The sequence below is a fragment of the Phycodurus eques genome, chromosome 1 (genome assembly GCF_024500275.1).
Source record: "Phycodurus eques isolate BA_2022a chromosome 1, UOR_Pequ_1.1, whole genome shotgun sequence".
Lineage (NCBI taxonomy): Eukaryota > Metazoa > Chordata > Actinopteri > Syngnathiformes > Syngnathidae > Phycodurus > Phycodurus eques.
The window spans coordinates 33423791-33495879 of NC_084525.1; the positions used below are offsets into that span (position 1 = coordinate 33423791).

Below are 72089 nucleotides of genomic sequence, written 5' to 3' on the forward strand. Positions count from 1 at the left end.
ATTCGATAAGCCATAGGGCAGAGTGGCATGTGCATCTGTACAAAACATTGCAAGTGTGAGAGTGCAGTGATGCTTTATTATTATTATTATTATTATTATTATTGTAGCGGCATGGTGGATGACTGGCTACCACATCTGCCTCACAGTTCTGAGGACCCAACTGAGATAGGTTCTAGCACAGACCCTAGTGAGGATAAGCGGTACGGAAAATGGATGTAAGTGTGGTAAGAGGTGATACGCGGAATGTCCATCCATCCATTTTCCATACTGCTTCTCCTCACTAGTGTCGCGGGTATGCTGGAGCCTATCCCAGCTATCTTCAGGCGAGAGGCGGGGTATATCCTGAACTGGTCGCCAGCCAATCGCAGGGCACATATAAACAAACAATCATTCGCACTCACAGTCACACCTATGGGCAATTTAGAGTCTCCAATTAATGCATGTTTTTGGTATGTGGGAGGAAACCGGAGTGCCCGGAGAAAACCCATGCAGGCACGGGGAGAACATGCAAACTCCACACAGGCGGGGCTGGGATTTGAACCCCGGTCCTCAGAACTGTGAGGCGGATGTGCTAACCAGTCGCTCACCGTGCCGCCAATACGCGTAATAATCACTGAATATTGTCGCACTCACAACCCAGCAGTTGTCTTGAGGAGATTGTTCATGAGTTCTGTAATTTGCAATTGTCTGGGAAGGCTATGAATGTAACCAAATGTGATTTGTGATTAGATGGGGGTGTCGAGGGGCGGGTAGAGAGGAAGCAGAGACAGAGAGAGAGAGAGTGAGATAGATAGATAGAGAGAGAGAGAGAGAGAGAGAGAGAGCGAGAGAGAGAGAGAGAGAGAGAGAGAGAGAGAGAGTGTACATTAGAAACACGTAGACCAGGGGTGTTGAACTCTTTTTTTGTCTCGGGCCGCATTGTAGTTATGATTTCCCTCAGAGGGCCGTTAGAACAGTGAAACCATGTAAATGTTTAAATCACCAAAACATATTACCATTACACAACAAATTGAAGGATAACTAGATTTGAAATCAGAAGACAAGGATAATAGTTTCTTCAAGTATTGTTTAAATTACTGTAGAAAAAGGGTTTGGTAACAGAAAAATGCAATATCTCAACATTATTGTTTATTATTATGGCAATGGAAATAAAGACTTTGTTTATAGCCCATTGCTCATACATTAACAACAGTGGACACTGTGGAAGCGCCTGTGAAACCCCTACTTGCAGACGCAACCTGCAAAAGCCAGTGAGAAAATATGACTCTAACAATATACTGTAAAATTTGGTTTTATTTGGAGCGAGAGAGAGCCCCATCCTCAGTGTGTGGTTTGCGGCCTAGTGCTGAGCAATGAATTCATGAAACCATAGCATAGCATGACAATGTGATGAACTGAAACAATAAACGAGCCAAAACTAGGGTCGCTTCATATCGTGACAGGCTCCTGATCGTCAGAGCTGGTAAGCCCCACACCATCGGGGAACAACTGTATTTACCTTTTTGCAAAAGCTTTCTCCTTCTTTTTCTGACCACCTATCTGTGTGATAAAGCTTTCTCTTCATTTGGGAGTTTCTTTTTTTTCCTTTCTTTTTTGAGATACAATGAGAATTTTTCACAAGTTTTGGATTGGACACAGTGAGAATTTTTATTTGTAGCTATCTATCCAGCCTGGTTAAATGTTTAAAATTTTTAAAAAAGTATGTTTAAATGTAAATGTATATAATAATATATAATATATTATAATACGTAACTAAAATTAAATTAAAAGATATATCATTAAATACAGTTGTTTTATATTCTTGGAAAAACTTTGAGTGTAATGCTACTGTTCAAACTGTACAATGTTACTGTGTCTTGCATACCTTACAATAATATTAAACATATATTTTTAGGATAAAATCTGATTTTTTTAAAAAAAAAATGTATGAACCCTTTGGGGTTCATACATTTTTACACTACTGTATTTTAATGTTGTCATGCTGGTACATGGAGTGCTAAGTATTTTTTTGGGTGGTACTTTGTGTAAAAAGTTTGAGGTCATAACAAATGTTGGGTCAAAATTCTATGTTCTTTAGCTTCTTCCACGAACACTTTCAATTCCATCAGTTCAAACTTAATTTTGTGCTTGAAGTGCTCTCCCAATTTTTTTCCATGATTTAAAACCATCAGTGTGATATTTGAAATTAATACTGTTGTCATGAGCTGTGCCCTGCAGTTCTGTTGTTGGAGCTTTGGTGATGCTTTGCACTCCTGTCGCCCTGTCTCTCTCCCTCCCTCTCTCTCTCTCTAATCAGCTCCAACTTGGCCGCGCACCTGTCATCAATCAGCCCTCATCATCACCTGCATAAAAGCCTGTCAGAGCTCGGAAACTCTCGCCAGAGTATTATCGTTCTCCTGTGGTACAATAGCTCTCAAACTTGCACGTAAGCTACGCCAGTCCTGCCATACCTCTGACCTCGATGTTCTTCCTTGTCCTCAGTGCTCGTTCCGTGTTCCTCGCCATGCTGATGCCCTCCACCACTTCGCCTAGCTATACACTTGCTCATGCCACCGCCTGCCGCACGTTCCCTGTTCTGACGACTTGCCAATACGCCCCAGGAATCCACCTTGATCATTCTCCTCCAATAAACATTTCACCATAACCCTCTCATCATCTGCTTGCTTCTGGGTCCAGAGTTAAATTATACCATCGTGACGTGACAGAAGACCCAGCAACCCCAGAGGCGCTAAGACAAGCACTCTCGCTCCAAGGCGCACAAATAGGTAAACAGGATAAAATTCTTCAAGAGATCACAGAATCATTACATTCTCTCACTTAACAAGTTTCTCTCCTGTCCTCGAGAATGCAGTCCGGCCGCCCTCCCGTAAATCCTCCTTTCAATCCCGCACCCTCCGAGCCATCCCCCATTCCGTACAACGAGCCTCACGTTCCTCCTCCTGAACCCTACTCAGGGGATTTAGGAGCTTGCAGCCAATTTCTCCTCAATTGTTCTCTGGTCTTCAACTTACAACCGTTAAGAGATCCCTCCGAACAATCCAAAGTCGCTTTCGTCACCAACCTGTTACGTGGCAAAGCAGCTAAATGGGCAACCGCACTATGGCACAACTCTTCCCTGGTACTCACGTAATTACACTCCTTTTCCGTCAAATTTAAAAAAGGTCTTTGATCACACCGTCCAGGGCACAGAAGCCACCCGCCGTCTCCTTACCCTCACTCAGTGCGCTAGTTCCGCTGATTCATATTCCATAGAGTTCAGAATACTCACGGGTGAATGCGGGTGGGCTGACGCCGCACTGAGGGGGATTTTTTAGAGTAGCTTAAGGACGAGCTTGCTGCCCCGGACGAGTCCTCCTCGCTCGAATAATTCTTTTCAGTAGCCATTCGCCTAGACAACCGGTTGCGGGAAAGAGAACGAGAGAGGGTGCTAGGGTTCGTAAAAACATTCCCGCTATGGGCACTGCACCTCACCCACTTTCTGCACCTCCATCTATGCCTTCGTTACCTCCCGCGGCACCAGATGAGCCCATGCAACTCGGTAAAACTAGACTAGATCCTCAGGAACGTCAGCACCGTTTCACCCAGCAACTATGTATTTATTGCGGTAAAGCTGGTCACTTCATTGCCACATGCCCCTTGCGACCAAAAGACCAGGATCACCACTACCCGAGAGCACTGTGGTGAGCCAAACCACTACTTCCCCAAGCTCTTCTTCCCATACGACCGTTCCCGCTTGCATTCTTGGTCCCGCTCACAATACACCCATAGCTGCCCTCATTGATTCCGGAGCTGACAATAACTTCATCCATGAAGGATTGGCACATCAGCTCCAACTCCCTCTCAACCACTCCCGTTTTCCCCAAAAAGTCACAGCCATGGATGGGCGAGTTATTTCCCCTGTCACCCACCAAGCAGTTCCATTCATCCTGCTTATTTCTGGTAATCACCGTGAAGACATAACCCTTTTTGTAATCCCTTCCACTGAGACCCAACTAGTCCTCTGAATTCCCTGGCTAAAGAAACATAACCCCGTCACAGACTGGACACACTTGTCAATCACTGGATGGAGCCCTCACTGCCATTCACACTGCCCCCCCCCCCTTCCCCCACTGCACAATGGAATTGTAGGTTCGCTGTTTAAGAAGTTGATTGCAAGAGGGAAGAAGCTGTTGGAATGTTGGAAGAACACAGGACTGATTCGATGACTGCTGTGTTGAACTGCCTCAGCCGCTCCCATGCTTCCTCAGAAGCCGCAGGAAGTACATCCTCTGCTGGGCCTTTTTGAGGATGGAGTTGATGTTGATCGCCCACTTCAGGTCCTGAGAGACTGTAATTCCCAGGAACTTAAAGTTCTTGATGGTTGACACAAGGGCAGGTGGACAGCGTGAGGGGCAGCTGTGGTGAAGGATGCCTCCTGAAGTCCACGATCATTTCTACAGTCTTGAGCGTGTTCAGCTCCAAGTTGTGTCGGCCGCACCACAACTCCAGTCGCTCCACTTCCTGTCGATATGCAGACTCATCACCGTCCTTGATGAGGCCAATAACAGTGGTGTCATCTGCAAACATTAGGAGTTTGACAGCCGGCGGTGCCTTGAAGTGCAGTCATTCGTGTAGAGAGAGAAGAGCAGCAGAGAGAGGACATAACCTCAGGGTGCCCCAGTGCTGATGCTGCGTGTGGATGAGGTGGTCTCCCCCAGCCTCACCTGCTGTGTCCTGCCCATCAGAAAGCTGTAAATCCACTGGCAGATGGCAGGCGAGACACTGAGTTGGAGAAGCTTGGAGGAAAGGAGTTCAGGGATGATGGAGTTGAACGCTGAGGTGTTCTAGGTTGAAGTGCAGTCCCATGTTGACTGCATCATCCGCAGACCTGTTCGCTCGGTAGGCAAATGGCAGGGGGTTCAGCAGGGGACCTGTGACGCTCTTGAGGTGGTCCAGCACGAGACGTTCAAAGGACTTCATGACCACAGATGTCAAGGCGACAGGCCTGTAGTCTTTTAGACCTGAGATTGTAGGTTTCTTGGGGACTGGAATGATGGTGGAGCATTTGAAACAGGATGGTACTTTGCACAGTTCCAGAGATCCATTGAAGATCTGTGAGAAGACTGGAGCGAGCTTCTTTTCCCGTTGTCTATCTCCCAGCGAACGAAACTATGACGTTGGCAACCGAGAGCTGTTGGCCATCATATGGGCATTGGAAGAGTGGAGGCACTGGCTGAATGGGACTGAATTACCGTTTATTATCTGGACTGATCACAAAAATCTTGCTTACCACCGTTCCGCCAAATGCCTTAACCCCCGATAAACTCGCTGGGCCCTCTTCTTGAGCAGATTTAATTTCAGTCTCACCTTCCGTTCTGGATCCCGCAACAGAAAACCTAATGCCTTGTCTTGAATGTACTCACCCCCCTCCAGTCCTGCAGAACCAAAACCCATCCTCCCTTCATCATGCTTTGTTGGAGAAGCCACTTGAAAGTCGAGCAAGTGGTCAAAGAGGCTCAAAAAACTCATCCGGATCCCAAGACTGGACCTCCAAACCGATTGTTCGTACCCGATTCCGCACGCTCTGTAGTCCTTCAGTCCTACAACTCCAAGCTCACCTGTCATCCTGTCATTACTTGTACCATCAAGTTCATACAGCAACACTTCTGGCCAAAGAAAACCGGGAGTTCGTCCAAGCCTGCTCCGTCTGTGCCCGAGGGAAGACTTCACACCCGCCCCGAGCTGGTCTGCTGCGCCCCTTGCCTATCCCGAGCCGCCCTTGTTCCCACATTGCTTTGGACTTCGGTACCGGACTACCCCTTCTGAAGGTAACACTATAATTGTTACTATTGTCGATCGTTTTTCTAAATATGTCCATTACATACCTCTCCCCAAACTACCCTCTGCCTTTGAAACTGCTAACCTTCTTATCCAACATGTTTTCAAACTCCATAGAATTCCCATCGATATTGTTTCGAACCGAGGTCCTCAGTTCTCCTCCCTTGTATGGAAGGAGTTCTGTAAAGCGGTGGGCGCAGCAGCCAGCTTGTCGTCGGCAGACCAAAGGCCAGACGGACCGGGCAAATCAGTCCCTAGAATCAGCCCTTCGCTGCGTTGCCGCACACAACCCCACCTCCTGGAGCTCATTCCACCCGTGGATTAAGTACACCCACAACTCCCTCACCAGCTCCGTTACAGGTATGTCCCCGATCATGGCCTGCTACGGTTTCAACCGCCATTATTTAGGGAACAGGAGCAGGCGGTGGCGGTTCCCGCAGTGAGGGATCACCTCAAGAGGGCCCAGGCCGTCTGGAAGGACGTCAGGATGGCCATAATCCGATCCGCGGAGAAAAATAAATGGCTTACGGACCTTCGTCACTCCCCTGCGCCTGAGTACAATGTGAGTCAAACTGTTTGACTTCCCTCCCATGACCTTCCACTACAGACGGAATACCGCAAACTCACTATGCACTTTATTGGCCCATTCCCGATCACAAAAGTCATTAATCCCACGTCTGTTCAACGGGAACATCCGCATTCTCTGAAAATTCATCTAACGTTGCATGTATCACCACTCAAGCCTGTTTCCACCTACGCCCTTAGCCCTCCGGCCGTGCCCCTTCCGCCCCCCCCGTGTTATCGACAACCACCCGGCCTTCATGAGTTCGGGCATCCTCGATGTGAAGCCTGGGGATGCGGGGGGCAGGGGGAGAGGGATTACAAATTGTTAGTGTGTGCCTAGGCCTCAGCGTTGGATAAAGGGGAGTAGTGATCATGCAACGTTTCCTGCTCTTGTGACAACATGGGGGCAAGCTGCGGACCCTCATTGCCATAGCATCCATCCATATCTTGGGGAATAGCATCCTGCCGCTGCATGTGATTTGGTGGGGAAAAGTCATATGTTGATCTGTCGTCTGGGGCGTGCACCATAAGCCTCATACTCTGAGTATTGATTCATCTTCGACACAAAGACGGCGTTATCCGGCTTGAAGGACCATGAATGTAGGGAAGTTATTATTATTATTAATAATAATATTATTAGTATACACCACTTGAGGTATACACCACTTGAGGTCGACTCAGAGAATAATAATAAATGGACTGTTTGTCTTTTCTTTTCTTCCTTTACTCCAGGTTTCCTTTCTTCAATACACCTTGTATATTCATACAACATTGGTACAGCATTGTGGGCTATGTGTGGTTAAGTGAGTGGTTGTGTGTGTGTGTGTGTCTGGTTTCCTAAAGAAAGACATAAAATAGACCGATAAGCAAGTGTACATAACATAGGATAAGACACGTTCATTGAACAAGGCATATTAAACAATGCACGGTTAAGCTAGCAACATTTATGCTGAATTCACACAACTTCCTACTACTTAGCCAAGTAACGCGAACTTCGTGATTGCCACGCAGCAGCAGGTACGTGGAAAAACTTTACATAAAACACTGTAACAAGCATTTTAGCAAAACAGACTATGACTAATCATGTGTTTACATGCACATGAGTGAACCGACACTGCTGCATGAACATTCTGCACACGCTAGCTTCAGACTTCCTAATGTGTCGCCAACTCTGCTTCCCTAGTCAACAAGTGGCACTGCGCATGCGCAAATCATGTGAACTCACTTCTCACACAATAACATTATGCAAATGTGTGCAAATTAGAAATAGTCTAAGGCACTTAAATAACAAGGATTAACATACTGCACTTAATAAATAAATTGCTTTGTAGCCTTTTCTACATCAAAATTATGCGAACCACATATTGTGCCCTAGGCTCTCAGAGAGGCAGTCGAAGCCCAGCTAAATAAATTGGAGGCTGATGGGGTGATTTCCCCTGTTAATTACAGTGAATGGGCTGTGCCCACTGTAAACATTCCAAGAGTTGACCAGACAGTAGGAATCTGTGGGGACTATAAAGTGTCTATCAACCCATAGCTTGAGGTAGACCAGTACCCCATACCCAGATTGCAAGATTTGTTCGCAAAGCTTGCAGGAGGTAAGAAATTAACTAACTAAGACTTGTCACAAGGACACCAGCAGGTGGCGCTTGATGATAATTCAAAACAGTACCTGACTATCAACACACATAAAGATTACAAACAGTTACTGAAACCTTTTGGTCCCTTACCTTACTGCTAGAATTCAAAGATGGGCCCTGATATTGGCAGCATACACATACAGTACAAAATTCACGACAAATCTTCAGGACAACACTTAAAGATGGAAAAGATGGAAGGATGCAGATGCAGATGACACAGTGGAACATGTGTGTGTACATTGGGGTTGCAATACCTGAAAAAACTGCAAAACACATTACTGTCAGAGTTATATGATAGCCATTGGGGGATGGTAAAAATGAAATGCCTCTCCCGAAGTTTGTTTCGGTGGTCCACGCTCGATGATGATATTGAGAGAGAAGCTAATCACTGTGATATCTGTATACCAGCGTAGCATGACAGGCACTGCACCAGTACATACGTGGAAATGGGCTTCTGGTCCATGGAAAAGAATATATCTTCACTTTGCAGAGGTCAAAAAGTAAATGTTTGTTGTTTGTTATCTTAAGGTCGGTGGCCTGAAGTACCGCAAACAAAACTATCAAGGTTTTGAGAAACTTGTTTGCAGCATATGGGTTACTAACAGAGTGTGTGACGTGCAATGGGTTATAATTTACATCAGAAGAGTTTGAAACTTTCCTTAGCATGAATGCAGTCAGAGTGGCTGGTGACCAGTTCAGGGTGTACCCCGCCCCACGCCCAAAAATAGCTGGGATAGGCTGCAGCACGCCCACGACCCTAATGAGGATAAGCGGTACTGAAAATGGATGGATGGATGGATGAATGGATGGATGAATGCAGTCAAGCACATTAAGAGTCTAATTTATCATCCCGTGTCCAACGGGTTGTCTGAGAGATTGGAAACTTTATGTACAGTTAGATCTCTATGTCACTCTTGGAGACGTCGCGGCAACTTGGGGTCTTGAGACAAAATATGTCTGTGAGACGTCTCCAGACAACATGACAACCAACTCTTTAGTTTTCTTGCAGATTGCATACACAAGGTAACTCAATGTGCTTTACATTATTAAAAGGATTTAAGAAACAAAGAAACAAAAAACAGTTTATAAACAATTTAAAGCAAAGAGAAAAATAAAAATAAAATAAAAAAGCATAAAGTGCAAGAAAGATGATTTAAAAGTGGAAATGTGCTAAAAAGCATGAGGAAAAAAAGAAGAGTTTTTAATCTGGATTTCAAAAACATTCACACTTGGGGCTGACGTCACTTCTGTTGACAATTTATATAATTTGTGTGCAGCAGAAAAGGCAACAGTATCCAAAAAACGTGAGGCAAAAAGGCAAGGTCAATAATCAGAACAGGGTCTAGGCTTACTATGAGTCGGTGACGTGGAAACAAGGAATGCTGGAACGTGACAACAAGGTACAACGAACTGGCGACCAGAAAGAATGAGACACGAGGTTAAATTCATGGGGTAATTAAGGTAAACAAGGAACAGGTGGGCAAGATGCTCTCAGGAGCAGGTGTGTATGAGACAGGGGGAAGATAACAACCATAACACACACCCATGACAATGGTATGTTAATTGAAGACTCTAAATTGCCCGTAAGTGTGAATGTGTGCGCGAATGGTTGTTTGTTTATGTGTGCCCTGGGATTGGCTGGCAACCAGTTCAGGGTGTATCCCGCCTCCTGCCCGATGATAGCTGGGATAGGCTCCGGCACTCCCGCGACCCTTGTGAGGATAAGTGGCTCAGAAAATGCATGGATGGATATTCTGATCTCTTTGTTTTGGTCAGAACCCGAGCTGCAGCATTCTGAATGAGCTACAGCTTTTTAACGCTCTTTTGAGGGAGTCCAGTCAGAAGACCATTACAGTATTCAAGTCTACTTGAGATAAAAGCATGGATGACCTTCTCCTGGTCTGCTTGGCACATGCAAGCCTTCACTCTGGATATGGTCTTCAGCTGGTAGAAGGCTGTTTTAGTAATTGATTTGATATGACTGTTGAAAGTCGGATCGAAATCTATCAGTGCACCAAGGTTTCGGACTAGTCTTTGGTTTTTAAAGAGAGTCACTCCAGGTATTTACTAACAGCAGTCCTCTTTTCTTTACTGCAAAAAACAATTATCCTAGTTTTGTCGTGGTTTAATTGAAGACGGTTTTGGCTCATTCAGTTATTTATCTGTTTTAGACAGTGACACAATACCTCAAAAGAACTGTAGTCATCTGGAGATATAACTGTGTGTCATCTGCATCACTATGATAGTCAACATTAAGGTTCTGAAGAATTTGACCCAAGGGTAGCATCTACAGGTGAAACAGGGGGGGTCCAAGAACTGACCCTTGAGGGACCCCATAGGTCATTGCCATTCGATGAGATTTAACACTTCCAATGGTTACGAAATAGAGGTAGACCCGGGTAGAACCTGACCTGAACTGTTCCAAGCAGTCCTACCCACATTTCTAACCTCTTCAGCAGTATGTTATGATCTACCGTATCAAAAGCTGCACTGAGATCCAACAAGACTGAGAATTGACACCTTTCCCAAGTCAGTATTCAACCTTATATCATTTAGCACTTTGATAAGAGCACTTTGATCGAAATCTATCAGTGCACCAAGGTTTCGGACTAGTCTTTGGTTTTTAAAGAGAGTCACTCCAGGTATTTACTAACAGCAGTCCTCTTTTCTTTACTGCAAAAAACAATTATCCTAGTTTTGTCGTGGTTTAATTGAAGACGGTTTTGGCTCATTCAGTTATTTATCTGTTTTAGACAGTGACACAATACCTCAAAAGAACTGTAGTCATCTGGAGATATAACTGTGTGTCATCTGCATCACTATGATAGTCAACATTAAGGTTCTGAAGAATTTGACCCAAGGGTAGCATCTACAGGTGAAACAGGGGGGGTCCAAGAACTGACCCTTGAGGGACCCCATAGGTCATTGCCATTCGATGAGATTTAACACTTCCAATGGTTACGAAATAGAGGTAGACCCGGGTAGAACCTGACCTGAACTGTTCCAAGCAGTCCTACCCACATTTCTAACCTCTTCAGCAGTATGTTATGATCTACCGTATCAAAAGCTGCACTGAGATCCAACAAGACCGAGAATTGACACCTTTCCCAAGTCAGTATTCAACCTTATATCATTTAGCACTTTGATAAGAGCTGATTCTGTACGCTATGCTAGCTATGGATTTCACGATTGGTCCATATAGAACTCAAGTATTGATGTGGATGAATATGCTTTAATAATACGACTCAACTCGTTCAGAAAAAAAATTTGGTGTGCCTTGAGTGAACTGTAAATATTCCAGTCATTTGGCGAAGAGATGCATAGAGATCAAGGGACCAGAAGAGGCCGGGTGGGATGAGTCCTTAAAACCAGAAGTGTGTGGCATAACCCCAATATTGTATTGTTATGAAGGTTGTTGTGACAGTAAGGTTTCTATAGGGGCGTCAAGTGTCTGAGTAAAACGGAGTGTTGAAGAAGAACAGTGTTTTACCGGCTGCTGTGTTCAATGCAGACAGAAATAAAACAACACTATTCAACCACTCAACCACTATTCTCTGTTGCTTGTCCACCAGTGCATTATCCAATATACTTAACCTGGACACGACAATCAGTGCTACCTAACGAGCATAAAATAGGGCAGTCTCAACCACTATTACATCTGTTGTCAATGGCGCCACTATTTTAGTTGATCAAGCGGAACACGGACACCTACAGCGTGTGCAATCTGTAAAATGAACGCAAAATTTAGCGTCCACTTGTTGGGATCTTAATACATCAGGCTCATAGTGTGTAGTGTACCCGATTACCAACACAGCACACCACACACAAAATGATAAACAGTAAACCCTCGTTTAATGCGGGGGTTATGTTGTGAGTCATTTTTTGTTCTGTTCTATTTTGACATCATTGGTGTTATGTTTCCTGTGTTGCCTCTGTCCTTTTGTTTCACGGCTGGGTGTGGCCAGGTGAGCTGAGCTCCTCACACAGCTGTCCCCCATTACACATCACCCTCTCCATTTAACCTCGTGCCTGACTTCCACTCCTCACCAGAATGTCCGCGCGACTTGCATGGTGTTGGTCAGCTTTGCCTTCCATTCCCAGTTGTTCGAATTGGTTGCTTTAAGTTTTATTGCCTCCCTTGGTTGAAGTTTTGGTCTGGCTCCGAGTGATCACTCGTGATTTTCAGTTCATTACCAAGTTGGAATTTTGAGAATTTTTTCCCTGGCCTTTTCCCAGTGACATTTGTTTATACTGATTGCTTTTTGTTCTTCTTCAGCCACTCCCACCCTCCTCCCCCCGTGAAGAGAGCTCACTGCCACGTCTGGTCCTCAGTTATTGTGATACTTTGTTTCTTTGTTTCATTAAAGATTTAGTTGCTGGACTTCCACCTACGTCATGGCCGAGTGAGGACGGTAAACGTTTCTGCGCCGACAGAATTATTAAATTAAGCCGTTTTGAGAAAGTTTCTTGATAAATGAACACCAGACTTCGCGACAGAGATCACACAAAGAGTATGCTGAATCCAAAAACATCTAAGAACGACAGGAAAGTGAGTAAAATAAGGGATGGAAAACAAAAACAAACAAACATTCACCAGATTGGAGAATAAACTGACGGATCTTGCAACACGCACAGACGATTTGGACCACAGAATGACTGTAGCGGAATGCAGAGTGAGTGCCACGGAAGACCGACAAAATAAAGAGCTAAGTTACCTGTTGCGAAGAGAAATCAACCTTACCAATGAATGTGATGATTTGGAAAATCGTCTACGTCGTAACAACATACGCCTGTACGGTATATCAGAGCAGTCTGTAAAGGATAACATGATAAACTTTGTGGAGCGTTTTTTGAAGAACACACTAAAGTTACAAGATGGGCTCGACATCAAGTGGAAAGAGCTCATCATGCGCTAGGACTGAGACCAGAAGGCCCAGCCCCACTAATGTCCATTATTATCCGCTTCTTGGATTTTCAGGTGAAACAAGCAGTGCTGCAACAAGCATGGAAACAATGCAACTTTAAGTTCGAGGGGCATACAATCTACTTTGACCAAGATTATTCTACTGAAGTGCAGAGGAAGAGGAAAACGGTGCGTGAAGTGATGAAAAGGCTTAAGGAGAGAAAGCTCAGTCACCCTACCCAGCCCAGCTGAGGATTTGTCTGGACTCTGGCACCAAAGTTTTCACTTCTTTACTGGAGGCACAACCCACACTAAAACAACTGGGAGTGAACGTGGTGCTGGATGAAAGAGAGGTCCTGGAGATGGAGATGGCCCGAGATGCTTGGACAACACAGCCCCTTGGAAGAGGAAACTGCACGCCAACTGGAGGTATCAGAAATCAGAGGATTCATTCATGGAAAGGAGGGGAACGATTAGAATACTACAAGTCGTGAGTAAAGTGATCGTTTGGGCTGGTTATTGTTTATCGGAACTTATGGTTTGTACATTTTGGTTTGAGGCTTACAAGTAAGACATTAATATTTATTACCTGAAGTCTGTCGGGGACTGTGGAATGTACCACTGTTTGTTTAACAAGAGCTCGGATTTGGACGATCTGAACACAACCACAGGTCTTCCTGAGAGATCGTCTCCACTGCACAAAGTACACCTCACCCGGAGAGCATTTGCTCTTTGCCCTAAAGACATCGGGGGTGGAACGCTCATACACTCCTTGAAGTCTCAGCGCCCTTTCCACAATGGTCATTGCACCGGACTATTGCAATATTAGTCATTCGAACTGCTCTAAGTGCTAGAGGACTCTGCATCTTTTTGCACAATTGTTTTTTGTCAATGTCTTTATGTCTCCAAAGTGTTCTGTAAATTGACTGTCTGTTGTACTAGAGCGGCTCCAACTACCGGAGACAAATTCCTTGTGTGTTTTGGACATACTTGGCAAATAAAGATGATTCTGATTCTGATTCTGATTCTGATCTTATTGCAAGGGCTAACCACTGGTTAAATGGAAGTTCATAAGGACATGTGAGGTTCTATAGTGTTGTTTCCATTGTTGTTGATTTTTAGTGTTATGTGGCTCCCGGCATATGTGTCTTGTCTGTTTTTAGTTTACTTAAGTTTACGGTATGGGTGTACTCAAGGTGGTTAGTTATAATGTAAATGGTCTTAATCATCCCATAAAAAGGAAAGAAAAATTGTCCCAATTGAAAAAACATAATTGCTAAATTGCCTTACTCCAAGAGACCCATCTTGATGACAAGGAACACCATAAACTCAGGAGGGAAAGGGTCTGTCAGGTTTTTAGCTCATCATGCAAAGAGGCGGGAAAACGAGGTGTTGCCATTCTAGTACATAAAGCACTAAGCCTCACAGTTGAGAAAGGACAACAAAGGAGGTCGCCACATTTTGATAGTTGGAACAATAGGAGGAATAAAAATATCAAATTTGTATGCCTCAAATGAAGATGACGCAGCTTTTTTTTTAAAGAAATCTATTCGGTGTCAACCTCATTTGTATAAGGAACTCTCTTAATAGGTGGGGATTTTAACTGTGTGGTGAATCAACATTTAGATAAACAACCTTCAGATCAAGGTGCAATTTCAAGAAAAACAAGGACGTTGCAGAGTCTGATAATAGAGATGGACTTGGTTGACGTAAGGCGTCAAAAGCACCCTAAAGAACGAGATTATACTTTTTTTCCCCAAAGTACATAGTAGTTATTCCAGAATAGATATGTTTTGAATGCCAAAAAGAGACACATACAGAGTGAAAAATTATCATATAGAGCCCATAACAATTTCAGATCATGCTCCGCTTTTCCTTTCTCTTGACGTGGGTAAAAGTAACAACTCAAAGTTATGGCAGTTAAATGTATCCATCCATTTTCTGAGCCACTTCTCCTCACGAGGGTCGCGGGCGTGTTGGAGCCTATCCCAGCTATCATCGGGCAGGAAGCGGGGTACACCCTGAACTGGTTGCCAGCCAATCGCAGGGCACATACAAATAAACAACCATTCACACTCACATTCACACCTACGGGCAATTTATACCTAAATTAACCTACCATGCATGTAGTAGGTTAACGCGCATGTAGTAGGTTAACGCGCTGACGCGCTAACCAGTCGTCCACCGTGCCGCCGGATAGGAACATGGAACAACAAAAAATGGAAAAAGAAATTTCAGATTTAGAGGGGAAACATAAAAGGATAAATGATGAAAACATTCTGAATTCTTTAAAATGTTCTAGGCAAAAACTTAACGACTTATTAACATACAAAGCATAGGGAGCCCTGCGTTTTGCTAATCAAAGATATTATGAATCAGGAAATCAAGCTAGTAGGCTATTAGCACTCCAGTTACGTAAAGCCCAGTCCGACCGCACAGTTTTAAAATTTTTACATCCAACTTCGAAAAGAATGGTATTTCACCCAAAAGACATTGTTGATGCATTTTCCTCATATTATGAAACTTTATACAACTCACCAGTCGACGTCGACAAATCAAATAAGATTTAAAGATTTTTGGAAAGAATAACATTACCCTCATTTACTGAAACCCAATCTAAAACGGTAATAAACCCAATTTCAAAAGAGGAAATTGAAGAGGCTATTAAAAATCTAAAAAATAACAAGTCCCCCAGAGTGGATGGCTACCCGGGTGAGTTTTATAAATACTTCAAAGACGAAATCACCCCTGTATTACTAAGAGTTTTTAATCATGCTCTCTCTGAAAATGATCCACCTAAATCTTCGTCCCAAGCGATCATATCTGTTATCCACAAAGAGGGCAAAGATTCTGTAAATTGTTCCTCATATAGACCGATAAGTTTATTGTGTTGCGACATGAAAATTTTAACATCAATATTCGCTAAACGGCTTCAGAAATGTATAAAGCATGTGATTGGTATTGACCAAACAGGTTTTATTCCTGGACGATTGGGAATCAATAATATTAGGAGAACATTGAACATAATGACAGCTGCTAAGAAAAAACAGACCCATCAATGCTTCTCAGCCTTGACGCTGAGAAGGCCTTTGATAGGGTTGATTGGTTGTTCCTACATCACACTTTGACGAAATTCTGTTTTGATTTTACATTTATTAGATGGATGAACGTTGTATGGATGAACGTTGTACCTTAAGCCTACTTCCAAAGTTCGAGTAAATGGCTATATCTCTGAAGAATTCCAGTTGAAAAGAGGGACCAGACAGGGTTGTCCCCTCAGCCCTTTATTGTTTGCAATTAGTATAGAGCCATTGGCAGAAATTATTTGAGAAAAACACGGATTACAAGGTATAATCATTAACGGTACAGAGTTCAAAATATCATTGTATGCCGACGATGTTATATTATACATTACTAACCCATTATCATCCATTCCTGTATTGTTAGATTGTCTTAGAGAGTTTGGCTTGGGTTCCGGGTACAAAGTTAATGAGGCCAAATCACAAGCGTTGTTAGTAGGGGAGGAACCAATAGAACTGGACAAAGTCATTTCCTTTAAGTGGCCAAAACAGGGATTCAAATATTTAGGTGTAACTATTACACCTCACTCCTTCCAATTGTTCAGGGAAAATTTTGGCGGACTGATTATTAAATTAAAAGCGGACATCGGGCGCTGGAACATTCTTCCCCTGTCTTTACTTGGCAGAATAGAAGCAATCAAGATGAATATTCTCCCCCGTCTCTTGTACCTTTTTCAACCATTGCCAATATGGATTCCTCCATCTATGTTTAAAAAAATTGGATAAAATGATTTCAACATTTGTATGGCAGGGGATGAAACCTAGAATCCGGAAGAAACTACTATGCGGTTATCGGAGGGAAGGTGGCCTATGTTTACCTAATTTTAAATTGTATTATTAGGCAGCTCAGTTACGAGGATTAGTAGAATGGGTGGGGCAAGACAGGGAAACTAATTGGATAGAACTTGAGAACAATTCAAGCCCACTGATTCCCTTGGAGACCGCAATATTCTTAGAACAAAAGAAATGGAATGATTTTAAAATAGAAAATGAATGGATTGCCTGGATACTGCGCATATGGTCAATTGTGAGGAAAAAAATGGGAATGCCTTTAACAACTTCCCGTGCTCTTCAAATTGCTAAATTAAATGACTTCTGGCCAAATAAAATGGATTCAAGCTTTTTGATTTGGGCAGAAAAAGGGTTAATAACTGTACACAAATTGTTCGATGGGGAAGTTCTAAAATCTTTCAAACAATTACAAGACCAATATGGGCTTTGCGCTAAAGATTTTTACCAATATTTACAGATAAGGGATTACATCAGATCAAAGGAGGAATTGGACACGTTGAAACGAATGCCCACTACTGTTGAAGCCAATCTTATTAAAATTATCAAAGAAAAAAATAAGGCGAAGGTTGTATCAAAGATGTATTCTAAACTTCAGGTAACTTCCTAATTGGCTATCGTTCCATGCCGCATCACAACCCTGGAGTCTATGGCTTGGCTGTTCTCGGTGTTGCCCATATATATAAGGATATTTATCGTAAATATGTTTATAATGTTTAACGTTTACAAGTGTTGGTCCCAACTGTTTTGGGAACACATCTGGGATTAAAAAAATAAATAAATAAAAAATGCTCACCACACAGGATAATCGGTCAGGATAATCTTTCGACATATCCGATGATCGGGCCTTTGCTGCCTTTGGTCGGAAGGGGGGACCCAGGCTTAAGGGGGGGAAAAAAAACTCCAGATATAAATGCAAAACATAGACCATAACAGAAGAGGAGTAATGGGAGAAACTCGACTCCTTTTGTGCCTATGCCATGTGGGGGATACAAACCTGAGGTTCCTTTTGTTTTAGGGAACATTGTTTATCACTACTCATGCATGATAGCGCAGCTCCTTCTTTGCAAAGACAATTTTGTACCACTCTTGTAGTAGCTCTCATTAAGTTATGAATGTTGTTGTGGCTAGTGTATATAAGAAAGCCCTGACCTAATAAAGGATAACAATGTGAACAGGCATTGCAAAAAATAACGTGAAAATTTTTTTCTTCTTTTTTTTCTTTTTTTTGGTGAGCTAATTTAATAATACTATGGAGTTACTATACATTACAGGTCTCCAATTATATTACAGTTCATGGTGAATTCCTAAATATTTTTATGTAAAATGCCTCTTGAGCCTATGACCGTTTCGTTATTACCAGTTGGTACAGGCCACAATGTCTACTACCATTCACCCTGTCTGTGCACAGTGTGCGAGACACTGTATATGTGCTTGCGTGTGTGTATGTGTGTGTGTGAGAGAGCTAGAGCTACTGAGAGAGAGAGAGAGAGAGAGAGAGAGAGAGAAGGGGGGGTAATAAGGATGCAAGTGTGAAGCAATGTGAAGGGAGCCTAGAAAGAACGACTGGGGCAATCACAAGGGCGAGAAGGAGTCAGGAAGAGCAGGAAAAAACGTGTAGTTGGAATAGCCTGGTGGTAAAGTGTAGAGATGCAATGACTAGATGATCTGCTACGACGTGTACCAGCATCCTGTCCTGCATCCTTGACAGGAGGTGACAAGTCAAACTGACATACACTGCTACGTCACTGCATCATGTCATCTACAGGGTCTTCCAAACACAACAAACATCTGGCATGTAAGTAACCAACTCGTATTATTTTATTTGAGTGAGAGATTATGCTGCACAATACGAGCGTAATGCTTAATATTCCATATGGGTCTTTCCATCTTCAACTAATGCAGCTTGTTTCCTTTAGCTATATGGAGCTCTTTATTCTAAATGAGCAGAGGGTATTCTAATTACTTATTATTACTTTATCATGCTTGTGCCTACCATGAACCATAAGAACCAGTTAACTCTGTGAAAAGATGTTTGCTCAACTTTGTGACAGCCGTTGTGTACAACTGGAGCTGGGTGCTTTTACATAATACTACCTCTGTTCTATATATGATTTTTAAAAAAACAATATTGATTAGAATTGATTAAATAACCCATCAATAATTAATTCTTTAATACCATGAAGGTATTGTTGCTACAGTTATGTCAATCTTTCCAACTAAATATGTCTTGATAACGGTGCAACAGAATTTCTGCAAGTCAAAACTACTTCCTTGAGTCTGACAGGAGCAAGACTTATATAGAGACAGAAGAGGTATGACCACAGTATTACTTTGTGATTAACCTCATAGTGTTAGAGTCATAGTGTTAAAATGTCAAGTGAGCTATATTTTTGCCTCTTTAATGGATATTTTCTGTATGCTGGTGAATTATAATTAATGTAGAAAGTAGAGCAATCACATAAGCCCAGTGAAGCCTACCAAAAGTCCACTCTTTCAGATGGAAAGCAATAAGGAATAGTAGCGGTCATTGTTGCATTTAGTTCGAGAGATGATCTTTCAAGGCTTGGGAATGTGGTTGGAAGTGGCCTGGTAATACACAGTATGATCACAAGGCTGAAGATGCAATCATCATGGGGATGGCGGGGATCTGGAACTGGAGACAAAGAATGATGGAGGTATTGGTACACTGAATATTGTTGTTTACTGTAACTATGATGGGGGTGATTTGATTGATTTATTGATTAATACACAGTGTGTTTAGAACTAAGAATGTGTGGTGTGGGGGGTTGAGGGATATCATGGTGGGAGTGGTGGCCGCTGTGGTGCAGTGATCTCACACATAAATGATTTAAGCTTGATGGTCTGCAATGGCTGCTTGGCCAACAGAGGGGAGTGATTGGCTCATAGCAGTAATACCGAAAGATGATGAGACCGTACACTGCTGAGAGCTGAGTTGCACCCTCACTAATCCCTTGGGGAGAAATAGAAGCTGCGGGTCAGCTAGGCGGAATGGGGTTGTAGATGCATGAGCTGTCAAATATGACTGCTCATGGAGTCAAAGTACAATCTCTCTCCCAAATAAAAATACAGTCACTTTCGCACAAAGACACAAAAGCGATCATGGGATTTCTTTCCACTCGTCACAAGGGCATTGAAAGCCTTATCATGTGACTGTTTGGTTCAATAGGAACATTTGTTCTATGCTCCCAGTGCAGTTCCTAGGTCTCTTGATCTATGACTGCGCCATTAAAATGACACAGAGCAGCCAATGACGCATGTAGAGGACTGTTTTCATCACAGAGAGCAGTCAGCGAGAGTACACGCTGAATACTGGGGTGAACAATTATAATGCTTACCCTGAAGGTGGCTGAGGCACATTGGAAAGACCCTCCAATAAAACATAATGCCTCGTGCAAGAAGTCTACATCTTAAACCACATTCCTTTGCATTGTAAATTGCTGACAGTCTCATCACAACAAAGACGTGTAGGGACATGGGCCAATTTGAAGGAAATAAATGAAAGGCTTTAATGTGGCACTGATGTGTCACATGCAATAAGTGTTGGCTTTAATAACAAAAACAAAATGCCCAATATCCCTGTTGTAGGAGGGGACACCAGGGCTTGTTGTCACATCGGTAAGTTGTCATAATGCAAATATCTTCTCCACCAGAGGTCTAAAAAGTAGAATACTAGTTTTCTTCCTTTTCATGGTCAGGGGTCGTGTCCTGTCTGAGACGAGAATCACACATTGTGAGCTGAGATGAGCGCCAATCAAACGTTTTGCACAACCCAAAGTAATAAAGGTTTATTTTTTACATTTTAAAATAGGCGTCTTCCAGATAAAAATCCTAGCAGTGATACATGTGGACTTGTGAATATAAAAGCATCTTGTCATACCTTAGTCATTGTTCTGTTTTGAGCTACCTTTAAACTACAGCTAGCATTGGCAAACATGGTAGCTCAGTCATTTTTATTTTTTTTTTTCATCAAAATGTCTCAGTCATTTTACGGTTATTCACATGTATTTTGTTTCTATTTGCTCTGCGCAGAGCACATAGAAACAAACAACCATTCACACTCACATTCACACCTAAGGACAATTTAGAGTCTTCAATCAACCTACCACGTATGTTTTTGGGATGTGGGAGGAAACCGGAGCCCCTGGAGAAAACCCACCCAGGCACAGGGAGAACATGCAAACACCACACAGGCGGGGCCGGGATTTGAACACCGGTCCCCAGAACTGTGAAGCAGATGTGCTAACCAGTCGCCCACTGTGCCGGCTGCACTGAAACAAAATATGAAAATGACATGAACACGAAATATGTACCTGACACTGGTCTTTCATCTGGTACACATTTTTTTATGTATTATGTATTGATTCCAAGAAACATATCAGAGTAAACAATGTGACATCTAGCCCCGTTCTCTTCTACTCTGAATGAGAGTTATTTGAGGCCAGCAGACCCAGTGAAGCATTTCCATGAAATCACTGAAATTTTATTGAGAACAGTTCAGGATACATAATGCTCCATATGATAGTCTTGTCAGTTTCTGTCTCTTAGCAAACGTGCTTGTAGAAGGCAGTAGGTCTTGCACCGTGATGCATTATGGAAGGGTGCAGCTGAAGAACTGTAACAAGCATTACATAAGAGCAAGCCTAAGGCTATTATAATTCACTGTGGGCTTAGACAGAGAAGGAATTTTGAAGCCATTAGTCCTGTCTTAGATCACAAGTGTCCTGAAATTACTGAGTCTCATAAGATAGATGGATAGTCTAATACAACGACTAACACCATTGTAGCTGGTCAATGTTGAATGACATGCTGCTGCATATATACAGTACATATATGTGTGTGGGTGGGGATACAATAATTTCAATGTTGATGACACGTGATGACAAAATAAAATCACAATACGGCTTGTTGCATACGCCCATACGTCCCACAGTGGACTGAAAGCCAAGCACTGGACACACTTTTCTAAGTCATGTCGTTCAATATGCTGAGTCACTTCGACAGCACATAACACTTTGACAGCAGCCATCCCAGCTGTTCTCTCTTCCTTGACCCACCACATTAAATCATTCCTATGTGACCTGTGTTTCAGTTCCAGATCAGGATAAAGTAGCAGCCTAACAAGGAATTAATCCATTGTGTCCATGCACAAGAAAGGCTCGAAGTGCCTCCCAACGCAATCAATTCATTTGCTCAAATAAATTTCTCAAATAGAAATGGTCTTAGAGAACATATCCTTGAAGGTCAACAGACATTTTATGGTTCATACAAGAATATGAATCTTAAACCGTTACATTTATATAACCATGCTATACTATAGCAGAGCTGGCATTCATCGTCCCCGGGGTCTCCTCCTGGTGGGACGTGCCCGGAACACCTCACCAGGGAGGCGTCCGAATCAGATGCCGCAGCCACCTCATCTGGCTCCTCTCGATGTGGAGGAGCAGCGGCTCTACTCTCAGATCCTCCCGGATAACTGTGCTTCTCACCCTATCTCTAAGGGAGAGCCTGGACACCTGCAGAGGTAACTCATTTCGGCCGCTTATATACAGGATCTTGTTCTTTCGGTCACGACTCACAGCTCGTGACCATAGGTGAGGGTAGGAACGTAGATTGACCGGTAAATCGAGAGCTTCTCCTTTCGGCTTAACTCCTTCTTTACCACAACGGAACGATACAAAGTCCGCATCACTGCAGACGCTCCACCGATCCGCCTGTTGATCTCCCGTTCCATTCTTCCCTCCCTCAAGACCCCAAGATACTTGAACTCCTCCATTGGGGCAGGATCTCATCCCCGACCCGGAGAGGGCACACCACCCTTTTCCGACTGAGGACTATTTGGAAGTGCTGATTCTCATCCCAGCCGCTTCACACTCACACACGCTGCGAACTGCTCCAGTGAGAGTTGGAGATCACAGCTTGATGAAGCGAACAGAACCACATCATCTGCAAAAAGCAGAGATGCAATTCTGAGGCCACCAAACAGGACCCCCTCTATGCCTCGGCTGCGCCTAGAAATTCTGTCCATAAAAGTTATGAACAGAATCGGTGACAAAGGGCAGCCTTGGCAGAGTCCAACCCTCACCGGAAACGAGTCCGACTTAATGCGGACCAAGCTCTGACACCGGTCGTACAGGGACCGAACAGCCCGTATCAGGGGGTTCGGTACCCCATACTCCCGAAGCCCCCCCCCTCCCCCCACAGGACTCCCCGATGGACACGGTTGAACGCCTTCTCCATGTCCACAAAACACATGTAGACTGGTTGGGCGAACTCCCACGCACCCTCAAGGACCCTGCCGAGGGTGTAGAGCTGGTCCACTGTTCCACAGCCAGGACGAAACCACCACAGAGACCTCAACCCCAGAGATAGGAGAGCCCGCCTCAGAGAACCCAGACTCGTGGGAAGGCGTGTCGGTGGAGTTGAGGAGGTCTTTGAAGTATTCTCCCCATCGACTCACAACGTCCTGAATCGAGGTCAGCAGCACCCGATCCCCACTATACACAGTGTTGGTGGTGCACTGCTTTCCCCTCCTGAGACGCCGGATGGTGGACCAGAATTTCCTCGAAGCCATCCTAAAGTCTTTTTCCATGGCCTTACCGAACTCCTCCGATGCCCAGGTTTTTGCTTCAGCGACCACCAAAGCTGCATTCCGCTTGGCCAGCTGGTAAACATCAGCTGCCCCACAGGCCAAAAAGGCACGATAATACTCCTTCTTCAGCTTGACGGCACCCCTCACCATTGGTGTCCACCAACGGGTTCGGGGATTGCCGCCACGACAGGCACCTACTACCTTACGGCCACAGCTCCGGTCGGCCGCCTCGGCAACAGAGGCCCGGAACATGGTCCACTCAGACTCAATGCCCCCCGCCTCTGCCGAGACATGGGTGAAGTTCTGCCGGAGGTGGCAGTTGAAACTGCCAGACGTTCCCAGCAGAACGGTGGAGTCCCAAGCGGGACCGCTCTCCAACACCCCTTCCAAGGACTCCAAAAAGGGTGGGTACACTGAACTGCTGTTTGGTGCATAGACATAAACAACAGTCAGGACCCATCCTCCACCCAAAGGAGGAGGGAGGCTACCCTCTCGTCCACCGGGGTGAACCCCAACGTACAGGTGCCGAGTCGGGGGGCAATGAGTATACCCACACCTGCTCAGTGCCTCTCACCGTGGGCAACTCCAGAGTGGAAGAGAGCCCAACCCGTCTTGGGAGGACTGGTACCAGAGCCCAAGCTGTGTGTGGAGGCGAGTCCGACTATATCTAGTTGGAACTTCTCGCTCCTTCCCTGCCAGAGAGGTGACATTCCACGTACCTAGAGCGTACCTTTTTTTTGTGTCTGATTTCATCAGACAGGGGAAAAAATTACTATCTCCTGATCCTGATGCACGAGCCTTTGCCACTCAGGGGCAGTGGGGTACGATGCATGCATTGAGCTACACGTTTGTATGTTTCACGCACACACACACAAACACAGAGTCTCCGTGTCTCTTTCAGTCACTTATATTATACCGGTACTAAAAATACCCCTAGAAGTTTCAGTTCAATATAAAACAAAGCTATTACTTTCCCATTTGGTGTCACGTGATCGGATCGGGACATCCCTAATATCAATGCTAAAAAGATCGTTGTTTTAGTTTTGTTTGGGTATCACAAAATGTCTAAACATAGTTTAATAAATAAATAATCTTCAATTAACATACCATGCATGTTATTGAAATGTGGGAGGAAACCGGAGCACCTGGAGAAAACCCAGTCAGGCACAGGGAGAACATGCAAACTCCACAAAGGCAGGGCTGGGATTTGAACCCCAGTCCTCAGAACTATGAGGCAGATGTGCTAACAAGTCGACACCGTGCCACCTGAATCCCATTCAAATGTAGAAAATTGTACCTCCCACATGTCTTCCTGGATTGCAAAAAAACATCCATCCATTTTCAACACCGCTTATTTAGGGTTAGGGTCGCGGGACGCTGGAGTCTATCCCAGCTGACTTCGGGCGAAAGGCAGACTACAACCTGAACTGGTCGCCAGTCAGTCGCAGGGCACATATAGACACGGACAACCATTCGCACTCATATTCACACCGTCACTGAGTGGGAACTGAACCCACGCTGCCTGCACCAAAGTCAGGCAAGTGTACCACTACACCATCAGTGACCTGCAAAAAAAAAAAAAAACTAATAATAATTATATAACTCAGCCTACTGCATGCATCTTTGCAGAAACACACATGAAGGCATCCATCCATCCATCCATTTTCTGAGCCGCGAATGGTTATTTGTACCCCGCCTCCTGCCCGATGATAGGTGGGATAGGCTCCAGCACTCCCGCGACCCTTGTGAGGACAAGCGGCTCAGAAAATAGATGGATAGTGATTTGCTATTTACTGATTTACTGTTGCTGTTGTTGTACACTAGCTTGCATGTGCTGAATAATTGCACAGCATTTTAGAGGTGTTTGTAATATTTTGTGTGGGGAGAGGTGTTTGTAATATTTAAGCTCCCACATTTAGCAAAATGAAAACAGGTCACGCCTCTTGCTGAGATACAGTGCAATTCTAAACCACTGTAAATCACAACTGTAATAATTAAAATAAATATGGTTAAATTAACACAGATAAAACATCATTAGATTACACAGGTGCATCTAATATTCTTGAAGGTGAGTGGAAATATTACTAAGATTGGGGGTAATTGATGAGACCTGTGTTCTTGTCATAAAAGAACATTCATTGAGAAATTGATATAAGTAACAGTGACTTCAGCATTGTACCTTACTTTAAGAGTTGCTATGATTATAGCATAATAATAATAATAATAACGACAATAATAATAAACGAGTTAATCAAGTAGTAACGCACACGTCCAGTGTTCAATCTGAATGAAATTCAATTTAAAAAGGTTGGCAGTGAAAAAAACAACAACCAAGAGCCAACCTCAGGGAGGTTTCCTGCCTCCACACATAATGTGTATGATGGAATAAAGAATTGACGTAATTCCAGCAGTGGACTCAAAAAGAACCCTGGGATGAGGGAAGAAAGTATGCCAGATTATCTACTTGGGTCTGCAGACATTTAGAAACTGGATGAGTAGAAGAATTAAGGCTAATTTTGTAACTGTTCAAGCAGTATCCATTTGCTTAAATTGTGTAAACATGCAAGTCATTCATGGGCACTCACTCACTAAGCAGTAAAACGAACATATATTAGTGCACACATTCAGACTTGATCAGACACAAACACACACACACACACGAACGCGCTCACGCACAAATGACTAAGAGCACTCGTGACATGAGTCAAAGTGTCAGGCCATGCAGCCCAGTGGGGGCAGGCACACAGTGTTGAAGAGAATTTGCCACAGTTACACAACCAATGCTGGTCAGTTTGGCATAGCATCATACTGAAGGTAGACCGCAGGACAGATGTTCCACTATGTACAGGGAAATTCCTGCAGCTCCTTCAATGTGGCTGTTGGTATCTTGGCAGCCTCCCTGACCAGTTTCCTTCACCTCTTTTTATCATTTTCGGAGGGACGTCCAGTTCTTGGTGATATCACTGTTGTGCCATTTTTTCTCCACTTGATCATGACTGTCTTCACGGTGTTCCATGGTATATTTAATGCCTTTGAAACTATTTTGCACGCTTCTCCTGTTACCTTTGAACAATGAGAGCTCTGATGCTGTGGAAGCTCTTTGCAGACCATGGCTTGTGCCGCAAAATGTGACAAAAACAATGTAGGGAAAAGCATACTATAACAAGGGAACTTTATTTGGGGTTAATCAGAGGCACTTTAAATGGTAGCAGGTGTCCGCTGACTCCTACTTAACATGACTTTGAATGTGATTGGTTAATCCTGACCACAGCCACGTCCCCAGTTACAACAGGGCATGCACACTTTTGCAACTACATTATCACAGTATTTATTTGTATTTTATTTATTTAGTATTTATTTTTACTTCACCTATTAAAAAGATATATTTTTCTCCCATTGGGTTTTACAGGCTATAGGTCACTATAAAGGTGGGAAAAGTTTTCATCTGATTTATCTTGGTCTCATTTGTTATATCACACAAACCTGGCATTTGAACACGGGTGGGAAGAGTTTTTACCGGTATATCCATTGTATGTTAGGGGTTAAATAACTAAAAGTTCTGAGGACCGGGGTTCAAATCCCGGCCCCGCCTGTGTGGTGTTTACATGTTCTCCCTGTGCCTGCGTGGGTTCCCTCCCACATCCCAAAAACATGTGTGGTAGGTTGATTGAAGAGTCTAAATTGCTCGTAGGTGTGAATTTTTTATGTGCCCTGCGATTGGCTGGCGACCAGTTCAAGGTGTACTCACCCGAAGATAGCTGAGATAGGCTCCAGCACGCCCGTGAACCTAGTGAGGATAAGCTGGAAAGAAAATGGAAGGATGGATAAGAATAATAATACCCATCCATCCATCCATTGTCTGAGCCGCTTCTCCTCACTAAGGTCGTGGGTGTGCTGGAGCCTATCCCAACTATCATCGGGCAGGAGGCGGGGTACACCCTGAACTGGTTGACAGCCAATCGCAGGGCACATACAAACAAACAACCATTTGCACACACATTCACACCTACGGGAAATTTAAAGTTGTCAATTAACCTACCACACATGTTTTTGAGATGTGGGAGAAAACCGGAATGCCCGGAGAAAACCCACACAGGCACGGGGAGAACATGCAAACTCCACACAGGGGGGGCCGGGGATTGAACCCCGGTCCTCAGAACTGTGAGGCAAACGCTCTAACCAGTCGTCACCGTGCCGCTACAGCCCTACTTTTATTTAGTAAATAGAAAACACACAGTTGTGCTCATTTGATTACCCAGGCAGGATTTGTAAAATGGGTACAATTCTTTTAAGAAAACATGAAGGACCTGGCGAAACTTAAATTTTTTTTAATGGGATTAAAATTAAACTGTGAAGCATTTCAAAAAAGCATTATCATGAAACAAAACATAACCATAAAGAAATTAAGGATGGTTGTTGTTCAGTCATCAGTCGTATTAAAAAACAAAAACAAAACAATATTTCACAAATTGGAATGAAAGTGTAGTCTACACTTTTTTCATAACCTCTAAGTGGCATACTAGAATGAAAGTGTACAACTTTTTCATAACCTCTAGGGGGCGATATACATTGGTAAAATGTGAAAGTCTTTTTCATTTTCTCCTATACCTATGTATAATGCGCACTCTATACTTTTGACAATTTTTTGGGGTAAAAAATGCACATTATACACGAGAAATTACGGTATGTATTGTATGCACTATTTATTCAGATTTACTAAATTTGGTGTGTTTTTACAAAGTATCGGTATTGGTTCAGTACCACTGATATCAGTCACTGATGGTGTAGTGGTACACTCGCCTGACTTTGGTGCAGGCAGCGTGGGTTCAGTTCCAACTCAGAGACAGTGTGAATGGTTGTCCGTGTCTGTATGTGCCCTGCAACTGACTGGGCGCCTTTCGCCTGAAGTCAGCTGGGATAGGCTCCAGCGCCCCGCGACCCTAACCAGGATAAGCGGTGTTGAAAATGGATGGATGCACCACTGATACCAGCGTGAATTTTACTAAGTACCAGAAAGAATATCGGTGGTATCAAACATCACTAATCCCCAAAAGCATTGGGAGAAAAAACAAAACTGCAATCCAGATGCTAACCTTAGAAAGGCCATTTGTTAGTGTTTACCACATGTGTTAAAGCTTGAGTTGTTCTCATTGTTCAGCGGAGACAGACAACTCCCAGAGAGTGTTGAACAATGATTCCACACAGCATCTGAAGCTGAGGGAGAGACAACGCTTTTTTGAGGAGGTCTGCCAGCAAGATGTGGATAACTACCTGCCCTCAGGTCACTTGCAGATTGACAGCAGGAAACGTGAGTGACAGTGAAAACTTTGGCTTTGATTTAAGAGGAAAATGTACACACTGTACCAAACTTGTAGTTTTATAACAAAATACATTTGTTGCTATTTAACCAATTGAACACACAGTAAATAGATGAAAGCCTTAGTGGAGCCATTCAGGACACATTGCCTATCACACTTCATATTACATTAACATTTCATAACACAATTTGTGTTTGCAGCCCCCATGGGAAGTATCTCGTCTATGGAGGTGAACGTGGATGTGCTGGAGCAAATGGACCTGATGGACATCGCTGACCAAGAGGCCCTTGATGTGTTCCTCAACTCTGGATCAGGAGGAGATGAGGGAGTGCTAACATCCCCACTACCAGGTGCACAGACTAACTAAATATAACAGCACACTTTCAAATAAAGAAATAAGCAATATCGCTATCTCGTAAAAAGCATGATTCTCAAAATTTGGTGAATTTTTATGTTTTTATCCAGCATTGATTTTCGACTAAAGAGAAAAAAACTTTGGCGAAACATGTTTTTCAGTATATGTTGAAAATTACTGTTATTAAAATGTACATTAAGTTATTTTTTGGACAGTTTCGTAAAGAGAAATAAACCGACAACTGACGTGATTCAATATAAAATGTGCCTCATGGTTTACATGAGTCACAAATAGAATATTAGGGTTAACCCTAACCCTAAATGAAAGTGAAAGTCTTTTTCATTTTCTCCTATACCCTAACCCTATATGTAATGACTAAACGATGACGCTCACACTAAGTTCGAACTTCAAGCACATTAATGTCCAAATACTGTAATGAATGCACTATTAAGGCCTTTTCACACTGAACTTGTTTATTTTGGTGTTCACCGTGGGGCAGGATGAGTAGACGAAACTGCTCCGGTGAAAGTTTGCCCATATTTGGGAATGGTTGCTTAGCAGCCTACCAGGAAGTAGCATGAAGCTTTTCCCGCTGGTTGGCAGAGGCGCCTGGTGGAATTTTCTCTGGGGGTCGGGAGGGTCACTATATCATATACTGTGTAAATGATATAGTGCCCCTCCCGACCAGCATTTATACTGTATATACAGTATACAGTGCTATAAAAAAGTATTTTTCCCCTTCTCAAATTCTTATTTGTTTGCATAGTTCCCACACTTTTAATGTTTAAGATCATCAAACAAATATCAGACAAAGATAACCGAGGTAAACATATAATGTTTGTAAATGATGATTTAGTTTTTTAAGGGGAAAAAAGTATTCAAAGCTATCTGGCCCTGTGTGAAAAACTGATTGCTCCACTTGTAAAATCAGGAATTGACTGTGGCTAATCAAATATTTTGAAAAGCTGAGTTCACCCAACCCCGATTACCTCCAGACCTCTTAAAAAAAGAAATCACTTAGATAGAAACTGTCTTACAAAATAAAGTTGGCTCAAAAAGCGGCGACAAAATGTCACGATCCAAAGAAATGAGATATAAAGTAATTGACATCAGTCTGGAAAGTGTTACAAAGCAATTTCTAAAGCTTTAGAACTTTAGCGTACCATGGTAAGAGCCATTATCCACAAATGGAGAAAACGTTGAACAATGTTGAACAGTGTTACAAATGGGCTCAATTAAATTCTTAACCTGAGGTACCCATGTACTATTTACTGTATCTTACTCATCTAAAATTAGATGTACATATATTTCAAAATATTTTTATTTTACTCTAGGCGTTTTTATTTATTTTAGACAAAAGTAATAAGGTGACGAGCATGTGTGGTAGGGCTGTGCCCTAGAGCTTTCTATTTGGTCGATTGCTATTTGCATTCTGAAATCATTCCGCCTAACCCTCTCCTACTGGACGTGCTGTCTGCCTCGGCATCACACCGCCGCAGCACATACACAATGAATGGATTTGTCGACAGTTTGTGGCGCCCTGCTAAGTGCAATAGGGTTAGGCCTTACACTTCACACATTAACTTGATGAACGGACGGGTACTGCCCAGCTTTTAATTTTTATCAGGAGGATTCATGCAAATTTTGAGAAAACAGAGGAGCCTTTGGTCATGTAATCCTTATAACTGAAAACGCAGTGAGAGGGCTTGTATGACAGCTTGTCGGGGCTCATCAAGAGTGCTATCTCGCTCGCCAACATTACCACAGATGGATTGCCAAATCTGACCAGAAAAATCGGTGGGTTGCTCAAAAGAATCCAGGAGAGGGTGAAAGAGGAAACCCCTGAGCAGGAGGTGATTTTCTGACACTACATAATCCACTAGGAAGCCTTGTAGTGTGTAAAATCAATATTGCATCTTGACAACAAAGTGAGGCCAGTTGTAAAACCCGTTAGGTTTATTCGAGTGACATGACTTAAGCATCGTCAGTTTTTGAAGTTTCTTGAAGAAAGTGTTCTTTGGCTCTACATGATCAACAACACTGTATTTACTCTGTAATGCCATTTTATGATTTTTTTTTTTAAATATGAATGCACCTGGTGCTGGCCTAACCAGTCTATCAAATTTTAAAGTTAAATGTGGTTCTGAGCCAAAAGGTTTATTTTTATTTTTGTAAAACATACAGAAACATTGAACAGTTGGACATTTGCATTCAAATGTTTAGACAAGGTCAAATTAAATTAACCTGTAAAGGTTACAATTAATTTGAGATGAATCCGGAAATTTCAACTGGTGCAATTGCATAAATGTACTGTAGTTACACATTTTATTGAAGACATATTTTGAATCACTATGCATTTTATGTTAATTGAGTTAAGACGTAAACACAACATATTTTCTGGCAACAGAAATTTCATTTCAATTCATGGCATTTCAAGGGGCACTAAATAATGAAGTCTACTCAACTGAAACAAGACAGAACTGTCACGTACGTGGTTAGAGCGAAGGCGAGGAACGCAAGGCAAGAACATGGTGGACCCAATTGCAAGGAAGCAGGGAGGCAAGGCAAGAGTGCGGGAATCTCGAAAATAATAATATTTATTCTTCAATATATATTATATTGGATAAATATAATATATATTGTATTGGATAAAGCAAAACTGAACGAAGTCCCACAACAGATAACAACCAAACCAAAGTAACAAAGAAACACTCGAATATCTAAAACTGGAAACAAACTATGACCTGTGAGTAAGACGTGGAATAGAAAGGGGAAATGACACCTGACAATGACATACCGCAATGATAAAGACAACTGACGACTATGACATGGCAAAGACATGTGACAGCGACAATGAACCGACAAGAACTGAAAGAAACCAGGGAACTAAATACAAACAGATTGACGAGACAACGAGGAACACCTGGACAAGACTCGAGTGGCTGGAGAGAGCTGATTGGTCGACACAAAGTAGACGAGAACAGGTGGACACGACAACCTAATGAGCACACGACAAACATGGAACACAGGAAAACATGGAACAAAACTAAACACAACCCAAACCAAATCACAGACCATGACAAGAACAGGCATTTTGAACAGCTTTTGTTTACAGATGAGGAGGACGAAGATGAAGATGAGGCGGATGAAGAGGCCGAGGTTGTCTATAGGGTGTGTCCACCATTGCAAAGGCAAAATGAAGTCCACCACGGGTCAAAGTCTCGCACGTCGTCGACATCATCGGGCTCCAGTGATACTAGCGGGGGTGGAGCAGACACACCTGTAATCCAGTCAGACGACGAGGAAATCCACGCCGATACCCAACTGCTGACCTCTGTTCCCCATACTAAGGATGAAGAAACGGAGGACGAGGAAGAGGAGCAGCGATGCCTTCTGACTAAATCGTAACAAAGCCTTAATTAGAATTAGAATTAGACTTAGAGACAAGCAGGCAGGGTGTAAAGAGTTGAAATTTTTCTCTTACTGCCTCTTCACATTTGCTGAGAAACCCGAGCATGATACACCTGCTGTGATTTGTCCTTTGAATATTTGTGCATATTTTTTTGTAAGACGCTTGTTCTTTACTACTTAAAATATACATTTTCTTCTCTTTGTTAATGGAAGAAAAATGTCAGCTGAAGCTACTGCTCTTTGTTTCCTGACATTTAACACAAATTATACAGTAGGATTTATTCAACGCCCACACACTTAAATGTTCTGGCTGCGTGCTGCCTGAGGTGAACCTCCCTCCTGCTAACTTTGATTCAAAGCAAGTACCAAGCAGCCATGTTAAACACGAACGCTGCAGTGCATCATCACTTTGCAGTTTAAAAAAATAAAATAAAATACATTAAAACCATAAAAGCCCATCCACAGGTTGTACTTTACTGATGTGGGCAAGTCTCAAGTAAATGACTTTAGTCAAAATAACTTTAGTTTTGATGACAAACTGCGCAAGGTGCGCTGGCTGAAACAATTTCAATGTAGTAAAAGTTAACTTCATTCTCACGCCTTAGTCATAGCAGGTATTATAATGTTGAAAATTAAACATAAGTGGCCATAAAGCATCCTTTTGAAAAAAAAAAAAAAAAAATACAATTATGATGGGTGTGTTTTACTCACGACACTGTGTGATGAATGGCATTCACTGAAATCATTAGTTTTGGTAGTGGTTTTAATTTTCTTCGTTTCTTCCATATTGTTGTAAAGAGTAGTTATTTTTCTAAATTCCCCATAAGTTTTGAATGAAGTTCCGAGGAAGAGACGTAACCATTGTTAATATAGATTTTTACACAGAAATATTTTTGGATAAAGTGAAACGTAACATTTGAATCACTCCCAAAACTATGTGGTGGCTTTAGTTATACGTTTAGTTATATGCCATTGTTGATGTAGTAAATCTAGGCTTTAAAATGGACACAATCTGACAGATCTCAACAAAAGACTGTTAATCAATGTGGTAAAAATGAGAGAAATGACAGAAATCATAATATAAAATTCTTAAGCTGCATTTGAGGCTTGATATAGATTTTCCCAGTTGATTTCACACCATGTTGCGGCATGCATCGAATTTAAAGTTAAACGAGTGAAATTTCCTTTTACACACACACAGTTTGCCTACAGTGACAAACCTCACTGATTCCAGCTTTTATCTGTTGTCTCTTAAGTGACTGTGTTGAAATTGAAATCCAGTGAAATGTGTTCACTGTTATTGTAACCTCAAAAGACAAATTCATTTAACTATTGGATCATGTCTCATTTTTTTGCAGCATGCAGGATTTTCCATCTCCACCACAAATACAAAACCTGGTCTCTGCTCTGTGGCTCTGGTCACCAAGACTGCAGAATGATATTCTATTTTTTTCTGTTAGGTGCAACATTTTTGATTGCGTATTGACAAAACCTGTTGTTGTGTGCTTGTGCAAGCTATTTGCACTTTTACAAATGCACCGAAGTTGTGAATGCATGCCTTTTGTTCCTATATTTCTTTCTGTTGTGCAACAGCATTGTGCATGACTCAACACAACCGACACCTGTTATTATTGGCTAAGTACTTGGTCGGGCATGTTGTCCCTCGCCCCTGAGTGAAATGACTTTTTGAAGGACAAAGACGCATGTGATATCAAAGTGTAAGTTTGAGTGGGTGTGGGACAAATGGAACTGGAGAGGTTAAAAAAACACAAGACCAACTGGGCTTCTTGTCGATACATTGCCACCCATCAGTATAATGGAGAAACGTGTAAGGAAAACAGAAAATGTGACCAAATTCTTGTCTGAACTAGTATTATATGGTAAATGGTGTGCCTTTATTGAAGGTAGACTTGATGTCATACACAGTAGGTATGGACTATATGCGTATGGTTGTGGATTTAAAGATTTGTACAATACAATGGTTATTCAACAAGCTAATTTGGATCATTTTGCAACAATCAAACTGCATGCTGTTTCCGATTTGAACATTTTGCTCTCATATGAATAAAAATGACAAGTTTAAAAAGCTATCACAAAATTGGTCATTTAATTATTATTATATATGATCTCCTTGATGTTTGTTCCCCGTTTTGTTAGAGCTTGTCCTGCTTCCCTTTTGGACACAGAAAACTCCAGATGGTTCAAAGCTTCCTGACGTACAATTTACAAAATACAGTAGTAGATGCCTTAAATGCTTGTCCTACAAGTCTGTCAAAGAAGGGTGTGCACTATACAGGGGGTGTTATGATTTGCCAGTCACTCATGTTAGTCATACCAGCTTCAAAAAGGTACTGATGTTGAGCGCTATACAGGTAAAAAGGCTCATACAGTACCACACAATCATGCAGCAATGGCTCAATCCTGGCTATTACAAACATTTTCTATACTTTGTTTTTCTCGTTATACAGGTTATGCATGTTTGTTAAGCTATAGTTTCATTATCGGTTGTCACCATCAGCATTATCGGGGCCACGGCTACCTTTTGAAAGGGTACTTTTCACTTCATAGAGGTAACCAGTGGTGACATACAACTGAGCTTTTTAGTTGGACATTTTTGCAACACCGCTTATCCTGGTTAGGGTCGTTGCAGCCTATCCCAGCTGACTTCGGGCGAAAGGCAGACTACACTATAACCTTCATACCATATAAAGAGCCAAGAGCCTGTTAATAATCTAGATGGTACTTTCCCTCCCTGGCCTGAAGGAATCAATGACACATTGTCATTGATATCCAAGAACTACTTGAATTCCGGACTTATCAAACTGCAGCAAAAGCTTCTATTTTAAATAAAATTATCTTGGGCTTGGACTAATTAAGTGAAATCTATGGTCTTTCCTTGTAGTGATTTTAACTTATTTTTATTCACTGACAAACATTTGAGAGAAAATATAACATGTAAGGGGAGCCATGCAGCAGGAGTGGTGCAGTTTGGTTCGACAGAAAGGGGCAGGTATTGAGCTTATTGCCTGCAGGTGACAGTCAATATTCAAAAAGAAAACTGAGCTGGGGATTCAATATACTGTATTTTTGGATCAACAAAAGCTGAGGAATGACCATGTACCCTGTTTAGTTGGATGCTTAATTCGGGGAAAAATTTAAAAATATTTGGAATCGAGCAAAGGTGTTGACAGATCTAAAGACAAACCTGTCAAACAGACAATAGTTTAAAAATGTTCAACAAGTAACTTACAATATAAAAGCTTGCATCTCTTTGGTTTGTGAGTGCAACCGTTTTACATGAGAACAAGCTTAACTAACTGGAGTTCGTTCAAGTGTGGTGTAAGTAAACACAGGGTCGTGGGTAGGGCTGGGAATGGCAAGTGTCATATCCTGTATAGTACTGTGCAAAAGGTGTGAGGCAGCCACTAGCTTTGTTGTTTTAATGGCCCTTTTCACAGCAATCATTTTGACATAGTAAACGAGTGAACAAAAGGACAAATACGGTTAGTTTGCAAAATAACAAAAACAATTTCCATTAAATGTGGTGGATGTATGGCACATGGAAAGAATAACCTACAACATGTTTTTAAGGATCTGGATAAAGGTGCTGATAAAGAAATGTATTTTCACCATTTGAGTCACTGTGGCATTGATGGAACAATACACCTCCACCCACCTCCCAATGATAATGGCACCATGCATCTGTTCATCATCTTCTATGAGTGAGTAATTTGCTAAAACTAACAAGCAGACGGACAAACAAACTCAAATGTGACACTCCACAAATGTGGAGACTGGGCAAGACTGAATCACCTTTATGAATTCTACTTGTAATTGCTCCTGGTTATGAAAGAAAATGACAACTCTTATGTTGCCTATGACTTTTCCATAGTACTGCACATTTGTGTTCAGATTTCCCATTGTAGGAGCTCCGCTGTATCCATTTCATACGGTTAAATAATAGCAAGGCACAAAAGCATTTACAGAAGTCTGTTTGAATACATCCATTCATTTACTTCCCCTTATCCGAGGTCGGGTTGTGGGGGCAGTACCCTTAGCAGGGAAGCCCAGACTTCTCTCTCCTCAGCCACTTTATCCAGCTCTTCCAGGGTGATCCCGAGGCATTCCCACGCTTGCCGGGAGACATAGTCTTTCCAGTCAGTTGACAGCTCCGCCCCTCTCTTCACCAGAGTGTCAGAGACATGCGGCCGCAAGTCCGATGACACGACCACAAAGTTGATCATCGATCTGCGACCTAGGGTGTCCTGGTGCCAAGTGTCCAAATGGACACCCTTATGCTTGAACGTGGTGTTCATTATGGACTATCCCTGATGAGCGCAGAAGTCTAATAACAGAACACTGCTCGGGTTCTGATCGGGGGCGCATTCATGCCATTCTAGGTTCTCACTGTCATGAGCATTGAATTCGTGAACATTGAACAGTGAAAGTGAAAGAGAGGCCAATCCCTCTCAAGGGGACTCATACCAGAGCCCAAGCTGTGTGTGGAGGCAAGCCTGACTATATCTAGTCAGAACTTCCTGACTTCACACACCAGCTCGGGCTCCTTCCCTACCAGAGAGGTGGCATTCCACGTCCCTAGAGCCAGCTTCTGTAGCCGGGGATTGGAAAGCCAACGCCTCTACCTTCGGCCACCACCCAGCTCACACTGCACCCGACCCCTATGGCCCCTCCCACAGGTGGTGAGCCCATGGGAACCTTTTCGGGCCGTGCCTGGCCAGGCCTCATGGTTGCAGGCCCAGCCACCAGGCGCTCGCCTTTGAGCCCCTACTCCACGCCTGAGGTAAGAGGGGGTCCCCGGTGTCTCAAAATGTAAAACGTCTTCCAGAATTTTTAAACATCATAAGGGTCTTTGGAGCCGTGCTTTGACTGAGGTAGTATGATTATCGTGATTATTTCTTCACAACTTTGTGAAGGGCTAGCACATGAGCCAAGGAAAAACTAATTATCCAATATGCATCATGCACATTTGGACAAAATACAGTTTGAGGATATTTTTTGTTGTCTTAGTCACCATGACGAGGGTAAAACAGCACACCTCAAAATTAAAAAGGCACCCGCCATCAATTTGTACCATATTTCATCATCCTCCATTAACCAAAATGTCTGCTTCCAAACTAACTAACTAACTAACAGCTACACAAGTTTGAATTATTGCTGACCATGTCAATCAAAACTGAGCATTATCATCTTCAGAATTGGGATCCAATTTTATTAAAGTATTAAAGTTATTTATATATTATAAAAGTATAAAGGTGTGGCTGGTTTGTGTATGTATCAAAGAGAGCATGGTTGGTAATCAGTTATTGGGGGCGGTGGTATGGGAGTGCTTGCTGAGAACGGGGCCAGACAAATTAATTGGAGTACTGCACTCTGACTGATTACATAGTACCCTTTACTATACATACAGATGAATGCAAGGACTACATGCAACTTTGGCTGTACCAATTCTCTTAAATATTCTTCAAGCCTCTTTGGCCACTTACAAAGGACAGACAAGCCAGTCTTGACAATCAAGTATAGTATATTTGTGTTTCCACTAAACTGAATGTGAGCAGTAGGCACAGTCCGGAAAATAAAAGGTTATTTATGTGCACTTAGTTCAGATTTTATTCTCCAGCATGAAATTACAATTCAATATTGGTGTGCTTGCAGGGCTGAACATGATATAGGCTGGACAAAAAAAAAAAAAAAGTCACCTGAGCTGACCTGAATGGGGTACAGCTGAGCCAAGAATGTTTCTCAGAATACAAGTAGAGCTCAGTTAACATCAACATTACCGCATTAAAACATTTTCTCAGATTTGAAAAGCATACACATATACGCCCAAAAAAAACAACTCTTAAATGTACATACAAAGTAAATACTGCGCATGTGTAAAAACACTCCTTTGTTAATGCAGTCAAGTGAAGCAACTTGCTGCCTGCAGGCATAGTGTGTTAATGTGTATCAACGCTGATAACAAAACAACCACAGAGGACATCAAGCAGGGTGGATCAGGATGAGGACCATCTTCATGCTTCTGCTGGTAGGCATCAATTTAAACTCTCCGGTTTTATAGTGTAACATTTACCTCTCAAAAGTCACATTTTGTTTCATTGTTGTGTATTTGTTCAGAATGCCGTTCTTGCAATGCCACATTATTGTGTGCAATCCTTGACCAAAATTGACAAATAGACAATTTACAATTTATATCACATAGAACTATTCTGAACTATTTTATTGAAGAGGTAATCTTGTGAAGTTTGTTTTGATGCTCAAAAATCTAATTGAATTTAAATTAAGGTAATCATATAAATCTGATTTCCTGCATGTGGGCTACGTACGGTACATGTGTGCTTTACAAGGTACATTTCAATTAAAACTAATTAATTAAAATATAAAATATGATTCCTAAACTTAATGTTTCACTTAAACAATTTAGAATAGAGTAACTTCAACCTTCATCATGGAGGAATTATATATACGACCCCTTTCAACTACAAAATAATAGTCAAAATAACTGTTCTGTTAATAAATAAAAACAATAAAATGTTTGCTCAACCTTTAATGACAAGTGACAGATGTATATGGGGAAGTGGAGAGGAAGGATTAGTAGGATTAGTTATTTTGCATACAAAACACATTTCACTTTTTAGCAATAACTTCCATAGAATTTATTGCTGTGATCAGAAAAATGTAAAAACAATAAAGAGTTCTCACCTTGATCGCTGATGACTGATACAAAACATGTAGAGGGAAATTACTGCTTGTGTTTTAGAGGCAAGTCTTAGGTACATTAAAAAAAAAAAAAAAAAAAAAAACTCAAAGCTCTCTTAGCAGCGTTCATTCCATTTTTAGCATGAATGATAACTTACTGTAGGACAGTCGTATCTCTTTCCTATATTGCAACATATTAAAAATTGTGTTCTATGGTCTTCATCAAATGTCTCCTTTGTCAACACCACTAGCATACTTGGCTAGGTTTACTTGCCCTAACCTTAACCAGATAGCTTATTAATTATACTTACCGCTTTGGACTTACCTGTCCTAATCTTAACCACTGGGGACCGTATTTATTCCTGTCGTACATTATTTGCCCTAACCATAACCAGATTGCTTCTTACTGATATTGACGGCCTCAGACTTAGCTGTCATAACCTTAACCACTTAGGACCGTATTTATGCTTGTCGTAGCATACGTTACGATTTACTTGCTCTAACCTTAACCAGATCGTTCATTGATTATACTGACAGTCTTATATTTACCTTTGGGTTAGGGTTAGTGGTGAGTGGGTAGGACAAGTGAGGAGTTTTAATCTGTTCACTGAGATGAAGTCGCACAAGTAAAGTTGCTCAAGATTTACAGCAGTCTTGTGTGACAGCGGTTCAACCTCTGAAGTGTTTTGTGACTTCAGAGGTGTATTTTTCCAGAAAGTTTTGTTCGAATTCCCTATTGCACAAACTCAGGGTCACTTATCTTTAGAGGTTCCCCCTGGTATAGAATTTCTCCCGATTTATTGTTTCATTTCATCTTCAACTCTACGAGACATTAAAAATGGAATTTTCTTTTTTCTGTGACAAAAACAATGGCTAAGTAGTTATTGATGATTCAATAAATTATAAACAGCTATTACTACTGAATGAATCCCTTAGCTATGAATTAATTCAACACAATTTGCATGTGTCAAGTACACTAAGTTTGGAGTGGCCAAAGTCCAGACTCAAGTCTAATTGAGATGCTGCGGTATGACCTTAAACAGGCAGTTCATGTAAAACCCTCAAATATAACAATTCTGTAAAGAAGAGTGGGCCGCATTTACTAAAAATAAAAAAACAAAACAAAACAGTTATTAGGTTCAGGCAGGCAATACATTTTTCACATAGGCCCAGATAGGTTTAGATTCCCCCCAAGATAAATAAAATCCCCATTTACAAACTGCCTTTAAGATTCACTTGGGTTGTATTTGTGAGATATTAACATGGGTTTGATGATTACAGTGTGATAAATAATTTGAAATTAGGAAGAGGGAAATACATTTTCATACCACTATTTTATTTTTAATTTTAACACTTTATTGTTACAACCGCTAAAGACACTTCTTTATCTATGTCTTTCGGATAAAGAGAACAAAGGGTATAAAAATTCAGGTGTAGGAAATATTTCGAAGGTAAAAAATGTTTGAGCTTTGGCTGAGGTCAGTGGGATGAGTTGTCTTGTTTCTATTGTTTCTGTAGGCTTTAGTCACATCGACAGCGGCCTCTCGGAGAGGACACAACATCCAGCTTGCCAAGCGGGTAACTTTTCATTTTAGAATCCTCCTGTAAAAAACAACGTTTTGCATGAAATATAAACTGAAAAATATTTGGTATTCATCTTCAATGTGTGTTCAACAGGAAATTTTGCTGCGTTCCAAAAGAAGGTGGGTTTTGACGACAATTGAATTAGTTGAGGAAGACCCAGGGCCTTACCCCAAACACATATCTCAGGTGAAAACAATATTTTGTGAACAAAACTACGTCAGTATAGTCAAATCCTGCAGCAACAGTTCAACTATATTTCTTTTCTTTTGCTTTTTTTGTTAAAAGATTTTTAATGATAAGACATATCAACACAATAATCACAATTACGTAATGAGAGGAATGGGCGTGGATGAGGAGCCACTGGGCGTCTTCTCTCTTGACAAACGAAGCGGAAAGGTCTATGCCCATAAAGCCATCGACAGAGAGAAGCACAGCTTCTTCCACGTGAGCTCAAATTGCATCAGAAATGTACTTAACTATCTTCTTACAAGCACCACAATTATTTATCCACAGATCAAGTTTGACATTTTGGACAGACAAACGGGCAGAGCAATAGACAAAGAATTAGCATTTGATGTAGACATAAAAGACATCAATGACAATGCGCCAAAATTTCTCCATCCACAAGTGAGCGTTGATGTCATGGAGAACACAGTGGAGGGTGAGTTTCTGCCTTCAGTCGTTGAACATAACAGATGAATTGTATAATATGGATTTTATTCATCTACTGTTTATATGTGTGTGACCCTTTAAATCCCACACCAAGGCTACTTACCAGTTAGGGTAGAGGTCACTGACCCTGATCAACAGAACACCCCAAACTCGACAGTTACCCTGAGTGTGATATCCCAGTCCCCACAAGTTCCTGAATTTGACATACACCAGATTGATTCCCGAATGGCTCAGCTTACTTTTAAAGGGTGTTTTGACTACAATGTAAGTGTCACCGACTTTCTCCACCTATGGTTGCATGTGAAGACGCTCACAAAGAGTGACTCGTCCAAGCGACATCAATAATAAGGTCTTATTATTCGTTATAATATGCATATTTCAGAAAGTTAAGAAGTATGAAATAATTCTTCAAGCGAAAGATCATGGAAAACCCTCCCTTTCATCCACGGCTGTTGTTACTCTCAATATTATTGACACCAACAGTCATCCACCAATGTTCGAAGCGAGGACGGTAAGGATGTTTGTCAACAAGATTGCTAATTAAGTCACTAGTCGTGCGAGTGCATGATGCTAAAGATGAAAATGTTCCTCCGCTTCAGTATCATGGTGAAATTCCAGAAATGGTCACAAGGGAAAATGTTTTAAGACTTGTAGTAGAGGACAAAGATACTCCAAAAACCCCTGGCTGGCGAGCCAAATACTTCATCATCAAAGGAAATGAAGAAAACAACTACAAAATCGAAACTGACCCTGACACTAATGAGGGTATTCTGAGTGTCATCAAGGTAAATCTTTTTTTCCCCCAACACCTCACATTTCTTCATTCAACAGCGCCTGCACCAGATCTGACTTTGTAATTGTGTGTCCTCTAGGGGAAAGACTTTGAGAAATCAGCTCTAACAAACCTGCAAATTGGGGTAGAGAATGAGGAGCCCCTATTTGTGTGCAAAGATGCAGCACCCTTGAACAAAGGTGCACCCCTAACTGATTCAATTAATGTCACAATGAAAGTGATAGATGTTAATGACCCACCTCAGTTTGAGAAGGATTCGGCTGACATCTACGAGAAGGAAGAGGACGAGCCAGGAAAGTTGCTATACACTCCAAAAGTTCATGATGTTGATTCGGACAGATCCAAAATTAGGTTTGTTTTTACATTCAGCATGCCTTATGAGATCATAAATTATTTTTGAAAAACATATCTTGGTGGGTAACAAAATCTCAATAAACAAGGGCAAATCTGTAAACTTAATAAGGACATCCAATTAATGCAAAAATGAAAAGGTATAAGCTTGAGGGGGTACAACACAAGCCAAGAAAGACACCATTGCACTTAAGAACAAATCTGTTTTACAGTGATAATTTGCATTATTTAAACCTAGATTTAGCGCAGACACATTTTTAGCGTTTCCCTCTACAAAGCAGGATCGGGGGTTTGGGCTTTTTAATGCTCATTGTCATTACTGATATATTGTTTCAATATATTGTATGCAATTCAGGTGAATACTGTTTTTTTCTAGGTTTGTCTTGTTAGATGATCCCGCCGATTGGGTGACCATTGATAAAAGAACAGGACAAATCAGAACCACTAAGAAGATGGACAGAGAGTCACCCTTTGTTCATGATGATGTTTACAAAATACTGATTGCTGCAATAGATGATGGTATGAAGGAAATACAAGCTACTATTATTTGGTCTGTAGTAAAAACAATGAAACAAGTGCCACTTTCTTTGCTGTGGTTACCAAGGTGTGCCTCCAGCCACGAGCACAGGCAGCATATTGGTTCACCTTCTGGATATCAATGACAACAAGCCAAAGCTGAGCAATAATAGTGTCACAATGTGTGGAAACAAGGTCATGCTTGCTGCAAAGGATCTGGACTTGCATCCTTACAGCGGACCCTTCACCATCACACTAAAGAGTGACGATGCAACCCGAGTGCAGCGATGGAAATTGGACCCTACCACAGGTAAACATATGTTTTTTGTGTCGTTTGTTTGTTTGTTTTTTAAAGAAGTGATATTGTTCCAATGGACAAACCACCACATACTTCTCTTTACATGCTGCAACAGGTGAGGAAGTTGGGCTAGTTAGTCTGAAGACACTTGCTTACGGCAATTACTCAGTGCCCCTCATGATTGAAGACCAACAGGGCATAATTGGAGAGGATATTGTAGTTGTAACTGTGTGTGACTGTGAAGGAGGAGACGTGTGTCGCTATAAACACCCGCTCTCAACAAGTCTGGGACCAGCTGCCATTGGACTTATCTTTGCATCACTGCTCTTATTTTTGTGTGAGTATTGTCATATTCTGCTACTCTGTGCTAAAAAGTAAAGTAGAAATAAATACATTAATAGAAAAAAAAAAAATCATTTATACTGGTAGTTGAGGACACTACAGTTGTCAAGAGCATTACACAGCTGCAGGTCATTCAGAATGCTACAGTTTGGGTTCTAACCAGAACAAAGAGGTCAGAGCATATGACTCCAATTCTAAAGTCTTAACACTGGCTGCCAGTCAGCTTTAGAATAGATTTGAAAGTTCTGGTACTTGTCTATAAATCACTAAATGGTTTAGGTCCTGAATACATGAAATATATGCTAATGGAATATAAACCCAGCAGGGGTCTGAGATCGAAAAAAAAGAAGATACAATTATTAGGTTCACTGACTGGAAATAATTAGTTACCCCCAATGAGATAAATTGAAATAGCGTTCCAGCCCATCCCCCAAAATATAAAGACTTTTGAATTTAACTTAAAGAAAAGACTGTTTTATGAAGGTAATTAAGACTAAAGTTACATTAACAGACACTGTAGTATTTGTGTAATATGTGCCTTTAAGGGGCATGGTCTAGTGAGTGAGCATTTACAATGCAGTTAGTTCAGGTTTAGCGCCTGCGCCATGCTACTTGTGAGTGTTTTCATTTTCAATAAATGTGCCGAAATTGCATTGATAAGTGTCTGGCTCGAAAGTCAAGGTACCACTGTATTGTTTGTGTACCCCCCCCCCCCACAGACATACTGTACACTTTATAAGACGAACCTCTCTCCCCTTCAACCAATCAGTCTGTGAGGGATGGGGATAAAACCAGCCATTCGTGTTAAATTAAAAAATCCATTCATCCATTTTCTAAGATGCTTATCCTGTTCAGGGTTGCAGAAATACTTAAAACTAGCAAGACAATTCCGTGCCTTTTTGTAGGAAAGGTTTGGAAAAGGTATATATATCTATATATATATAGATATATATATCTATATATATACAGTGATCCCTCATTTTTCACGGTTAATGGGGACCAGAACCCCCCGCGAAAGGTGAAAAACCGCAAAGTAGGATTTGCCCCCTAGGATTTTTCGAGTATGTGTATGTGGGTACCAGAATGTTTAAAATATGTAAACAGTATTTATACTTTACATATTTGAGACAGCATCATGGTGCACGACTGGTTAGAGCGTCTGCCTCACAGTTCTGAGGTCCGGGTTTCAATATCCGGCCCCGCCTGTGTGGAGTTTGCATGTTCTCCCCGTGCCTGTGTGGGTTTTCTCCGGGCACTCCGGTTTTCTCCCACATCCCAAAAACAAGCGTGGTAGGTTGATTGACGACTCTAAATTGCTCGTAGGTGTGAATGTAAGTCTGAATGGTTGTTTGTCTCTATGTGCCCTGCGATTGGCTGGCAACAAGTTCAGGGTATACCCCGCCTCCTGCCGATGATAGCTGGGATAGGCTCCAGCACGCCCGCGACCCTAGTGAGGAGAAGCGGCTCAGAAAATGGATGGATGGATGGAAGTTGTGGAAATGATGGAATTTTCAATATGCCACTCAGCAGTGTTAGTACTCCCTCATTAAGAAAATTTCTGATTATAGAACTGCATACGGTCTCATTTGTAAGCCATTAACCACACCCATCCAGGGTTGACTTGAGGGTCATTGCTGAATACCATGTTCTTGTAATCCATTAAATACAGACTGTTTGTCTTTTGGGTTTGCAGTAATCTTATTCATCTTGATATGTGAGTGTGGAAAACAGTTTCAGCACTTGTCCGTGGTACAACAAGATGAGGGTCACCAGACCTTAATCAAGTACAACCAGGAAGGAGGTGGAGCCGAATGCAAGGTGTGTTGGCTTTGCTGTGTATACACAAATTGCAGCATACGGTTACAAAGGAAATTATCTATTACAGTAGTGTTAGCTTCTCAGTCATCCAGGTCATTGTAATCTGCAAAATCTGAATCGGGCAAATGACTGGGCTCTCCTTACACCTTTAGTCCATAAGGCTTCTTCACTTCATGCATGGCCCAATATAAGATGGCAGCATCTTCACCTTCAGAGTCAATGTTTCATTTGCATCTAAAATAAAAAGGGACATTTCTTTGAGGACAACAATGTCCAAATTCTGAACAGAGACGACCGCAGGTTTGAGAGCAGTGACAGAAACCAAATATGTCGAATTAGAAAGGTCTTCTTGAAACAGAGGAGGAGTTTCATGTCATCGCCTGATGTCCGCTTACAACAATATCCAAAAGATTATCTCACACCATTGATAAGGAGGACACTAACAGGCTGTTTGGCACCTGGTAAACGACTAATAATGAGGAAAAGTGGTCATTCATCAGCCACATCTGGCAACAACAACAACACCAATGTGACCACCCCTAAGAGACACACCTACCAGAGACATAAATAGGGGAACACCCGAGATTTAGAACTAAAGAAGCCTTTTGGTTGAAAGGTAAAAATTCTTCAACAGCCAAGAAGAGTCCAGTTAGCTCGATTCAACTTTTGCCGACAGCTATTACATTTTATTTTCTGCGAACGCATACCTGTGTGTGGCAATTAGTAATTCATTTTATGATGCACTTCTGCTAGACTGAGCCGATGTTGCTGCTGACGTGTAAAAAGGATTTAGCTATGGCTGTGACAAACGGACGAAAGCAGGGAACTATGCAGGTATTCTCTCAACTCAGTCTATTGCAATACTCCTCTCTCTAGTGTAGTATCTCAGCCACCATTTCCATATCTTGAGGTAGGCTTGGTGGCTACACAATTCTGTTTCATACTGTGGTGAATTATGATCTCAGCTCCCTCAGTTATATTATGTTGGCAATCATAAAAATGTAATCTGAATTTTCCTCACATACAAAACATTTCTGCATGAAAATTTAAATTAATCTGTTTAACAAAAAAGGCATACAAAGCTGAATAAAATCATTACAACCATCCATCCATTTTCTGAGCCGCTTCTCCTCAGTAGGGTCGCGGGCGTGCTGGAGCCTATCCCAGCTGTCATCGGGCAGGAGGCGGGGTGCACCCTGAACTGGTTGCCAGCCAATCGCAGGGCACATAGAAACAAACAAACATTTGCACTCACAGTCATGCCTACGGGCAATTTAGAGTCTCCAATTAATGCATGTTTTTGGGATGTGGGAGGAAACCTGGAGTGCCCGGAGAAAACCCACGCAGGCACGGGGAGAACAAGCAAACTCCACACAGGCGGGGCTGGGGATTGAACCTGGGTCCTCAGAAATGTGAGGCTGACGGTCTAACCAGTCGGCCACCGTGCCACCCTCACTCCAACCACTCATTCTCAAATATTGGCCACATGCAATCACTCTCCTATATAAAATACATGTGTCATTGGTCAATACTTAGTTGCATTGATAAATTGCACTCTTCACCCAGATATCTAATATGGCTCCTGTAATGACTGAAGACTTAGACACTTATAAACTCAGACTATTTGCTGTCATTGTACAAGAAAGTACATAAAACAGATTTAGAGTAGCGGTAGAAGAAAATTACACTTAATGTACAAATAATATTGTCCTAATTTTAATCCATTTTCCAAACAAATTAACTCTGACATGACGTCATTGGGCCAGCAATATCATTGTGAGTCTTTTCGTGGCAACAAGTGGCACAATGTAGTAAGTATTAACAGCCAACAACTTCTCTGAGCATTTTTGCTCTATTGGGTAAGCATTTGGAAGAAAAGGTTTGATTACAATCTCATTTGGGGGTATTTTAATAGACTGTTGAAATGAAAAGTCTACACACCCCAGAAGCCACATTTGTAATATAAAATAATAATTGTTAGCCCAAACCTTTTCCACCATTAATGTGGTCTATAACCTGTTCAACTCAATAAAAAATTTTTTTTTAAAAAGTAAATCTTTTCGTGACGGGAAAGTAAACTTGGTTGCACAAGTGTTAACACACTCTCATAACTTCGATGTGGCTGAGTTTAAAATTAACTGGTCGCATTCAAACTCGAGTTAAATGGGAGTCAGCACTTAAAGTGCCTGTGATTAACACCAAACAAAGGTTAAGTGGCTCTAATGGGCTTTTCTTGTCATCTTTTTTTAAGATTGAACGTTTTGTGCTATCACTGACTGCCATTTCAAACTGTTCCAACTTGTCTAAGAGCCCAGGTCCAGCTGAAGAAAAACATGCTTCACCGTAAGTGTAGCTTTCTTTTAGTGATGGTTTTGCGTTTGTGCCAAGCATACTTTTTCAAACTGTGGCCATAAAAATGTTCAGCCTTGGTTTCATCAAACCAAAACACATTTTCTCACGTGTAAGAGCTTTTGTGATGGTCCTCTGAAACCAAGGTTGAACTTTAATGCCGTAATTCTAAAAGGAGGGTTTGGTGAAAACACTGTGCTCATCACCCAAACAAATACCATACCTTCAGAGAAGCATGGTGGTGGTAGCATCATGCTTTGGGGCTGTTTTTCTTCAGATGAACTTGGGGCCTTCTGAAGGCAGGGTTGGCACTGGATCATGAAAATTTTTAGCCAACGTGGCTAAACAGGATAAAAATCTCCTAGCCACGCTTGTGTGTACAACATCACAACATCACGTGTTTATGTGGCTAAACCTTTAGCCACACTTAGCCAGTCCTCGTCACTGGGAAGCTGATAAGATTTTTTAGAAGAAGAAAAAGAATCACCTTTTATTGTCATGAACATGCATGCATGCACGCATGCACATGAAATTTGTTCTCTGCATTTAAGCCATGACAGTGAACACATTCACATATTTGTGGAACACACTGAAGCAGGGGGCAGCTGAAACGCCCAGGGAGCATTTTGGGGTATTAGTGTTTTGCTCAAGGACACCACAGCCGTGAGTCCGGGGGAGGGTGGCGGATGGTCCAGTTGGGGTCTTGAATCTGGGTCTCCCACGGTGGCAGGCGACAGAGAATTGACTTCGTTGGCAGCATTGTTAAAAATAAAATTGGATGTAGGTGTGAATGTGAGTGTGAATGGTTGTTTGTTTCCATGTGCCCTGCGATTGGCTGGCGACCGGTTCAGGGTGTACACCGCCTCCCGCCCGGAGATAGGACCTGTTAGCCATGGGTGACCCTGCCAGGGGCATAAAGCCACAGACAACCTAGCTCCTAGGATCATTGGGACACACAAACCCCTCCACCACGATAAGGTGACAGCTCAAGGAGGGGTAATTGTGAGGGTTTTTTTTTCATTTTTTATTTAAACAAATATTTTTAGCATTTAGCATGCATTTTTTTGTGAGAGGTTTATCTTCAGTATTATTCACTAAACACAAGAAATTAATTATTCTACTGTATGACCAACATAAGACTCGATACAGCCAACAAATAAACAACTCTTTTCTGTATCCCATGCCATGCCATGTTATGATGAATATATATGAATAACAAATCTTTATTTTACTTTTGAATTGTAAAAAGAAAATCCATCAAATTCACTTACTGATTTAACTTCATCCCTTGTAAATGTGTAATACTTCATAATGTCGCTCTTGCCAGTAGCAGTAGCACTGATATCAGTGTCAGCCAAGTATAGAGATAAAGTGGAGAGTCACCCAAGAATGCTTTTCATCACCAAGAAGTGAGTATAAAAGTGGTTGAAATGGTAAACTATGGTCAATGTTGATTGTTCTTATTAATTGCAGTCAAGGTTTTGAGAAGATTCACTTGTTATTTAATAATCCTCAAGAATGATCCTGCGGACTTTATATTGGTCAGGAAATAGGCTAATTCTTTTCAAATTCAAACTTTTTAGTTGAAGATATACATAAATATTCTAAATCTTTGGTGATAAACATTAGTAAGGTAACTTAAGATGTCAGATCATTGTCACCGATTCCATACGCAGGACAAAGTTGTCTCAATTACAAAACAAATTTTTGTCAAAATGGAACTTAAAGTACAACACAGTACAGTACAGTTAATGATATTGGGAAGACATGACTATGTTTGCTGTGGGGTCCCAAATGACTAGCTACGACCCAGAGGGATTAGCGCCTGTTGCATTGTTGAATAAGGCAGCTACCTAGCTGCTAGAACTAATGTGAAGGGCACATTGACCATCGACGCTTCAAACGTGTATGTTGCACTAATATGCTTTAATAAGGTGCCAAGTGGCATCAGGTCTTATCTTCGCCGATGCGCCGCTCCCCACAGCTGGGAAAACACGTGAGCTTGTCTGCTTAGCCAGCAGCCGCTGGACCGTGGCTTTCCCGTCTGCACTCGGTGACGAATTTAAGCATTTTACGAAGCGCGGGGGAAACTAAACCACTAACACCGTTCACATACAGCAGAATGAGAGCGCTCACCTTACCTTCCATCACAAAGGGCTTTTGACAAAAGGCGATTTTTGTTTCACCAGCATGGCTAATGTGGGCAAAATTTGTGTCTCTGCATCCTGTTTCAGTTAGCCGTAGGCAAGATAGCGAATGAGCAACCCAAACACTTTGAAGGAAATAACGCTTCTAAAATAGCAGGCAGTGTTAGCACAAGGATACTAGAATATCTAAAAACCAATTTGGGGATAATCATAAGTACTTTAAATGGCATCAGGTATGTGCTGACCCCCATTTACCATGGGTTTTAATGTGATTGGTTAATTCTGAACACATCCACATCCTATGTATAACAGGGTGGGGGTATGAGGGTGTGTACACTTGTATAAACACATTATTTCAGTCGTTTATTTGGACTTCTCCATTCGAAAATATTTTTTTTCATTTAAAATTTTATAAAAATTGCAATACACAGGTTAGGGACCACATTAATGGTGGAAAAAAATTTAAAATGCTTTACACGTCAATTCTTTTCAATTTGGCATTTAAACAGGAGTGTGTAGACCATAGGAATACATGTATGCATGTGACGTGATACCTAGCTAACAATTGGGTGCCCTGGAATAGGAATCAATGTCAGATGACAGTCAGAGATAGAATATACCCCCACTTTGTGACAGAACTATAGAAAATCCAATTTAGAGAAGGGGACTTGTAACACATCAGACACACATTTCCAGACAAGGTAAAACCAGGTCAGTGAAGACTGAACAACTGAATTACCTTGAATTCCCTTTATTTCAGCACTCTCCATTGTCTGTAAACAAAAACCTGCACCAGGTAAGTGTGACTAACAATAATTTCAAGTGTCTTGGGTATATTAAAAAAAAAAAGGGGCAACAACAACAACAAAAAATAAAATCATGATTGGATTGTGACTTTAGGAGTGTTTAGAAATCGTAAGCAATATCTGATTTCCTCCTCTTTTTGTTTTTAAAACTATGAAAAGTCTGCTTCTTTTACACAGCTACTACATATGATATGCTGCATACTAAAATTCTAAATCTACTTCTATGACTAGGGAGGCTCATTGAAGTATCAGCGGGCAAGCAGCTTGGTGTCCAACCACAACATTTCAGATCACCTCAACAGAGTAAGAGAGATGTTTTGCATCGCATCGCTACAGATACACAAAATAAATGAGGACCACAGTAAATATGGCAAACCTTTATTTCAATCTGTGCACCCACAGAGACTCAACATGATTGACGGAAACCCTTTGGCTCACCCAGAATACCAACCATATGAGTACATCTACGAGGGAGAGGAAAGCAGATGTCAGTCATTGGATGAACTGTCTTTCAGCATCTGTGGAGAGGATTTTCAGTTTTTGAATGATTTGGGACCAAAGTTTAAGCCCTTTGGGAGCATCTGCAACCAGATAATGAAGGAAAAAGGCATACAAATTTAAAAAGGACAACACTGGCCAATTACTGCATTTGTTCAAAGCAATTACCGTCAGCTTGGTCTAATCTCAAAGCATATTTTGTAATTTCTTTCATAACAAGTAATTTACAAAAATGGTAAGTAATTATTTCAGGAAGTATAGTAGCTATATTTTGCTATGAAAACACTGCATTTGCCATAACTTCTCCATAAAGTTATTGGGTTTGTTTGTTAAGGTTATTTGCTCACACTTTGCTTTGAGGCAGAAAAAAATATTCATTTAAAAAAAGCATTTACAAAATTGTAAAACTACTTACCAAAGAATTATTTTTTTTTTCCCAGATTTATTTGTACAGATTTATATTGGATTCTCCTGAAAACAGGTTGAATTGTTTGCCTTTTTATTTTAATCGGGGTACCTGTCACTTTGCATTATTTCTAGCTTGGGAGTTTGATTTCTTAGCGCAGTATTATTTTAAAACGTGTAATTTTTTAATAAAGGCCCATTTTATAATTGTGGAAAGCACTTGCCACACCTATTGGTTATGTTGTGTGTTTACAGTTACTCAGCATGCTACAGTTTATCACAATATAAAAAGCGCATTTTTTATTTGTGCTAATTCCTTTTGACACTGGCATGCAACAAGCCCAGCCAAAGGATTATGATATGAATTGCAGAATAGGGTGAGGTCTTAGAAGATGCACAGCTTCCATCATGAGCACAGCCATGCGAGAAGGAGAAAAAGTAGAGTTGGGGTTATCTCATCTCACTCCAATAACAAAATTAATTCAGTGCAACTGACCCAAATCCTGAGTGGTTTCAAAAAATAACATCAGCAGTTGTCTGTCAATGGTGTAGGTGTAAAAGATACATGTCAGAATGATGTCTATGTAATGCCTTTTGGCTATGTGTTGTAACAAGACATTTGAAGAGATTTTTCTGACGAATCCTTGTTTAAACTATATGGATAATGTCGCCAACAACTTGTATTTTTGATAAAAAATAATCAAGAATGTTTATTACATTTACTTAACTTTATATTGACACATTTCCTGGACTTTTTCGTTGTGACAAAGCACGTGAGATTCTTTGGAAGGTAAATAAACAATGACTTATTAACTAATCATTGAACGGTTAATGAACTGCCCTGATGAATTTTTTTTTTTTTTTTTTACATATTATGTTGGGCAACATTCAAACCAACCTTAAAAAGTAATCCTTTTAATGGAAAACTCTGCCATAATAATTATTAGTTACAACAGTTAGTTTTAGGTGAATCCTGAAAGCTACATATCCCTATCTTTTTGTGAGTAGTGCATGTTGTTTTAGGTCGCAGATTTTTTTTTTTTTTTACGTAATTAGTGATATCATGAGCAGCTATGGCCACAAAATATCCTGGAAGTATTCAAAATTTAACAATATAATACATATGCAAGGATCTCATTTGATGTGCGTCCTGCGTCTCAGACGCACAAAAATTAACAGGGACGCATAATGTACAATCAATCTGGGTCTTTGGACGCATAGCTTAGTACTGTGGCGTGGTGCTGGAAATCCGGCGTATGATTTTTTTCGGGGGGACAAGACAGGACTAGAGTGCGACTAATTTCGTCAGATATGTGCCCAAATTTCTAAATGCCAAACAAAACAAAAAAAGTTAATAGTTTTGGGGAAAATATATTGTCCTAAAAAATTGCTATTATAACAGGCCTAAACATACAACCCCAATTCCAATGAAGTTGGGACTGTTGTGCTAAATGTAAATAAAAACAGAATACAATGATTTGCAAATCATGTTCAACCTATATTTAATTGAATACACAACAAAGACAAGATATTTCATGTTCAAACTGATAAACCTTATTGTTTTTAGCAAATAATCATTAACTTAGAATTTTATGGCTGCAACACGTTCCAAAAAAGCTGGGACAGGTGGCAAAAAAGACTGAGAAAGTTGAGGAATGCTCATCAAACACCTGTTTGGAACATCACACAGGTGAACAGGCTAATTGGAAACAGGTGGCTGGATTGGGTATAAAAGGAGCTTCCCTGAATTGCATTCACAAGCAAAGATGGGGCGAGGTTCACCTCTTTGTGAACAAGTGCGTGAGAAAATAGTCGAACAGTTTAAGTACAATGTTCTTCATCGTACAATTGCAAGGAATTTAGGGATTTCATCATCTACGGTCCATAATATTATCAAAAAGTTCAGAGAATCTGGAGAAATCAAATAAGCAAGGCGAAAACCAACATTGAATGCCCGTGACCTTCGATCCCTCAGGCGGCACTGCAACAAAAACCGACATCATTGTGTAAAGGATATCACCACATGGTCTCAGGAACACTTAAAAAAAAAAACAATGTCAGTAAATACAGTTTGTCAGTTACAACTGTAAGTGGAACTTGAAACTCTACTATGCAAAGCAAAAGCCATTTATCAACAACACCCAGAAACGCCTGCCAGCTTCTCTGGGCCCGAGCTCATCTAAGATGGACTGATGCAAAGTGGAAAAGTGTTCTGTGGTCCGACGAATCCACATTTCAAATTGTTTTTGGAAATTGTGGACGTCGTGTCCTCCGGGCCAAAGAGGAAAAGAACCATCCGGACTGTTACAGACGCAAAGTTGAAAAGCCAGCATCTGTGATGGTATGGGGCTGTGTTAGTGCTAATGACATGGGTAACTTACACATCCCTTAATGCTGAAAGGTACGTACAGGTTTTGGAGAAACATATGCCATCCAAGCGACGTCTTTTTCATGGACGCCCCTGCTTATTTCAGCAGCACAATGCCAAACCACATTCTGCACGTGTTACAACAGCGTGGCTTCGTAGTAAAAGAGTGCGGGTACTAGACTGGCCAGCCTGCAGTCCAGACCTGTCTCTCATTGAAAATGTGTGGCGCATTATGAAGGGTAAAATATGACAAAGGAGACCCCAGACTGTTGAACAGCTGAAGCTGTACATCAAGCAAGAATGAGAAAGAATTCCACCTACAAAACTTCAACAATGAGTGTCCTCAGTTCCCAAATGTTTATTGAATGTTGTTAAATGAAAAGGTGATGTAACACAGTGGTAAACATGACCCTGTCCCAGCTTTTTTGGAACATGTTCAAGAATAAAATTCTAAATTTATGATTATTTACTAAAAACAATAAAGTTAATCAGTTTGAACATTATATAGCTTGTCTTTGTAGTGTATTCAATTAAATATAGGTTGAACATGATTTGCAAATCATTGTATTCTGTTTTTATTTATGTTTAACACAACGTCCCAACTTCGTTGGAATGGGGGGTGTATATAATATACTGAGAGAGAACAACAGCAATGGATAACACAAAATATTGTACAAACAGTATAAAAAAATACAGTAACACCTGTAATAAAAATCTGCAACACAGTGGGACCGCGAACCAAGAACTGTGATATAGCGTAGGATTACTGTATCTGTATTCCGTGATGATAAATTGCAGGGACTCATTGTTCCCGGGTTGAGGCTCATTGTTTCTCATTGTTGAACATGTGCATCTCGAGACCCACATAGTCTCAAATGTAAAATGATCTATGCATATGTAAATGAACCAAATGTCTAATCTGCCGTCTCACCTTTGCAGTTTGCATAATCCCAAACCCATCCTCCCACACACAGGTGTTTTGTTCAGCCCAAACCTGCCTGACATGCCACTGCACTCTCATGTAGCTTTGTTGAAATAAGGGCCTATTCTCAGAGGGATTAATTTCTACAACAACACAGTGGCTCTATCATGGAGACTGTCAACCTCAGTATTTTAATAATGCTGGTAAGAATGATCTTTGAGAGGCAGCCTTTAAGGACTGGAGGACTTAATTTTTTTTTTTTTTAAACGAAGAAGAAGAAAATACAGTTGAACAATAATACTAAAAACATGACAGAAAAAGTAGTAGGATGGATCAACTTCTTGAAAAAAGATTATCACTGAATAATTTTGTGCAGATTTAAATATGGAATCTTTGCAGTGTTTAGAAGGCACAGGAATGCTGCAGATATTTTGAAACGACAAAAAAAGAAGCTGGATCATTGATTCCTTCACTATTGATGAAAGCTATGAAGGGCCTTTTCCAAACCAATAGAAAAGCCTTTATCGGCGATTACGGCAATCAAACATTTCCTATAATTGTTGACTAGTGTTTTGCATGTCTCCACTGCTATTTTCGTCCATTCATCTTTAGCAATGAGCTCCAACTCTTTCGGGTTAGAGGATCTCCTAGCCATCACTCTGATATACAGATTCTCAATTGAATTTAAATTTGAACTCTGGCTGTGCCACTACCAAACATACATGTTTTTGTCCACTAACCATTTCTTCACCACTTCTGCAGTGTGTTTTACATGCGACCTATAATCTCTACAACTCAATTGAGCGTGGAAAAAAAATCTTTCTTGAGAGGGGAAGTAAAACTAAACGACTGAGATAGTGTGGTTGAACAGGTGTACTAACTCTGTTCAACCACGTTGCTTTCTAGCAACTACTTTTTTGCTACCAGACTCACCCAGTGTTGTAAAATCACAACATACATATAACATGCTCAAAATCACGTATTTAACAACAACAACAAAAACAGAGATATTAAAACCATCATGAAAAAATATGGCGCCACAGTGAACGACTGGTTAGAGCGTCTGCCTCACAGTTCTGAGGACCGGGGTTCAATCTTCGGCCCCGTCTGTGTGGAGTTTGCATGTTCTCCCAGTGCCTCTGTGGGTTTTCTCCGGGTACTCCGGTTTCCTCCCACATCCCCAAAACATGCATGCTAGGTTAATTGAAGACTCTTAATTGCCCATAGGTGTGAATGTGAGTGCGAATGGTTGTTTGTTTATGTGTGCCCTGCGATTGACTGGCAACCAGTTCAGGGTGTAACCGCCTCCTGCCCAAAGATAGCTGGGATAGGCTCCAGCACTCCTGCGACCCTTGTGAGGATAAGCGGCTCAGAAAATGGATGGATGAAATAAATATTTAAAGAATTTTCTTGAATCTTGAGAAATCCACTCCAATAAAACAAAAGATGAGACTGAAGAAAGGTTGGGCAGTTTAAAGAAAAATGCATCCAAACTAATTGGGAGAAGCTTCATCATGCAACAAGACAATGACCCAAAACACACTGTGAACACAAAAAAGGACTTCATCAGGGGGAAAAAGTGGAAGGTCTTCCACTGGTCAAGTCAATCACCGGACCTTAACCCAAATGAGCATGCATTTTACCTCCAGAAGAGGAGACTTAAGGGAGAAACCCCTAGAAACAAACAAGAGGATGCAGTAAAGGTCCACTATGTGGCGTCTCAGGAGGGGGAAGGAGTGCACCATATGTATAGTGAGGATGGGACGCTGCTGACCTCGACTCGGGACGTTGTGAGGCGGTGGGGAGGTTACTTCGAATACCTCCTAAATGCCACCGACACACCTTCCCATGAGGAAGCAGAGTCTGGGGTCTATGAGGCGGGCTCTCCTATTTCTGGGGTTGAGGTCACCGAGGTGGTTAAAAGGCTCCTTGTGGAAAGGCCCCGGAGTTCCTAAAGGCTCTGCATGTTGTCTCTGGATTGGCAGACTGGGGTGGTGGTCCCCCCTTTTAAGAAGGGGGACAGGAGGGGGTGTGTTCCAACTACAGGGGGATCACACTCCTCTGCCACCCTGGTAAGGTCTAGTCAGGGGTGCTGGAGACGTGGTTGTGTCGGGAAGTCGAATCTCAGATTCAGGAGGAGCAGTGTGGTTTTCGTCCTGGCCGTGGAACAGTGGACCAGCTCTTCACCCTCGGCAGGGTCCTCGAGGGTGCACTGAAGTTCACCCAACCAGTCAACATGTGTTTTGTGGACTTGGAGGAGGCATTCGACTGTGTGCCTCGGGGAGTCCCGTGGGGGGTGCTCTGGGAGTATGGGGTACCAAACCCCCTGATATGGGCTGTTCGGTCCCTGTTCGACCGGTGTTAAGAGTTTTATCCGCGTTGCCAGGAGTAAGTCGGACTCGTTTCCGGTGAGGGTTGAACTCCGCCAAGGCTGCCCTTTGTCACCGATTCTATTCATAACTTTTATGGACAGAATTTCCCGGTGCAGTCGAGGCGTAGAGGGAGTCCGGTTTGGTGGCATCAGTATTGCATCTCTGCTTTTTGCAGATTATGTTGTTCTGTTGGCGTCATCAAGCCGTGATCTCCAACTCTCACTGGAGCGGTTCGGGGCAGAGGTTGAAGAGGCTGGGATGAGAATTAGCACCTCCAAATCTGAGACCATGATCCTCAGTCGGAAAACGGTGGAGTGCCCTCTCCAGGTCGGGATGAGATCCTGCCACAAGTGGAGTAGTTAAAATATCTTGGGGTCTTGTTCACAAGTGAGTGAAGAATGGAACGGGAGATCGACAGGCGGATCGGTGCAGCGTCTGCAGTGATGCAGACTTTGTATTGGTCTGTTGTGGTGAAGAAGGAGCTAAGCCGAAAGGTGAAGCTCTCCATTTACCGGTCGATCTACGTTCCTACCCTCACCTATGGTCACGAGCTGTGGGTCGTGACCGAAAGAACAACATCCCGGATACAAGTGGCTGAAATTAGTTTCCTCCTCACGGTGTCCGGGCTCTCCCTTAGAGATAGGGTGAGAAACTCAGTCTTCCGAGAGGGGCTCAGAGTAGAGCCGCTGCTCCTCCCCATTGAAGGGAGCCAGATGAGGTGGCTCGGGCATCTGATTAGGATGTCTTTTGGACGCCTCCCTGGTGAGGTGTTCGGGGCACCTCCCACCGGGAGGAGACCCCGGGGACAACCCAGGACACGCTGGAGGGACTACGTCTCTCGGCTTGCCTGGGAACGCCTCGGAAGTGGCTGGGGAGAGGGACGGTAACAGACCTTAAAAAGTGCAAAGTAGTGTCACTAAAACAAAACTTGTCACAAAAGTCTTGTGCTAAAACAATTTTACATTGTAAGAACTACTCTAGCAATGTTATATATTTACAAACACAATTTATCATCGACTGCCCTCAAGTGGTCAAATAAACAATGTTATTAATTCATTACAGGATTCTGACCGCAGTTTTGCTTCCAGTCTGAGGAGTCTTTACATGTCTGAAAAGTACAGACAAGGACTAAGAACCACACATAATGTGTGTGCACGGAATGTTCATTGATGCTAATTTCTGCTGCAGCATGAACTGTTGGTGGGAATGTGCAAACATCACTCTCATTTATCTGAGGACCCGGTGGCATCTCTCCTCTCACTACATTTGTAGATTATCTTTTTCACTAATTCGTTAATACAAATCTATTTTATTTGCAATTCATACTGAGTAGACTTCCTTGTTAGTTTGCTTTGGTTTATCCATCCATCCATTTTCTGAGCCGCTTATCCTCACTAGGGTCGCGGGCGTGCTGGAGCCTATCCCAGCTGTCATCGGGCAGGAGGCGGGGTACACCCTGACCTGGTTGCCAGCCAATCGCAGGGCACATACAAACAGACAATCATTCGCACTCACATGCAGACCTACGGGCAAATTAGAGTCTCCAATTTATGCATGTTTTTGGGATGTGGGAGGAAACCGGAGTGCCCGGAGAAAACCCACGCAGGCACGGGGCGAACATGCAAACTCCACACAGTCGGGGCCGGGGATTGAACCCGGGTCCTCAGAACTGTGAGGCTGACGCTCTTACCAGTCGGCCACCGTGCCCCCTGCTTTGGTTTATTTAGTGGGCAATTTAGCTGTATTGTAAACTTACCTTCTATCCAGGAATTCTAAAATGAGTCATCCAATGGATCCTAAATTGTATAAACTCACAAAACAAAAATCTTCAACTGTGTTTGTACACATTTATTCAAGAGCTGACAGCTGACAACAGATGAACATTTGGGTTATGTCATAAAACGTCCAGAACTAGTGTCACAAAAAGACACATTTCAAACTGCAAACTATGAGTTGTCCCCTTCAACGTAGGCCAGATGATCAAGCAGCATGATAGAGCACAGAGATCCTGCAACATTTGCTTTATTTAGTGCGGAAGAAGAGGTGAGAATTGTGGTAGGATAACTTATGGCTGCTTCACCATGACAATCTGCCAATTTACACTGCCACAAGCATCCGACAGCTCCTGGCCAAGAAGCACATTATTGGGTTGGAGGAATCTTCCTACTCATCTGTCTTGGCTCAGGGGTCATTAAAGGTCAGAGGACAAAGATGTTAAAAATTAACTTTATAACTCTAGAACCCCTGTACAAACCACAGCTTCCATTTCAAAGTGAGTATACAGGTATAGCAGATACACAGCAGTTAAATATGATTCAGAATGCACCTTTTGCTTTTTGCATCTAGCGCCTTCCGGTCTTCGGCTCTTGCCGCGCTGTGACGCAACACATTCGGGGTTATGTGCTATTGTTCCATGCAGTTGTTCCCGTCCTTGTATATTTGTTGTAATATGTATTAGCGATTTCACGATGGTTAATTGTGTGGCATTTGGATGTACAAATGGTTCAGGCAGTGGCAAGAGATAGTTTTTAGCTTTCCAAGTGAAAAAGGAATACATAACCAGGGGAGAGGGAAAGTCAATTGACAGGGGAAGAAATGTGGCTAGCTATGGGTGCCTAGCAAGCATTCCAAACTCTGTGCTGCTCACTTCGAACCGGCGTGTTTTGAGAAAGACTTGGTAGAAAGCATTGGATACACAGGTGTAGTTAGGCAGAGACTGAAACCAGCTGCGGTGCCGACAATTTTTCCTACGGCCATAGGGACCTCAACCACCAGCAAGAGAACTAAAGCTCACACCCGCCATGGTGCAGAAGAAATTAAAATTAAAACCCACAGAGAACAGTGTCTCTTTTTCTAGAGTGTTCTCGCCAAGAAACCAGAAGAATACTGACCAAATGCACATAATGTACGTCCAATAAAATACTTTATAGATATACCGTCATTTCTCGTGTATAATGCACATTCCCCCCCACCCCCTCCCCCCCCAAAAAGGTGTCCAAAATCAATAGTGCGCATTACATATAGGTATAGGGGCAAATGGAAAAAAATCACATTTTTTAATGTATGCCTCTATCTAGTAGTTACGAAAAGCAGTACACTTTCCTTCCAAAATGCCACTGCCACCTAGTGGTTTTAAAAAAAGATGTAGCCTACACTTTCATTCCAATATGACAGGGGTACGTATGACTGCATATATGTACAGTTGTGCGCATAAGTTTACATACCCTGGCAGAATTTGTGAAATGTTTTTTTTTTTATATAAATATGACTGATGACTGAACAACAACCATCATTAATTTCTTTATGGTTATGTTTTGTTTAAAAAAGCTTTCCTGAAATGCTTGACTGTTTAATTTGAATCCTATTAAAATAAAATTAAATATGTTTCGCTTTGTCCTTCATGTTTTCTTTAAAGAATTGTACCCATCTTACAAATTCTGCCTGGGTAATCAAACATATGAGCACAACTGTGTGTTTTCAAATTTACGAAATACAAGTAGGGCTGTGAATTCCAGCTGACTCTGGAGTCTTCCAAGGAAGCCTCCAAGATAGCCCGAGCCTCTAGGTACACTGTAGGAGGAGCGTGATGATGATGATGAAGATGCCACCCCCCCAATAAATGTACATTGCTATCACGTGTGACATTATTTGATTATAATGACAAATTGGTCATGGTCGTAGGTCTGCAGCTACGGTCACGACCTGCAAAATGGCGGATCAGGTGACGGCGGACGCCAAGGCTCGTGTGGTCCAGGGTGGAGGAGACCCCGGGTGATGGCAGCTGGTGCTCAGCGAGTGTGAGCTTCAGTTTGGTCAATACCGGGGCCGGACCTTCAAGTAGCTGCTGAGCAATGACGTGGGCTACGCCTGCTCCATCCTGGCCTCTCACCAGAAGGAGCGGGACGGCGGAGACACGTCACAGTCGCCCCTGGCACGGAACAAAGACGCCCTGGCATCCTACGCGCAGCTGTTCCCGGACATGTCCCTGGCCGTCCGCAACCGCATGATGCTCATGGGCGCGCCGGTGGTTAGGGAGATGGATGACAAGCTGCTGGAGTTTGGGGAGTACTACCATGAGACCTATCGCTTCCTGTACGACTCCCCCGGTGAGGAGCATCGATCGCAAGTTGTCTTATTGCCTGTGAAAAATGTCATTAACCAAAATGAGGGAGGTTAGGTTAAATGAAATGATCCTATCCTAGATACGTGGCATGGATGAGGAAGACCAAGGTGTTCCAGGGCTCGCGGTTGCACTCCTTCCAACAGTACATCCTGGGCCGAGACAGACAGGCCAAGTACAACGCAGGTAAACGTGGTCATCATAGAGACTATCATCATTATTAAAAATGATTGTTGACACTTACAGGCGTTTCTTTACAGGAGAGGGTGAGCCGTCTGACCAGCAGCTAATGGAAGCCGCCGCAGAAGTCGAGTCTCAGCGTGAGTGAATTTAATGTCTCGACTGCGTAGTCTGAGTGAGAATGAAATTAGACTGACAGCAATGTCTCGACTCGACAGTGTCTGAGGAACCGTCAGCAGCCGCCTCAACCTCCGCCGCGTCCGCCTCTGGCGTAGGTGCACTTGCCAGAGGGCAGACAGCTGGCACAGAGTCGACCCCCGACACAAAGGTAGGCATTGCAACACGGGCAGGCACACGGGTGCCTGTGCGGGTGCCCCGCACTTATTACCAGAGTGTCGTCATCATCCAGTCTGTCACAGGTGCTGCCGAAGGGCTGGCGCAAAACTTTGCCGGAGACCGAGCACGAATGGCTGGCCAAAGCACTCTACGTCAAATGCTCCCGTGGGAAAATGGTCCTGACGTCGGAGATCCAGCTATGGTGGCACCCCCCCAAAACGCCACTTTATTACACCGAGCCCCCCACCTCCTCCCAGGCCTTCTTCCACCACCGCTTCTTCCTTTGGGCGCCGTACAAGATGTGGGGGTTGAAGCTGGCCTGCCCCCTACTGCCGGCACCGGCTGACCGGAGGCGGGCTGTACCGGACCAGGCGGCGGGTGCTGGACCTCCAAGAGTGGTACTTCATGGGCACCGAGTACCTGGAGTGCAACGGCTGCCGCCGGAAGTACTCGGCCTGGGAAGAAGCCATCATCCAGCAGATGAGCATGTACCAACAGCTGAAGTTCCCGGCCGTCCTCACGTACAAGTAAGAAAGGAACCGAGCGAGCGGTGGTCGTCGGCTCAGCCTCGCACATCGCCGCATCACTTTTCTTCCCGCTAGGTTGGCCTGCGACTTGAAGGTGGTGCACATGCTGAAGGACCACTCGTTGGGCAACTCCGTCACCAGCCTGCGACGGAAAATCCAGGAGGGGCATACCTTGGAGTGGCTGAGGCATAGTTTGGAGTACCTCTCCGTGCTGGAGCAGCTTGGTGTTCCCACCGGCGTTCTAGGGTGCATGCGCCCCGCACAGTCTGGCTTCTGGCCGCCTTCGTGAGGGCGGTGATTGGACACCTTCCTGAGAGCAAGGCCCGCATCACGTCGGCCTTCAGGAGCGTGCTGAAGATGGACTCCACCAAGAAGGTACGTAGTTGTCCGAGGGTGCGCGTCGTTTCCATTGCCGCCACGCCGCCCGCTGCTGACACTGAGGCGGGACAGGCCCCGCCTCAGCTTCTGTACGTGGACCGCGAATGCTGCTGCGCCACCGGGAAGGGCAAGGTAGGTGAAATTGATTCTTTGGCGCGCAGGCTCTTTCGCGTCCCACTCTAACACTCTCTCTTTTCCCGCGTGCCTCAGGTCGCAGCCATGTTCGGCGATTGGAAGGATCTGATGGTGCGTGTGGCACCTCATGCGGCGCTTCGCCAGGGGTGGTGACCACAGACGCCCACATCCTCTATGGTCCCTTCATGGCCAGGCTGTCCCTGGCCATCTTCGAGTGGGACGCCGAGGACAGGAACCTGCTGAGACGGGCCAAGCAGGGCGCGGACGGCGGCCGACCGGTCACTCTTTCGGCCAGGCAGCTGGCCCGACACTGCCGTCACCGTACCAGAGGGGCCAAGGAGACGGAGCGGCTCATCCAGGAGGTGCTGGACCACTTCTGGGAGGCCAAGGATACGATGCGCATGGCTCTTCTCGACCAGGCCAAGACTCGGCACATCTGGGACACGCAGCGCCAGCACATGGCCTGCATCTAGGACCCGCCCGGCGTCCCCATATACACCAAGGTGAGGGAGGTGACGAGAGGTGGCATCAAGCTTCCGATATTCAAGTGCGCGCGAGGCTCCACTTCCCTGGAGTGCTTCCACCTCCACCAGTGCCGCTTCATTCCATGTGAGCGTTTTGTGGCGGGGATCATTGGCGGTCGGGCAAGCGTAACTCTCCTTCTGTCCTCTTTGGCAGGCACCGTGGCCAACGCCCTCCACTTCCAGGTCTACCTGCTGGAGGGCTTGACCCGGTGGAATGAGGACCGAGCCAGGGCAGCCGTGGTGGTGGGGCTGTCGACGACCTTGACACATTGCTAAAACTCCTGCCTGCTCAGCGCTTTCCAAAAGCTGACGCAGAAGCTGCTGAAACGCACGGTGGTGGAAAACTACACCCCGCCGGGGGAGTACACCGGTAAGTCATAGGGGCGTCCCAGGCCAACCCCCTCCCTCTCTCTCCCACCGGCGTGACACGTTCTGACTTGAAATTGCTTGCATTCAGGGGAGCTCATCGGCTTGGACTACCTGTACGCCCAGACCGGCGCCGTGTTCCATCCGTACCCCGGTCGTGACAAGAAGGGGGAGGATGAGGACCCGACTGCTTGGATGGACAAGGTGGCGGAGGAAGAGGAAGAGGAGGAGGAGGAGGACGGGGCGGTCGACGTGGAAGGGCCGGACGAAGGAGACCCGGAGTTCATGGCCTTGTCTGAGTCCATGATGGGGTGCCAGGACAGGGACAGGACGGCTGCGCCCCCACCACCTCCAGACGCCCACGTAGAGGATGTAGGCCTCTCCGTCCATTTGTCTTTTTTGCTGAATTGCCAGTTTGACCAAAAGCCGCCCGTTTGAGGCAGGACGTCCTCTGACCGGACGGACGCACAGGCTACCAGCACGTCTGCCGCCTGGCGTCGGCGCTGGTGGAGCTGCGTCTGTGTCCCTTTGTCACTCAGTCGCAGGTGGCCAACATCAGGAATCTGTGGGTGAAGCTGGACTCCAGGGACAAGGCCCCCCTTGCCCTTCCCACGCGGCACAAGGACAGGTTGTCCAAGGGCCGCCTCGCTATCGGAAAGGGCACGGAGGTGGCGCACTTCCCGAGTGTGAGCAGGAAGATGGAGGCCATTTTCATCGAGCTGTGCCACATCCACGCTCAGGGCCACAGCCTGGCCGGAATCCGGATGAGCCGATAGGGGTTAGTGATGCGTGACTTCGGGCGCATCAAACAGATCTGCAGGTCTGTGCAGCTGCTGGCCGCCACTCCCATCCAGCTGGTGGAGGTCAATCACCGGACCCTTTCACAGTGGTAAGACTCGCTCACTTGCACCCTGGCCTGTATATTTTGTGCATTTTTATTTTGCCTTTTATTTATTTATTTTATTAGGTACAACAGGAGAAGCAAGGAGAAACTGGCCAGGGGCCTGTGCATAGTGCTTCCGGCGCCCATGCAGACCAGGTCGCAGCAGAGGCACTCCCACCGTTCAAGCCTTTACTGGAGAAGGCGGTGCAGCCCAGTAAAGGCCTGGAATACCACCACCCGAACGACACCTGACTGGTCTGGCAGTCACTCACAGAGGGCCTGTCCTGCCAGAACATTTTGCAGCGCGTGTGTCCGCTTCATCCTCCTCCGTCGCCGTCGCTGCTGCTGCATCCGCTTCGCCCTACTCCGCCACTGTGTCCGCTTCGTCGTCCTCCGCTGCTGCTGCTGCTGTGTCCGCTTCGTCCTCCTCCGCTGCTGCCGCTGCTGTGTCCGCTTCGGCTGCTGTGTCCGCTTCATCCTCGTCCCCTGCTGCTAGCATACGGGAGCATCAGATACGGCCGCATATGGGCTTCGCCACTCCAAGTGTCAGCAGCGCCCCTGGCAGCAGTGGTGGTCCCAAAAGGAGAAATGCGACTCAACATACATGCAAGCTCTGTGGAAACCCCAAGTCCAAAGCATTTGGCCACAGCCGTTACAGGAACGAGCACTTTTGCTCTCAGTCGGCAGGGCATTCGGTGGAAGACTTGCTTGCTGAGAAGAAGAGGGACGAGGCACAATCAAAGGTAATGCTGGAGAACACATCTGCGTATGCGTCTTTCAGTCGTCTTCCCTTTCCATGCATCCTCTCATTTTGCTCTTTCTTCTCACACACAGACCCAACATCGGCCCGTACGCCATCTGCTGCCTCAACCTCCCAACAATCCCCCCCCCGTGCCCCCAACACACAACAGCATCTGGCGTGGTGCTGTTGTCGTTGCTTGCAATTTCTGACCACTTACAAGCCTCGTTTCCCGGGATACAATCAGGACTCTCTTGGGATCCTATCTGGTTTTGCCACCTCCTGAGGAGGAAGCCCCCAAACGTTTTACTTCCCTCCAAATGTTCAGTGGCATCTGACCTATGCACAGATAGTGTTTTTGTTTTTATTGATTTATTTATTTGTTCTTTTTAAAACGATTGCCAAATATAGAGAGTGTTTCTTTATTTTTGATTGATTTATGGATTTATTTATCAATTTGTTCCTTGTAAAACGATGCATTCTTGGATTTGACAAAATTTTTAAAATGATTGCCAAAGAAGAATCATCTTTTATTGTCATGAACATGCATGCTCACAAAATTTGTTCTCTGCATTTAACCCATCACAGTGAACACGTGGCACACAAAGATATATAGCTTTCTTTATTTTTATTGATTGATTGACGACAACAATGACGACAGCGTGTTTTTTGCTCTTAAAAAAAATTGTTGGCTGTGTGTTGCTTTTTCACAAATAAAAGTTGGGGTGTTTTACTATACTACTTTAGTGTCTTTCTCTTCAATATAAAACCAATATATTAAAAAATTGTAATTGTAAGGAATTGATCGGATCTTATTTACATATATTCGTTCGATTTTTTTCAATCTTATATCCTATAGTGATTCATTTTGATCGCCTCTCATTTATATATACATTATATACTCATTTTGATCGATCGATCGATTGAGAAACCACACCGGGGACGGGGACCGCACCCGTGTTTCGCGCGAAACACGCTGCCTGCGGCGGAGGCGGGACGCCTCGGCCCAGACAGGCCGGTGGGCGGGGCGAGGCCATCCTAATGTAGGCGCGCTCGGGCGGCAGCGGTTTGGGGTGCGCTCCCCGGAGCCGCGCTCTCGGGAAGTCGCCGTGCGCCCCCATCCCGCACGGGGGCCGGGGGCTCGGGCACCTTCCTCCGTACCTTCCGTACCCCGCACAACTTGTCGCACACACAAACCAGTCTGTATTTCCAATCCACTCTGTTGTCTATTCTGCCGGCAGTACCGTTATATCGAACCAGTGGCCACTCTCTTTTTCTGTTGTACAGCTGCTACTTGGCTGTTCATTGTCGTCTCTGTCAGGTTCCGACCTCCTGATTGGCTCAAACATGTACGGTTTGAGGATGCCATGTTCAGTTGGGTGCTCCTGTACTTTGAAATCCTCCTCCTCCTCATATACCAACACATTGCTCACCACTGCGTACAGAGTGTAGCGCGCCGTGTTTGGCAATTGCAACGTCACTTCCGGTAGCCCTTGTGGTGAATAGAGTACCTAGACCCCCACATCTCGATTTTCGGGGAGTGCTCAATACGCCTAAAAACCTAATTTTTAGCTAAACTATAGTTGAGAACTTGCTGGAAATGTCGCGCATGCATTACATAACATATAAACAATGCAAATATGAATTTTAACTGACCCTATAACATCTTTGTCCTCTGACCTTTAAGGGGACCCGTTTTCAAGATGTGGCCGACGTCACGGCGGCCATGACAACAGAGGTGCAAAGGATGCCGGAATAATCCTTCCAGGAGTGCTTGAACTCAGCGTCTCACCTGCCATCTGCCAGTGGATTTACAGCTTTCTGACGGGCAGGACACAGCAGGTCAGGCTGGGGGAGGCCACCTCATCCACACGCAGCATCAGCACTGGGGCGCCCCAAGGTTGTGTCCTCTCTCCGCTGCTCTTCTCTCTCTACACGAACGACTGCACCTCAGCGAACCCGACTGTCAAGCTCCTGAAGTTTGCAGATGACACCACTGTCATCGGCCTCATCAAGGACGGTGACGAGTCTGCATATCGACAGGAAGCGGAGCGGCTGGAGCTGTGGTGCGGGCGACACAACCTGGAGCTGAACACGCTCAAGACGGTAGAGATGATCGTGGACTTCAGGAGGCATCCTTCGCCACAGCTGCCCCTCACGTTGTCCAGCTGCCTTGTGTCAACCGTCGAGACCTTCAAGTTCCTGGGAATTACAATCTCTCAGGACCTGAAGTGGGCGAACAACATCAACTCCGTCCTCAAAAAGGCCCAGCAGAGGATGTACTTCCTGCGGCTTCTGAGAAAGCACGGCCTGCCACCGGAGCTGCTGAGACAGTTCTACACAGCGGTCATCGAATCGGTCCTGTGTTCTTCCATCACAGTCTGGTTTGGTGCTGCTACAAAAAAGGACAAACTCCGACTGCAACGGACAATCAAAACTGCTGAAAGGATTGTCGGTACCCCCCTACCCACCATTGAGGACTTGCACGCTGCCAGAACTAAGACAAGGGCGTGCAAAATCCTCTCGGACCGTCTGCACCCCGGTCACCAGCTCTTCCAGCTCCTTCCCTCAGGTAGGCGCTACCGATCAACGCAAACTAGAACTAGTAGACATTCCAACAGCTTCTTCCCTCTTGCGATCAACTTCTTAAACACCTAACCTATAATTCCATTACAACAAGCTGGCAATTTTTTGACTTGAGTTCGTTGTCACATTTCTGTGGGGCCAATTATTTATTACTTGTGCACTCACTGTAGTTGTCTCGCCATGCTGCACTATTTGCATATACTGGCCACTCATGCCAGAGTAGCATCTGCTCCATTTGCACACTGATTGAGGAGTATCTGTAACATTTGCACAACCGACATTGTCCCAGATGATCGCACTACTCGTCACTTTAAACCGCATACACTCCTTGAAGTCTCAGCGCCCTTTGCACAATGGTCATTGCACCGGACTATTGCAATATTAGTCATTCGAACTGCTCTAAGTGCTAGAGGACTCTGCATCTTTTTGCACAATTGTTTTTTGTCAATGTCTTTATGTCCCCAAAGTGTTCTGTAAATTGACTGTTTGTTGTACTAGAGCGGCTCCAACTACCGGAGACAAATTCCTTGTGTGTTTTGGACATACTTGGCAAATAAAGATGATTCTGATTCTGAAAGTGTGTCAGAGAAACTGGGAAAGCGCGTGAGACCCAGATGGGATTACTACAACAGAGAATACTTACAGTTTGAATTTGAAATACAGTGGAAACTTGATAGAACGGACTAATATGGGCGGTGGGTTGTCAGATATAGCCGATGGTCTGTTACATTGAAGCACTTTTTTTTTAGGCCATATGAACCCATATTACTGTACAGTACAAAATTATTGTTTGCAGGTTTACTTTGTGACCTAAAACACCGAGTACAGTACAAAGTTATTTTAAATAAATCTTAAAAAAAAGCTTGAAAATGTTTGAAAGTTTCATATTTTATCCAAATTTATCACGCTGGTGTGCTTGGTAATAATTAATTTTTGACATACAGTACTCCTCATCGGGGAGTCGCTTTCATGAGCAGCGAGGAATTAGTGTACTTCCTAGTTCCAAATCCGTTGCCAAAGGGGAACGGCTTGACAAAAAATGTTTACTATACCAAAAATAGCATGTTCCGGACTCCAAAGACTGTGTTTTGTATTCCTCAGAGCCATGCCGCTCTCTCGCTACCATGCTCAATACACAATCGGCAGTAGATTGAACCATCAACACATAGCTGCCACGTCAATTCCCCACATTCAACGTGGTCACCAGAAAGGCACAGGAGGCACATCTTTTGAAATGGATCTAGTCATACTGTATCTCTGTGACCTGGCAATACATCAATCCCATTCTCTGCCCGCATTGCGCCACACCGCGAGTAAGCAACAGCGGCCAATTCTGCAACTAACACACTTTGTCAATGGCATTTTAAGCGAGAAATTGAAACTATTTTTGGACACACTTTTTCAGTCCCGATGGATATCTGTTATATCTGGGTCCATTTTATCGAGGCTCCACTGTATATCTTTTGTGGCACCAGTCCTGGAACGTTTCTGACAAACCTTGTACCATTCTCATTACCATCTTGTGGGTTTTTCTTCCTCTGTGCTTCCATCTCCATGGAGGTAGCCGTCATACAGCTCTCTAAGGTGAAGGATGAGTTCCTCTGTGTTGTGCCCAGTGACAGCTGACACAGGAATGACTCTCTGAGTAACATGGCTCTTCAAAGTATGAAAGTTCTCACGGGCTTTGGGTAAGTCTATTTTGTTGGCGACAATGGCGTGAGGCCGCTGAGACAGACCAGGCTCATACTGGTCCAGTTCATAGCGCAGGTACTGGAGCTGGGTCCAGGGCTCTGGAGAGGACAAGTCCAGAACAAAGAGGAGGAATCGGCAACGCTCAATGTGTCGTAGGAAAGAGATGCCCAGGCCTCGATTGAGATGTGCTCCTTCAATGATGCCTGGGATGTCAGCAACTGTATCAGGCAGCACAGACATTGTTAAAAGCATAGCAAGTACTGTATATAGTGCATCCTGAAAGTATTCACAATGCTTCACTACATTGACATTGTCTTATTCCAAAACCGAATAAATTCCTTAACGGATTCAATTACATAATTTCTCTTTAAAAATTACGTACAGAAATCATGGGCTGTATGCACGCTCACCACGCAAGACCCCATTTCTGAAAAAATGCATGTCAAAATACGTTTGCTGAACTACATTTGGACAACCCAGTTATATACTGGGAGAATATAGTCTGGTCGGATGAGAGCAAAATTTAACTGTTTGGATACCATAATGCACACCACGTTTGGGGGAGAAATGGCTCTGCACATCAGCCTAAAAAAATCCCATACCAACAGTGAAGTTCGGAGGTGGGAACATGACGGTGGGGGGCTGCTCTCAATGGGTTTCAAAGAAAAAAAATAAAGCTGCTCGGATGGCCCAGCCAATCACCTGACTTGAATCCAATCGGAAATCTATGGAAAGAACCAAAGCTCGAGGTCCATAAAAGAAGCCCACTGAACCTTCCAGATTTGAGGACTGCTTGTGTAGAGGAATGGGCCAAAATCACACCAGAGCAATGCGTGTGACTAGTTTCTCCTTACAGAAGGCATCTTGAAGCTGTCAGTGAAAACAAAAGCTTTTGTCCAAAGTATTAAATAAATACCAGTTGGCGTGTTCAATACTTTTTCCGTGTTATTTCACATTACTACACACAACTTAATTTCTGAACTCCATTGTTCTACATTTTTTGTATGCATGGATTACTTAGGTCGTTACCAACATTTGTTGAAATTGTCATGTCAATGGCACCTTGGGAAATATATTTAATGAGAAAAATCGTAACGTGTTAAATACTTATTTCAGCCGCTGTGTGTGTGTGTATATATATATATATATATATATATATATATATATATACACACACACACACACACACACACACACACACACACACACATACACACACACACACGCGTACTTTTTTCACATTGTGCTTTTGTGGTACTCCGGTTCCCTCCCACATCCCAAAAACATGCAAGATAGGTTAATTGAAGACTCTAAATTGCCCATAGGCGTAAATGTGAGTGTGAATGATTGTTTGTTTCTGTGCCCTGCGATTGCCTGGCTACCAGATCAGGGTGTACTCCGCCTCTCGCCCAGAGTCAGCTGGGATAGGCTCCAGCACGCCTGCAAACCTAGTGAGAATAAGGGGTACGAAAATGGCTGGATGGATCTATTAAGGAATAAGGCTGCTATAAAATGTGGAAAAAGCAAAGTACTGTAATTACTTTCCAGATGCACTGTAAAAGTCACCATTTCATATTAAAATACAAATAATAATCCTGTTAGCTTCTCTACCTGCAACTTGCTCATGATCCCTGTACTTGACAATTCCTACATGTGGGTTGAGTGTTGTGAAAGGGTAAGCAGCCACAGCAGGCCTGGCATTGGAGATGGCTCTCAAAAGAGAGGATTTGCCAGCATTTGGAAAACCAACCTGATTGAATAAAAGTGTTTATATGAAATTCTTTTTTTTTCAGTGTCTTATGGCAAATTTAAACAACGTGCATTTTTAAACTAAACCAGATTATTACCAGTCCAGCATGGGCCATAGTACGCAGCTCCAGATGAAGGACTCTCTCCTGGCCCACACTTCCAGGAGTTGCAGACATTGGAGCACGATTCTCATTGGAGAGAAAGAACCTGTTGCCTTTACCTCCGGCGCCTCCAAACACAGCCAGATACACTTGGCCATGCTCAGAGAGATCCATTAGCATCCTGCCCTGCTCCTTCACCACAGTGCCAATTGGAACCTTCAGAAAATGCAAGGTGTCCCAGTCACATTACAATGGCAAAGCAGATTCCTAAATGACTAGAAACTTGACAAATACTGTCTGAGCTCACACAAATAAAGGTTGGGCG

At 43.2% G+C, this 72089-nt stretch overlaps 3 protein-coding genes across 3 annotated transcripts in view; 2 read left to right on the forward strand and 1 right to left on the reverse strand.

Moving 5' to 3' along the window:
• The first annotated feature begins 18253 nt into the window (after positions 1 to 18253).
• On the forward strand, positions 18254 to 33942 carry LOC133409315 (dysbindin-like). The gene is made up of 4 exons (XM_061689152.1): positions 18254 to 18591; positions 28565 to 28714; positions 28925 to 29074; positions 32195 to 33942. Exons 1-4 carry the CDS (start codon positions 18549 to 18551, stop codon positions 32485 to 32487), a joined length of 636 nt encoding a protein of 211 aa, XP_061545136.1. The 5' UTR covers positions 18254 to 18548; the 3' UTR covers positions 32488 to 33942.
• Positions 33943 to 38509: 4567 nt separating this feature from the next.
• On the forward strand, positions 38510 to 52546 carry LOC133409320 (cadherin-like protein 26). Its single transcript, XM_061689165.1, has 18 exons — positions 38510 to 38536; positions 40726 to 40785; positions 40885 to 40977; positions 41077 to 41235; positions 41305 to 41452; positions 41558 to 41727; positions 41846 to 41974; positions 42063 to 42248; positions 42336 to 42607; positions 42984 to 43126; positions 43212 to 43433; positions 43537 to 43758; positions 45457 to 45581; positions 46335 to 46415; positions 47148 to 47216; positions 50838 to 50873; positions 51115 to 51186; positions 51286 to 52546. The coding sequence occupies exons 1-18, from the start codon at positions 38510 to 38512 to the stop codon at positions 51502 to 51504; spliced, it is 2433 nt and encodes an 810-aa protein (XP_061545149.1). The 3' UTR covers positions 51505 to 52546.
• A 15995-nt stretch (positions 52547 to 68541) lies between these two features.
• mtg2 (mitochondrial ribosome-associated GTPase 2) overlaps positions 68542 to 72089 on the reverse strand; it is a 5324-nt gene continuing 1776 nt past the window's right edge. Inside the window, exons 3-6 of the mRNA XM_061703276.1 lie at positions 72072 to 72089; positions 71762 to 71980; positions 71526 to 71664; positions 68542 to 70132 (exon numbers count right to left, since the gene is read on the reverse strand). The exon at positions 72072 to 72089 is cut by the window's right edge and continues 98 nt beyond it. Of these exons, the coding sequence (XP_061559260.1) occupies positions 69735 to 70132; positions 71526 to 71664; positions 71762 to 71980; positions 72072 to 72089 (774 nt within the window). The 3' untranslated portion in view covers positions 68542 to 69734. The remainder of the gene's footprint in view (positions 70133 to 71525; positions 71665 to 71761; positions 71981 to 72071) is intronic.

What these genes read in the sequence shown, in the direction of transcription:
- LOC133409315 (XM_061689152.1), top strand. Translation starts at nt 18,549, where the DNA reads ATGTCATCTACAGGGTCTTCCAAACACAACAAACATCTGGCAT. An exon ending in ACACAACAAACATCTGGCAT is followed by an intron (nt 18,592 to 28,564) that starts GTAAGTAACCAA and finishes CTCATTGTTCAG; the next exon opens with CGGAGACAGACAACTCCCAG. An exon ending in GCTAACATCCCCACTACCAG is followed by an intron (nt 29,075 to 32,194) that starts GTGCACAGACTA and finishes TTTTGTTTACAG; the next exon opens with ATGAGGAGGACGAAGATGAA.
- LOC133409320 (XM_061689165.1), top strand. Translation starts at nt 38,510, where the DNA reads ATGAGGACCATCTTCATGCTTCTGCTG. An exon ending in CCATCTTCATGCTTCTGCTG is followed by an intron (nt 38,537 to 40,725) that starts GTAGGCATCAAT and finishes TTGTTTCTGTAG; the next exon opens with GCTTTAGTCACATCGACAGC. An exon ending in ACCCCAAACACATATCTCAG is followed by an intron (nt 40,978 to 41,076) that starts GTGAAAACAATA and finishes TTTTGTTAAAAG; the next exon opens with ATTTTTAATGATAAGACATA.